The sequence below is a fragment of the Oncorhynchus kisutch genome, linkage group LG13 (genome assembly GCF_002021735.2).
Source record: "Oncorhynchus kisutch isolate 150728-3 linkage group LG13, Okis_V2, whole genome shotgun sequence".
NCBI classification, from domain to species: domain Eukaryota; kingdom Metazoa; phylum Chordata; class Actinopteri; order Salmoniformes; family Salmonidae; genus Oncorhynchus; species Oncorhynchus kisutch.
Window position 1 is genome coordinate 29,610,741 of NC_034186.2, and position 72,089 is coordinate 29,682,829.

The following is a 72,089-nucleotide window of genomic DNA, read 5'->3' on the forward strand; positions in this document are numbered from 1 at the left end:
AAGCACAAGTTGTGTTAGGACTACCACATGTGAGACTGACATGTAGACTAATAGCAAAGTCAGACACAGATTCATGGATATACTGTAGGTATCAAATAGAAATGGATGTGTGCAGAACATTCATTAATCTTGAGAGGTCAGAATGTTAACTACCTCTGCTGGAGACAAATGACAGATTCACTCTCCTTAGAGGCAAAATTATACATCTGTCACCAAGCTGTTGCTGAGGTACAATGTCGCTGTGAGTTATGGGATGTCTATAAACATAGCAAGTTACTGTCAGGCCATCTGAGCATCTTCATTCTCACTATTGAAACTATAGATTATTATAGCGCACGCAGTTCCTTGTTTTAAATAATTCCTCCAGAGAGACTTTTCAAATGCTTTGTACCCGTATAAAGACCATATAAAAGGCACAAATAATGTTCTATTTTTGGTTCAAGGTACTTCTGGTAGCCTATATTGTCAGGAGCTCCAACACAAGCATAATTTTTAGCCTGCCAATCAGTATCCACTTGCTCTTGAGAAGCCATGGCATTAATAAGGCATTCTGCCTCATCCCAAGGGTTCTCAGCTATAAGCACCATTTACTGGTGGGACCATGTAAACAACAACCCGATGCTCTGTTTTAATGTTTAGAAACATCAATAATCGTAGCTTGCAATACACTTTTCGAAACATATGGAACTTATCTTTCATATCAGAGAGAAATAATTGTTTAAAAAAATATACACTTACTGTAGCAGGTTTGCACAGCAAGTGAATATAGGCTGTGTGCCTCCAGCAGACAAACTGCACTTCCGCTAGACTTCCTCCCCAGTTTTGCTTACACACAGGTGTTCGAACACCCTAGATAGCTAATAGGCACAGGTGGTCTCCTGTCTTCAGTCTGTCTTCCGTAAACACACACTGTAACATGGAGATATGGCGGTGAGGGAACACTAAACCTAACTCTATAAAAGGTGTGGTGTAATTTAACCTATTGTTTTGAGAAAAATATTTCTCACTGATATGAAAGCTATGTTCCTTATGTTTCCAAAACCGTACCGCATGTGATGAACAGTAAGCGTCGGACGGCTCTTAACAGAAGTCCACCGGGAAGGCTACACCTTCATCAACAAACCTAAAGGTAGTTAGCGTCTATGAATGGCTAGACTTGCGTATGGTTCTCACAGGTGAAGTAAAACGATACAAGTTACTTTGCTCATGATGCAACCCTCAAATGACACGAATATACCAACAGTCTAAGTGCACTGGATTTGAAACAACGATACAGATGTAGCCATGCTATTCAATGTACTATCTGAGCAGAACTGGTGGTCCCAAGTCAAAATGCCATGTGCATTCCACCAACCACGTAAATGTGTTCAGAAAATAATAATAAAGATTAGGAAAAGTTTCGCAGCACACATGTCATGGTGCAGAAATATGTATGTTGTTGTTGCAGCTTTAATGCTAATATTCTGCAGTTCTACATTTTTTTCCCATGAGGCAGAGAGAAAACTTTGCATTCTTAAAGTAGTGCATTTATAAAAGTATTTTTTTTTTTATACAAGAAGTATTGAGTTGAAACGTATAATTGGTGGAGCACAGTGGACACAAATATCCTTATGGGCCCATGGGGCCCAGGATTTATAACATAGATTGTAGATACATTTTATTGTATTACACACTCTAAACCTATTCCACGGATCCCTTGGCCAATTATTTTAACCTGTAGTTGTTAGTAATATTAATTAAAGATTCATATTTTTGATGTGGACCGATCCCTGCAGTAACTCCACAGACCCCACTTTGAGAAACGGATCTAATCATCAAGCCCTTGACACGTCGAATCAGCTGGTTTTTTCCCGTGTCTACAACAAACATGTGTAGGCCTACTGTTGGTTGTACTCGAGGACCGGAGTTGGGGAAACTCTAGTCTAGATGCCACTTTCGCCATACCCAAAAATGGTAATCAAGTTGCAGCAGACAGTGTACATTTCACCTAAGTCTATGGCTTCATGTTGATATACTGGAATCAAATACGTGTTTTACGAACAGGCGTATTTTTTTGCTGCACAAATTTGCCGCGAATGATAACGCATGGAATCCAAACACCTGAAGAACGCTTTCAAATGGTCTAACAGAATGTTGTTTTACGAACCGAATGCAGATGATCGAATGCATACAATCCACATAACAAGCAAGCAAAATATAGGTGAGTAACAATTCCCATCTAGCCTACATACCAAAGAGCCATTAAATATATATGGTGTTGCCTAATATGTTTACAAAAACGCATCCATTAGCAGCGAATTGATGTCGCCACTGAGCAAGATCTGTGGATAGCGTCCGCATGACTTTCAGAATCTCTGACTTTGAATGCAGTCTAGGTTACATATGACATATTATTGCACAGTTGTAGGCCTACCTTACCCTGGTTAATTAATGGACAATTAGACAGGGGCCAAGGTTAGGCCTACCACTATGTAATCTGTCTCTAGGCCAACCTCATGTTTGAGAAACTTCATATTTTCTACTTTGAAAAGTTCTGATGTAGACTAGGAATTTGGTTTATAACCTATAACGCATAATTTGCAGGAATTTGATATCTAAACCATGTTTCTCTTTGAGATGATTTCTTTCCACACACAAACAGTCACAATGCTTTGGTATATAAGTATATTTGGCCTCATAAGTCTACATTATCTGTTCATATTGGTGATCATCTCCTGCAGGTGCATCATGGTTCAATCTGCAGGAGTTCCACAGCTTTCAGATAATCAGGCTCCGCCAGGGAGACCCAGCTCGGCTACAGAGACAGAAGTGAATCTGATGCACAATAACCAGGCACCACCACCACCCAAGGAAAGTGGCCCAAATAAGAGGAGGAAAGCGAGAGTGAGGGGAAACAGCACCAGGCCCAAGAAGAGAATGACGGACAGCAGGGGTGTTAGTGATAGACCACTAGTGGAGAAGCAGGGGGGGTGTGATGAGGGAAGCCCCTTACCTCCACCCCTCCGTATCTCTTTAAAAAGCCTGTTGGCGGCGGAGATGAAGCTAGTGTATGGTGACGAGCAGCACAACATTACCCAGCAGCCCTCCAAGTCCCCAGTCACCTCCTCGGCTTCACAATTTATGTGTCAAGCCTCTGAAATAGTAGGTCCTCCAAGTGGACCTAATCTCGGCTTTCTGCCTCAAATTGACAAATGGCTGGATGTAGCCTTACAGGATGCCGACTCATACTACCAACAGAAGAAATATGGGATCGCAGCCAGTCGTTTTACCACAGCTCTGGAGGTACTTGATATTTAAATTAAATCTGTCCATAGTCCTTCCTCATTTATTTATTTATTTGTTCACTTCCTAAACAAATAGATTACATCATTATTTATTGTCTCCATCCCTCTCCGGTCTTGTAAAATGATTGTCAAACCTTTTTAAATCAAAGTGTTGAAAACTTGAAATGAAAACTGCCAGAACTTATGGCAGCAGCCAGCTTTCCCCCAGGGTATATGACCTCTATTTTCACAGATATCATGTGTTACAAATATCATGGCCTTTAATGTAATACATCTTTTAGATACAGTTGTGTTCATCTGTTTGTCTTGTATGGCACAATGTTATATGCTTAAAACAAAGCAGCTTATTACAAAGCGAATGTACTTTGAAAATCCCACAAAGCAGCAAACTTCGAGCAGTATACTACAGAGCAGGATACATTCGTTAACCAGTGAACCCACTTGGTAAAAACTGGTTGAATCAACATTGTTTCCACCGTTATTTCAACCCCAAAAATGTGATGATGTTGAATCAATGTGGAAAACTGATTGGATTTTCAAGAAGTCATCAATGAAAGGGCATTTCGTCTTTTTTTCATCCAACTTTTAATGACGTGGTGACCTTTTTTGTTGATTTGACGTTGAATTCACATAAGTTGAAAACTCAGCCAAATGTAAATCAGAACTAGACGTTCATGCCCAGAGAAACTTTGATGATCAAGCACAAATAACTATTCATTTTCTGGTTCATTAAAAAATATAAACTTAGATATGCTGAATTTATTAGACCATGCCTATCTTTTTAAAAGTAAAATGTTACACTATATCAGAATATTTAGGCAAGTTATCTGGATAACTCCTTGAACCTGCTTTGAACACTAGACCAGAGGGGTATACTACAATGTAAAAATCTCAGTTTGTCTGCTGAAATAAATTATTTCATTAGTGCATCACCAGGTACATCTCAGTCTCTTGTATGCAAATGAATCATTCATGAATCCTTTACCGTACATTGTTGAGAGGTCCTATAATTAAGCACATGCTGCATAGTTTTGCCAGTGGCACTAAAATGTTGTCATAGTCATTTGATTAAGCTCCTCTGATGACTCATTTGTGTGTTACTGGTCACCCCAACTACACATCCGACATGTTTTCCATGATCCCTAGAAAAAAAAACAGGACTTGTTTGAAATGTAATAATAATAAATTTTTGCATAGACAAAAGTATTTCTTAGACTTGATGTCAAATGTGGCAACATTCTGCCTTCTGAGATTTTACTAATTTCTGTCTATTTTGAGAAGCTTTGTGTTCTAATGTTGAAATACTCAGGTTGTTATCGAGGGAGAGATTGTTATGTAGCTCAATTGTGAGATTTGTGTAGTGAAAGCCTCTCTCTCTCTCTCTCTCTCTCTCTCTCTCTCTCTCTCTCTCTCTCTCAGCTGTGTTCAAAAGGCGCTGCAGTTGAACAATCTTTGCATGCGGTGTATGAAGACATTTCTAAGGTTGCCAGTTTGATTGAGTCCAGACTTGTTGCCTGTTACCTGAGACTGAAGAGACCGAAGATAGCCCTCAACCACTCCCACAGGTAAGGATGAGGATGCTTGTCAGATTTTATATTCACAAAAACACCCAGGAAAGGACTCAGCAGTGAGAGTAAGTCAGAATTACCCACAACAAGCCTGAATACAACTCCCATAGACATCCATTTTGTGCAGAAGGATAACATAACCATTACCCCCATCTTGTGTAGCCAAAAGCAGTCTGAAAAGTATTTCTCTGTATACTGTTGATTCCATGCGTATAAAAGGGAGGATGTGTTAATGGAGCAGAGATAAAGCTAGTTATTTCTGAGCCGTTTACATGCTGCCCACCCGCCTGACCTCCACTTGCCTCTGTCCCTCCGACCTGCCTGTTAGTCAGACCATTACACCTGTCCACCGCCCCCTCCATTAGGACCCGGACCCCCATAACTCACCCTGTCGTGGCCCCACTGTCTTCTTACCCTTGGAAGCACACAGTGCCTGGGAACTATATGTGAAACTTTTCCCCTGTCTGGGCCTGTTATGTATGGAGAGCTACAGTGTCTTCAGAAAGTATTCAACACCTTTGTTATGGCATGCCTAAATAAGTTAGGAGTAAAAATGTGCTTTAAGAGTAAGATAATACGTTGCATGAACTCCCTCTGTGTGCAATAATATTGTTTAACATGAATTTTGAATGACTACCTCATCTCTGTACCCCACACATACTATTATCTGTAAGGTCCCTCAGTCAAGCAGTGAATTTCAAACACTGATTCAACCATAAAGAACAGCAAGGTTTTCCAATGCCTCGCAAAGAAGGACACCTATTGAGCATGGTAAAGTTATTAATTACACTTTTGGTGGTGTATCAATACACCCGCTCACTAGAAAGAGACTTGGCGTCCTTCCTAACTCAGTTGCCAGAGGGAGGAAACCGCTCAGGGATTTCATCATGAGGCCAATGGTGACTTTAAAACAGTTAGAGTTTATTGGCTGTGATAGCAGCCAGGATGGATCAACAACATTGTAGTTACTCTACAATACTAACTTAAATGACAACGTGAAAAGAAGGAATCCTGTACAGCATAAAAATATTCAAAAACATGCATCCTGTTGGCAACAAGGCACTAAAGTAATTCTGCAAAAATGTGGCAAAGCATTTTTGTCCTGAATACAAAGTGTTATGTTTGAGGCAAATCCAATACAACACATTACTGAGTACCACTCTCCATATTGTCAAGCATAGTGGTGGCTGTATAATGTTATGGGTATGCTTGTAATCATTAAGGACTGAAACAGTCCTTAATGATTAAATGAAACAGAATGGAGCTAAGCACAGGCAAAATCATAGAGGAAAACATGGTTCAGTCTGCTTTCCACCAGACACTGGGAAATGAATTCACCTTTCAGCAGGACAATAACCTAAAACACAAGGCCAAATCTACACTGGGGTTGCTTACCAAGAAGACAGTGAATGTTCCTGAGTTGCTGAGTTAGTTTTGACTTAAATTGCTTGTAATTCTATGGCAAGACATGAAAATGGTTGTCGAGCAATGATCAACAACCCATTTGACAGAGCTTGAAGCATTTTCAAAAGAATAATGTGCAAATATTGTACAATCCAGGTGTACAAAACTCTTAGACTTACCCAGAAAGACTCACAGCTGTAATTAATGTCAAAGGGAATTCTAACAAAGGGTGTGAATACTTGTTTAAATGAGATTTCTGTTTAAATTTTCAATACATTTGTGAAGATTTCTAAAAATATGTTTTCACTGTCGTTATGGGGTATTGTGTGTAGATGGGTGAGGGGGGAAAAGTGGAGGAAAAGTATATTTAATCCAAAGATGTTGATGTGCAGTATAGAATCAGAACATGAACTACTGACAAAGGATCTCAAGGCTTGTTTACTAACAGACAAGTCAACAGTGTTTGGTCGTTTTTGGGCTTTGTCTACTGTTGGCGATTTCAGCTCTGGCATGTGGTCATTTTGGATCAGGGTGACAGGTAGTTTAGAGCAGCGGTATTGAACTGAAAATATGTTTTGGGAGTATGTAAAACCAGTCAAACATTAGAAACATTAGAAAAGGATATTTGGCCAGAAAAGTTTGAAAATAGCTGTTTAATACTTCCACAGGAGCAGTATGTCATATATATATATATATATTTATCTATATAAAGGTAGTATGCCCTACCTTTGAACAAGTGAATATTATTATTCAACTAATGGCAGCTGCCTACATTTCTTTCTCAGCCGTGCTGTGTTGGTTGCACAACAAAATTCTGAATGCAAGTTTGCTTTATGGAGTTGGTAACACTTATGCTTTATGGAGTTGGTAACACTTATGCTTTATGGAGTTGGTAACACTTATGCTTTATGGAGTTGGTAACACTTATGCTTTATGGAGTTGGTAACACTTATGCTTTATGGAGTTGGTAACACTTATGCTTTATGGAGTTGGTAACACTTATGCTTTATGGAGTTGGTAACACTTATGCTTTATGGAGTTGGTAACACTTATGCTTTATGGAGTTGGTAACACTTATGCTTTATGGAGTTGGTAACACTTATGCTTTATGGAGTTGGTAACACTTATGCTTTATGGAGTTGGTAACACTTAGAAAATCAATGGGTTCAAAGCAAGCGCACATGTTCACAGCTCCTGAAACCACAAATGGATTACAGATAATTTTTCCCCTTTTGTATTTTTGTTGTTGTTGCATTTTCCGGCTGTAAATGTGGTGCATTCTGTATTTTCTGTTGCTTCATAGGAGCTGGCTTTGAGCAGGATGAGGGGAAAGGCGGGATTGGATCAAAGACAGCCATGACGATTCCCACATAAATGGATTTTGAATGTATTAGTTTAGGAGGCTGGAACCCGACAAAACAATACAGATAAAAATACCATGGTGCAGTCTTTGAACCCGCTGTGATGACAGCGTTTATGGATTACTTTCTGTGCCAGGGCTGCGTCTGTCTCGTCTTCAGGTTGTAGATGCCATCTCCCTTCCAATGCTGTTCTGTTCTGACATTGTCAAATCGCACATCTACAAAATGTTTGTCATCTACAAACAGTTATTTTGAGATCCCAACATCTTCCTCAGACTGGAAAAAAATTCAACTGAGAAAATTTGAGTGTCCCTTATGTAAATTAGATTTACTTTCCTCATTCATTTCTCAGTAGATTAATTGATGTACGTACAGATCTAAAGTATGATTGAGTCATTATGTTTTACCAGTTAGTGCATTTTCATTATTATTGTTCCTGATGTAGTGCTACACTGTAGCTAGCGGTGTGTGGTCTCAAGCTATATATGTGACTGAGGAAGTTTCCCTTTTCTTCCCTAAAAGCAATGAACCTCACCTTCATTGAACAATGGCCATTTACTTGGCATTTCTGTCTGTAAAGTTTAAAATAGAACACTTACGTACAAGAAACTATAGCTAAAAAGCTGTGCGTTCATCTAAATGCCAGCCATTTAGTTAAGGCAGCAGATTAATGGCTGTAATTATCTGGGAGGCTTTAAAGAGCCAAGCCCTACTCAGATAATCGTTTCCATGTAGATAAAATAGTATGGCCATAAACAGTTTTAGGGAAGGATACTGAGCATTTGTGGGGGTTTTCTGTGCAAGGAGTTAACAAAACTTTCACAAAGTGATCAGTGGCACTGACATTCATATTGCATTATCTCACTTTCTAGCATATTTTTCTCCTTAGCTGCAGGTACGTGTTTACAATACATTGAGAGTGGTGCTGAGATGTCAATTAGCCAGCCAGACAATGTCAGACCAGATTCAGACAAACAGGTCCCCAGACATCAAAGGAGAATAGTGTTCTACTTTTAAGGAGAGAAAATAACTAAGTTTCCATGATTTCCTGATTAGGGAGATGGTGATATGCTCTGGCCCTGTCAGAATAACAGAACAATATGGCTTCATAAAAGGCTGTGAACGTTCTCTGCTGTTTCTCAACACAGAGGGTCCCTCAGGGGTACATACTTAGTCCCCTCCTGTACTCCTGTTCACCCACAAATGTGTGGCCACGCACGACTCCAACACCACCATTAAGTTTGCCGACGACACAACGGTGGTAGGCTTGATCATCGCCAACGACGAGACAGCCTATAGGGAGGAGGTCAGAGACCTGGCAGTGTGGTGCCAGGACAACAAACTCTCCCTCAATGTGAGCAAGACAAATAAGCTGAACGTGGGCTACAGGAAAAGGAGGGCCGGTCATGCCCCCATTCACATCAACGGGGCTATAGTGGAGCAGGTCGAGAGCTTCAAGTTCCTTTGTGGTGGTGCCAAAAGACATGGCAGCTCTGCTTCTAGCGCCTAAGCAATTTCGCAGTATTTTTTATTGTTTTGTTATTTCTTCCATTATTAACCGGAAATAACTTTGGGATATCAGAGCGGCTGTAACTCACCAGCATTCTGACCAGAAATACAACTTTCCCAAATTAGAACCTTTGTTTGTTGCCCCCAAGGCAATTGAGCTTATTCCAGATGCTGCTCCAAGATGCCGCAGGTGGAGAAGAGGTATTCGGAGTGGACTTTTAGTCCAACTCAGGAGCTGTGCACACCATCCACCGCTTCTGAGTATATTACTCGCTAATGTTCAGTCCCTGGACAATAAAGTAGACAAGCACAGGGTGAGGATCTCCTTACAGACAGACATCATGGACTGTAACATACTCTGTTTCACGAAATCATGTCTCTCTCCAGATATACTGTCCCCGTCCAGACAACCAGCTGGGTTCTCAGTACATTGCGCAGACAGGAATAAAGAACTCGCCAGGAAGAAGAAAGACGCAGGTGTATGTCTCATGATTAACTACTCATGGTGTGATTGTGATAATGTACAAGAACTCAAGTCCTTTTGCTCACCCGACCTAGAATACCTCGCTATCAAATGCTGACTGTATTATCTCCAGAGAGAATACTCTTTGTGTAACGGCCGTTGGTGGAAGAAGGTGAGGACCAAGGTGCAGCGTGGTACGTGTTCATATTATTTATTCGAAACTGAACACTAAAATGCAAAACAACAAAGGGAACAACCGAAACAGTTCTGTCTGGTGCAGACACAAAACAGAAAGCAACTATCCACACAACCCATGTGGGCAAGAGCTACCTAAGTATGGTTCTCAATCAGAGACAACGATAGACAGCTGTCCCTGATTGAGAACCAAAACATAGAAAAAGGAACATGGAATGCCCACCCTAGTGTTACGGATGTGAAATAGCTAGCTAGTTAGCGGTGGTGCGCGCTAAATAGCGTTTCAATCAGTGACGTCACTTGCTCTGAGACCTTGAAGTAGTGGTTCCCCTTGCTCTGCAAGGGCCGCGGCTTTTGTGGAGCAATTCTGTGGAAAAGGAGGAGGTCAAAAGGGGGGTGAGTGTAACGGATGTGAAACGGCTAGCTAGTTAGCAGTGGTGCGCGCTAAATAGCGTTTCAATCAGTGACGTCACTTGCTCTGAGACCTTGAAGTAGTGGTTCCTCTTGCTCTGCAAGGGCCGTGGCTTTTGTGGAGTGATGGGTAGCGATGCTTCGTGGGTGACTATTGTTAATGTGTGCAGAGAGTCCCTGGTTCGCGCCTGGGTATGGGCGAGGGGACGGTCTAAAGTTTTACTGTTACACTAGTCACATGACACTTTGGTTTAGGGTTGATCTCAATTAGTCGATTGTTTGGTCAATAGGCTGTTGGTCGACCGAGATTTTCTTTAGTCAAGCAGTAGCAAATATATATACTGAAGTATTTGGACACCCCTTCAAATTAGTGGATTAATCTATTTCAGCCACACCCGTTGCTGACAGGTGTATAAAATCAACCACACAGCCATGCAATCTCCATAGAAAACACTGACAGTAGATTGGCCTGTATTGAAGAGCTCAGTGACTTTCAACGTGGCAATGTGATAGGACGCCACCTTTCCAACAAGTCAGTTAGTAAAATGTATGCCCTATTATCGCTGCCCTGATCAACTGTAAGTGCTGTTATTGTGGATTGGAACAGCCTCTGGAAGCAACGTCAGCACAATAACTGTTCTTTGGGAGCTTCATGAAATGGGTTCCAACGGCCGAGCAGCCGCACACAAGCCTAAGATCATTCTTTTACTTTTAGATTTGTGTGTTGTTGTGAATTGTTAGATATTACTGCACTGTTGGGGCTAGGAACACAAGCATCTGCTTAATTAGGTGTATGCGACCAATAAAATGTGACTTAATTTCATTGTCCAAACACACCAAGACAGTCATGAAGAGGGCACGACAACACCTATTCCCCCTCAGGAGGCTGAAAAGATTTGGCATGGGACCTCAGATTCTCAAAGTTCTACAGCTGCACCATTGAGAACATCACCAGAATGGCAACTGCTCGGCATCAGACCACAAGGCGCTACAAAGGGTAGTGCCTACGGCCCAGAACATCACTGGGGCCGAGCTTCCTGCCGTTCAGGACTTCGATACCAGGCAGTGTCAGATTCCAGCCACCCAAGACATAGACTGTTGACTGTTCTCTCTGCTACCGCATGGCATGTGGTTCCGTAGCGCCAAGTCTGGGACCAAAAGACTCCTTAACAGCTACCCCCAAGCCATAAAACAGTTGAAAAGTTAATCAGATGGCTACCCGGACTATTTATATTGACCCCATTATTTTATTCTTATTTATTCAAATGTTTTGCACTGACTCTATTGTACAGGCTCAATGTACACTCACTGGAGGCATATACACATGGACACACACACATGCATATTGATGCTATATGCACACATGCATGCATTCACATTCCTTCACACTCTTGACATATTCTACTCCTACTCTCTGTTTATTATCTATGGATATTTACCCCTACCTACAGTACATGTATATATTACATTGACTAACCCATACCCCTGCACATTGACTGGTTACTGGTACCCCTTGTATATAGCCTCGTTATTGTTATTTTATTCTTACCATTTTTCCTTTCGTTTATTTCTTACTTTTTAAAAACATACATCATGGCTTAATTAAGGCACGTAAGTAAGCATTTTGGGGTAAGGTCTACCTACACCTGTTGTATCCGGCTCATGTGACAAATTTGATTTGTTATATTTGATAATGCCAGCCAGGTCCAATGTCTCAGGTTTTGAATGAGAAGTTCATATGAGAAAGGTTGGCTGGCAGACCTGCTTCTGGATCCGTTTGTGAAGTTTTTGCCAAAAGGAAATGTTGTCAACACCCAAATGTGCCATCAGAGACTTTTGCTGTTCTTTTTACACAAGGTGTATTTGTTACATTCCAAAGCTCGAAGGTGTTAAATAAGGAATAAGCAGCTGTTTTCCACCCCAAATGCCACAGCTTGCTGTAGAAAATCTCTGACATGACGTATATTGCCCTCATCAAGCTCATTCGAAGAGTGTGAGCAGTGATGGAAAAAGTACCCAATTTTCATACTTGAGTAAAAGTAAAGTTACATTAATTTACTGAAGTAAAACTGAAAGTCACCCAGTAAAATACTACTTGAGTAAAAGTCTAAAAGTATTTGGTGTTAAATATACTTAAGTATCAAAAGTAAATGTGATTGCTAAAATATACTTAAGTATCAAAAGTAAAAGTATAAATGATTGGTAATTCCTAATATTAAGCAAACAAGACAGCACAATTGTCTTGTTTTTTTTAGTTTATGGACAGCCAGGGGCACACTTCAACACCCAGACATAATTTACAAACAAAGCATTTGTGTTTAGTGAGTCTGCCAGATCAGACGCAGTAGGGATGACCGGGGATTTTCTCTTGATAAATGTGTGACATTCATGAATGTCCTTCTAACCATTCAAAATGTAACGAGTACTTTTGGGTTTCAGGGAAAATGTATGGAGGAAAAAGTACATAATTTTCTTCAGGAATGTAGTGAAGTAAAAGTTGTCCAAAATATAAATAGCCAAGTATGCCCCCAAAAACGACTTAAGTAGTACTTTAAAGTATTTTTACTTAAATACTTAACACCACTGAGTGTGACGCACACAGATCTCTCGTTCTCTATCCCCTGTCTAGACACGAGGGTCCTCCCATGCATAAGGAGTTTAGAAGACCCTTATCTTACTGTACATTAGAGTGATGCAGAGGGGGAGTGGGGATGATGTTGACAGTATCTTAGCCAAAGATCCATGGCATGTTAGAACTGACCATAAGCACAGTTCAGATGCATCAGACAGGCAAAAAAATATTTTATAGGTTCATGTGGATTGTGCGCTTAATAGCTCTGCTTTCAAACCAGTTAATTATTCAGTGGATGGGGTTGGGGCAGGCAAAGGATATGAGGGGGAACAAAAGGCGAACAGCAGAGGGGATAATGACTTCGGGCCGATAAACCAAGGGGAGAGTTTGCGGGATTCCACCCGGAGGGGCAGATCCCGGGTGGACAGCCATACCTTCTGCCCTAGCCAATGCCGGGGTCCGGTGGCGATCTGCTTGTCATCCATACATGGAGGTGGTTTTGAGGAGGTCCGACCGGGCTCTCCTCCAGGTATGACGACAACGGCAGACAAACATCTGGGCAGAAGTTATGCCGATACCCCAGGGGACACTCAAAAGGTGACAGGCCCGTGGCAGAGCAGGGAAGGGTGTATTCGACCCACACAAGCTGCTGGCTCCAGGTGGTGGGGTTGGCCGAGACCAGGCAGTGCAGAGTAGTCTCTAGGTCCTTGTTGGCTCGCTCTGACTGGCCGTTGGACTGGGGGTGGAACCCGGAGGACATGCTGGCCAACGACCCAATGAAGGTGCAGAATGCCTTCCAGATGGGGGAAGACCTGTGACAAAGTCCAGGGAAATGTTCCCCAGCTGAGTGCCGTCGCCAGGCACGAAGTGGGATGTATGGTCTTGGGTTCCAAGGTAGTAGTCATGGGGCTATAGCGCCGTGACAATGCATCCGGCTTGAATCGTGTGAACAGCAGGGCCCATCTAGCTTTCCTGGAATTGAGGTGCTTGGCGGTGCGGCGATACTCCAGGTTCTTGTGGTCGGTCCACACGATGAACAGATGTTCTGCCCCCCAATAACCAGTACCTCCATTTCGCCAATGCCATCATCACCGTGAGAAGCTCACGATTCCCCACATTGTGGTTCTTCTCCATGGTGTTGAGGCAAGGTGTAGGGATATAGCTTGAGGTCCAGGGCAGAATGCTGGGACAGGACAGCCCCCACTCCGACATCCGAAGCATCGGCCTCCACCACGAACTGACGGGATGGGTTAGGATGAACCAAGATGGGAGCTGTGGTGAAGCGATGTTTGAGGTCCTGAACGCCCAGTCAGCAGCTGGAGACCAAGTGAACGGAACCTTGGGCGAGGTGAATGCAGACAGGGGGGAAGCCAGGGTGCTGTAACCCCGGATAAAGTGGCGATAAAGTTGGCGAACCCCGGGAAACGTTGCAGCTACACCCTGGAAGTAGGCTGGGGCCAATCCACCACTGTTTTCACTCCCTGCAGGGATGATGTAACCCAGAAAAGAGATTGTGGAGCGATGGAACTCACACTTCTCTGCTTTTTCAAACAGCTGGTTCTCCAGGAGGCATTTGAGAACATATCATTGAGGTAGACAAAGACGAACCGGTTCAACATGTAGCTGAGAACATCATTAATCAGAGCCTGGAAAACAGCAGGGGTGTTGGTAAGGCCAAATGGCATGACCAGATACTCGTTGTGACTGCTGGCCATGTTGAAGGCGGTCTTCCACTCGTCCCCAGGTGGTAGGCATTCCGTAGATCCAGCTTGGAAAAGACGGTGGCCCCCTGGAACGGCTCAAAGGCCGAGGAGATGAGGGGTAGCGGTTCTTCACCGTTATGTCATTGAAACCCCGATATTCGATGTGCAGTCTTTTCCTTCTCCACAAAGAAGAACCCTGTGCCTGCAGGAGAGGAAGAAGGACTGATTAATCCTGCAGCTAGGGAGTCCCCAATGTAGGTCTCCATCGCCTTGGTCTCTGGTCCCGACAGAGTACAGTCGTACCCGGGGCGGAATAGTGCTAGGGAGAAGGTCAATCCTGCAGTCATATGGTCGGTGCGGCAGAAGCGAAGTGGCGCGGGCCTTGTTGAACACCTCCCGGAGGTCCTGGTACTCCGCGGGAATGCCGGAGAGGTCCAGGGTAACTTCCGAGCCCCCAGCTAGACGTCCCGGGGCAGGTTGTGCTGACTTCAGGCAATGGGTGTGGCAGAATGGGCTCCAGCCCATGATGGCACCAGTAGACTAGTTAATGAGGGGATTGTGTCGCTGGAGCCAGGAGAATCCCAATAACACTGGAAGCTGAGGAGACTTAATGAGCAGGAACTGGAATGTCTCACTGTGGTTTCCTGACACACGTAGGTTGATGGGAGTGGTGTTGTCGGTGACTCGACCTATAGAGCTCCTGTCCAGCGCTCTAACATTCATGGGAATGGAGAGGGGCTGAGTGGGGATGCCCAGCTCGGGAAGCCAGGGTAGAGTCCAAAAAGCTCTCATCAGCCCTAGAATCGATGAGGAACCGGAGAGATTTCGACTGGTTGCCCCACAGCAGAATGGCATTAAACGGAGTGTGAGTAAGGGAAGCAGAAAACCCACCAGAGTACCCGCACCTACCGGTGAGCCTTTCCTTTTAACGGGTAATAGGACACAAAATGACCATGAGTCCCACAATACAGGCAACTCTTAGTGTTGAGCCTGTATAGCCGTTCCGCTGGAGACAACCCAGCTCTGCCTAGCTCGGGAAACGGTGACCTGGCCATCTTCGGCAACTCTCGGGGAACCTTGGGTAGCCTCGGGTTCTCTCGGCAACGGGGCCATCGGGGACTTCTGGGATGCCTCGGAGGCGAGGTAGAATCCTTGGATGGGCGAGCGAAATCGAATATCCTCTCCCTCCGTCATCAAGGCGATGAAGGAATCGATGAGGGAATTCCCGGGCTGCAGCTCGTCCTTGACCTCCTCTGAGACTCCGTGTAGGAACATGTCAAACAGAGCTTCCTGGTTCCAGGCACTGTCAGCTGCCAACATACGGAAATCCACAGCATAGTCTGCCACACTGCTGGAGTAGCTTCCGGGCAGCCTCTCTCCCAGAGAATGGGGCATCAAACACCTTGACCTCTCCCACAAACTCCTCCAGACTGACGCATATGACCGGCTGTTGCTCCCATACAGCTGTAGCGCAGGCGAGCGCCCTCCCGGACATCAGCGTGAGAAGGTACGCTATCTTAGAGTGGTTCGAGGGGAAGGAGGTCTCTCTGGTTGTGTTTCCCAAAAGATCAAAATCCTTCATGTTGTTAGAATGGATACTTCAGAGTACCATTCAGGAATGTTCTCATAGAATAGCAGTATTGGCGGTTGTCTGTATTCTCATCCTAGGTTTACATGATTTCTAGCTGCAGACTAGTAATTAATGTCTAAGATCTGCTCTTATTCTGTAGGGATCGATTAGTCTCAGATTTTAACCATTTCCAGCCGTGTAGCCAATGCTCCATGTTGTATAGTTTTACCCTTTGGTAAACCACTTCACACACCAGCGTCACCCAGCAGGTTTTGGTCTCAGAAATTAAACCATTTGCAACCTCAGCTCACGCTGGGGTTTGCTTAGTCTGATGTGAATTTCATCAGGAGTGGGTTTTATGCATTTCAGTAGAAAAGGGCAGTCCATGATGCCAACGTAATGTCTATGCTCATGTCGGCTTGGCCACTGACTAGTTCATCTTTATATGAAAATCCATACTCATTTAGAAGGTTAGTAGCACATTATATTTTTTCACAAATAGTTTTGTTTGTAATCACATATACATTTCACAATATTTAGATGTAAACCTGACAGCTGGGACATGTACACTTTAAGAGATACAGTTATGTGTGTTTCCTGTCCTTCATGAGATCACTACATGAAACACTCCTCATAAGGGACAGCGAAGTGTCCACAGACTATTCCCACATTCTCAAAAGTAGCAATATTGTTTAATTCTCACCTTTTTGGGGATTAGAAGTTTGGCCAGGTCTCTGTTCTGGGAGACTCCCTCAATACTGCATGGTAGTTTCTACCTGGTATTTGTGACCTGAGGTAATAATCCTGGGTTAGGAGAGGGGCATGATCTACACTCAGAAAGGGCCACATCATGACAGCGGAGTGACCGGTGAGGTGGCGCTGCTAACAGCCGAGTTACTGAGGGGCTGTGAGGTTACCTTCGTAGTAGGCTGCCTCCGAGCCAACCCACAGAATTGCTCCAGCAAGATGTCCAACGCCCTGTCATGGTGTTCGGGCCAAGGTGTGGACCCCCTCCATAAGACCACGAAGCAATTCCTTGTGCCTATTAATGGTTGCTCCTTGTGAGGAGATGGCGTTGCGCAGCTGGTCCGAGTCTGCTGGGTCAGTCATGGACAGGTTGTACTATCATGTTTCAGGTAAGACCCAGATGCAGACAACGTCGAAGTAACAACAGTTTATTAATCCAACAGGGGCAGACAAAAAGCAGGTCAAGGGCAGGCAGAGGTTGGTAATCCAGATAGGTGGGGCAAAGGTACAGGATGGCAGGCAGGGTCAGGGCAGGCAGAATGGAAAATTAGGAAACAGGAACATATCGAGAGACAGGAGCAGAGGGGAAAACGCTGGTAGGCAAAACAAATCAAACTGGTAACAGACAAACAGAGAACACAGTTATAAATACACAGGGGATAATGGGGAAGATGGGCAAAACCTGGAGGGGTGTGGAGACAATCATAAGGACAGATGAAACAGATCAGGGTGTGACACCACCTCCTTTTCTGTTTAACCTTTTAACTGTCTCCTCTTGAAAAATATATGTATATTTACAGTACCAGACAAAAGTTTGGACACCTACTCATTGCAGGGTGTTTCTTCATTTGTATTATTTTCAACATTGAAGAATAATAATGAAGACATCAAAACTATGAAATAACACAAATGGAATCATGTAGTAACCAAAAAAGTGTTAAACGAATCTAAATATATTTGAGATTTGAGATTCTTCAAAGTAGCCACCCTTTGCCTTGACGACAGCTTTGCACACTCTTGGCATTCTCTCAACCAGCTTCATGAGGTAGTCACCTGGCATGCATTTCAATTAACAGGTGTTTGGAATTTCTTTGAGCCAATCAGTTGTGTTGTGACAAGGTAGGGGTGGTATACAGAAGATTACCCTATTTGGTAAAAGAACAAGTCCATATTATGTCAAGAACAGTTCAAATAAGTAAAGAGATATGACAGTCCGTCATTACTTAGCCTTAGAAATTGCAGCCCAAATAAATGCTTCACAGAGTTCAAGTAACAGACACATCTCAACATCAACTGTTCAGAGTGAAGGCCTCATTCAGAGTGAATGAGACTTTTATGGTCGAATTGCAGCAAAGAAACCACTACTAAAGGACACCAATAATAAGAAGAGACTTGCTTGGGCCAAGAAACACGAGCAATGGACATTAGAGGGGTGGAAACCTGTCCTTTTGGTCTGATGAGTCAGAATTTTTTATTTTTGGTTCCAACCCCTGTCTTTCTAAGACACAGAGTAGGTGAGCGGATGTCTCTACATGTGTGGTTCACACTGTGAAGCATGGAGGAGGAGGTGTGATTGTGTGGGGGTGCTTTGCTGATTATGCTGTCAGTGAATTATTTAGAATTCAAGGCACACTCCAGCATGGCTACCATAGCATTCTGCAGCGATATGCCATCCCATCTGGTTTGTGCTTATTTCCAATATCATTTTTGTTTTATTTGTTTTAAAACAGGACAATGACCCAACACACCTCCATGCTGTGTAAGGGCTATTTGACCAAGAAGGAGAGTGATGGAGTGTTGCATCAGATGACTTGGCCTCTGCAATCACCAGACCTCAACCCAATTGAGATGGTTTGGGATGAGTTGGACCACAGAGTGAAGGAAAAGCAGCCAACAAGTGCTCAGCATATGTGGGAACTCATTCAATACTGTTGGAAAAGCATTCTAGGTGAAGCTGGTTGAGAGATTGCCAGGAGTGTGCAAAGCTGTCAACAAGGCAAAGGGTGGCTACTTTGAAGAATGTCAAATATACTACATGATTCCATGTGTTATTTAATAGTTTTGATGTTTTCACTATTATTCTACAATGTAGAAAATAGTAAAAAAATAAAGAAAGTAGGTGTGACAACTTTGGACTGGTACTATATATATTTCCCTGTAAAATCCTACAACTTCCAATAGTTTTTTTTCTCAGATTTAATGTTTATTTTAGAAAGGACAGCGCTCTACAAGGGATGGGGGCCCATGTTGACTCCAATGCTTCCCACAGTTGTGTCAAGTTGGCTGGATGTAATTTGGGTGGTGGACAATTCTTGATACACACAGGAAAGACCCAGCAGCATTGCAGTTCTTGAAAACACTCAAACTTGTGCACTTGGCACCGAGTATCATACCTCGTTCAAAGGCATTTAAATGTTTTTTGTCTTGCCCTCAGAATGGCACACATTCACAATCCATGGCTCAATTGTTTCAAGGCTTAAAAATCATTCTTTAACCTGTGTCCTCCCCTTCATCTACACTGATTTGAAGTGGATTTAAATAGTGACATCATTAAGGGATCATAGCTTTCACCTGGATTCACCTGGTCAGTCTATGTAGTGGAAATGTGTTCCTAATGTTTTGTACACTCAGTGTATAGTGCAATGTCCCCTAAAACAGTTTTCTTCCATTTTGAAATGATCCAGGTTTTTCCAACATGTTTCACACATGTTCAGACTACCTTTTGAGATAATTAATATTTGGCAAAGTACAATTTTTGTATTAATATTATAGGCATTATTTTAGAGGTGACATTTAGTCTGAATATGGATTAAATGACCTCAAGGGGCATGAAATGCAGTTTCACCAATTTATGTTGCATAATATAGTGTGTTGTCAACAATGCAATATTTTATTCACCAATATAAGTATTTGCATTAAAAAAAAATCTTCATACTTTATAGTACCTTATATTGACTTATGAACCGCTTGGTTGAGCACATTTTTTGCCTTTTTACATGTTAACTATTTATTTACAAATTCCTACTCTTCAAGGTCTCTACTAATTGTTATGGTGCAATATTTATCCCTCACCAACTGAGTTCCTTTCTTTTATCCCATATCTTTGATGACTATTTTTTTGTTTTCGTACAGCCCTCTGAGTGTGTAAAGTTAGTGCCATAACACTGAACTGCAGGAACCCAAAATGATACAAATTATGTAAATTGATGCAGGAGGGCTGGGAGAGTTGACCAATCAAGTTAAAGTGAATTTTTAAAATTCATGTCCACTTCTAAATCCACTGTCAAAACATACTCTACCAGCAAAATGTTTATAATTTAATTTGTTTATTTCATTTTACTTTACAGTAGTTATCTTGATGTGTCTTTTTAAGCCTAGCCTTAAGAGGACAAGGCTTGTAGAAAATGGCAAACACATCAGGAACAATAATTGCACAGAGTAATTTCACATTTCACATTAAACCTATCAGACCTTAATTCTTTTCCCTTCTTGCATCACAGTTCCTCGCTCCCATTGAACATTTCATTCTATGATTACCTCATAAATCTCCATAACTGATCTGCCATAAAAGTATATTTCTTTGTCTGAAACAGCCTCAGCCAAAATCACTCTAACTCAGCACAATGACAACAATATTTTCCCCTTTTAAGTGACCCAAAAGAACAACTCAGCAATATGTTGTTTTAATTTTGTTGTACAATGTAACCACCAGGCATCAAAGAAAGGCTGTTTTTGAGGCAAGTGCGTTTTAACAGATTCTCAGACAATGAAACTATGGACCATTCTGAACTGGTTGAATCTCTCTTCAATAACACTAGTCTCTTTTTATTTCTCTTTGTTCTTTCCCAGAGCCATCCAGCTAAACCCCATCTATTTCCGCCACCATCTGCGCCAGGCCATGGTGTATCGACTGCTGGGGAACCCATGTGCCGCGGCGAGGTAAGAGTTGGTGGTAAATGCTAGGGTGTGAGAAGGGGGTCCTCCACAGGAAATGAAGATAGATTAACTTTGGCTAAAGCCCCAAGTCATTTACAGAGGGAGGATGAACACATGTCCAGTCAGCAGGTTGTAACATCGACTCGCCGACTGTTGGATCCGTCTTTTCCAGGAAAAATATGTTCATGGAGACACATAAATACTAACTGCTCACTGTAGTATGAGTATTGGGTAGAGGACAATTAGACTCATAATTAAATTCTCTTCTAACGCTGCCATAACCCAGATACTAGAAGCCATCACTTCCTACAGCTCCGGTGTTGTTAATGTGTCCACCAGTAGTTCCCTACATATGACGGTGCTTATTCTATATTGAATGAGGAGGGAATAAATCTCAAAGGGCTCCAGAGCCACAGCCGACCGTCTGCTATTTATTTTGTTAATGTCCCTTCCTGTTTCATCATTATCGAACCACATCATTGGAATGGACTGGAGCAGAGAGCAGGTTAAGTTTGGTTAATCTCTCTCGCTCTTTCCCCCCTCCATCCCTCTTCTTTTGAATTGTCTGGGGGACCAATTAAATCCAAATTTAGCGACCTGCCTACTAATACAAAAATAAAAGGGCCTTATGTATTTAGCAGTTTTCCGTGTGCATTAGGGCTTTGATAAACAGTCAATGGGAAGGTCAGTTGCCTTTTCTTGGGTCTCTGTGTTGGGGTTCTGGCATTGGGCCTGAACTGAATGGCTACAGTACAGTTGCCAGGGATCCAGGGAGGAGAGGGAGAGGAGGACACAGGCAGTGGACAGTGCTCTGTCTCTCCTCCAGACACGTCTCAGACTCCTGTCCATTCCCCTCAGGTCAGCCAATGCTGACACTGCTCTGTCCTGGACACTCCAAAACAGAAAATCAGCATCTTTGCCTAGGCTCAAATCATCGTAGATTAGTGAACTGAGGGATGCACCTTGTCAAGGCATTGCATATGCTTTTTCTGTTATGACATTTTACATTTGAGTCATTTAGCAGACACTCTTATTCCAGAGCGACTAAGAGGAGCAATTAGGGTTACGTGCCTTGCTCAAGGGCACATTGACAGATGTTTCACCTAATCGGCTTGGGATTTGAATCACCAACCTTTCGCTTAATGGTCCAACGCTCTTAACCGCTTGGCTACCTATGAGAAAAGCAGTCATAATCTTGGCCTGCTGAAAATAACTGATTAAATGTGTCTTCTGGATGGCACATTGGTAAAGATTGCTTGTGTGTACCTCTGGGTACAGTAGGTGTATGAGCTACAATGGCATCTTTGTCATACAATAGACTAAAACCTTTTTTGTTTTGGAATTTCAAGAGATTTTGTGCTTAGCCTTGCTTATAAGGCACTCCCATTTTCTTGGAAATTATATAAAGCCATATCAAAGCTAATTACATGGATAAGTGAATGCATTCCTTAAGCCGTTTCAGGTGGGCAGATAATTAACGAACATCAATCTCATTTAATATTAATTTAATGGTTCTGTTCTTTTATATGCCAATGGTAGTGAGAATGTGATGGATTCTCCCCTTTGTTCCATGAAGAAATCCTGCTAGTAGAAGGCTCTCACCATGCCTCCACTGAATTGTGCTTTGCCATTTTCCTGACATTTGGTGCACTTTCCATCATTGGACAGTCATCTGCAGACAATTACATTACAGGTTGCCACCTTGAAGATTGAATAGGAATGTTTATTTGACCACTCGTATGCTATAACATGTCTCTCCTATAGAGGGTTTCTTCCCAGGAAAAAGGCTCTGTGAAGAATGGGATTTTAGACAAAGGAATTTGTCCATTTAAGCAATTAAGGGTCATGGTTTCCTCTCTCTAGTGTCAAACTGCGTTGGCACAGAAATTTAATGAATAAAGTGGCTCTGAATGATTGAATACCCATACAATGCTGCAGTGATCCTAATAGCCTCGTTTTTGGCAAATATGTTTTACATGTTGTAGGAACATTTATCACTTGACAAATGTGGCCGTTATGTGCATTAGTGATCCGCAGGTTGACTCATAACCTGCAGTCCCCACAGTTATATCCGTGGTGTGGGCGGGTTAAGGGTCATGGAATATTGTGTGGATGAATGGCGGGTAGGTGGCGGTCGGGTTGAAACAATACATTTTTTTAAATCTATAAATGTTTCTTTTTCATTATTTTTTGTCTAACTGGCATTAGTACGTAAGTCTAAGCTTCAGGGCCTAACTTTACACGCGCCAGATAGCATACACGCCAATTGGAGCAGCAAAATTTAAGGTCTATCCACTGAGGCAAAAAGGACAATGTCTGTGTTTTAATTCAAAAAGCAAAGCTGTGAAATGGAGAGTTGAAAATAAAGAGAAGAGAGGGCCAGAAAAGTAATGTTTGGGAAAGATTTGATGAAGTGGTAAAAGAGGATGATAGCAGTGCCTATGTTATGTGAATGATGATTGTGAGGCACTATAGAAATTTGACAGTCACAAGATGGGGACTTCAAAAAAGCCTATGGCACGAGAAGGGAACTGTAGCCTACTGTTCAGATGGGTACAATGGAAACTGAAATATGGACACTGACTGTAGGTCTATAACTTCTCACATAGTCTTAATATGAACTCCTGTAGAATTAAGCATTTCTTGCAGTAGAATGGTACACTAAATGTACATTCTGACTCAGGAGTGGAGAAATATGATTACTTCGTTTCAGCATCTTGAGAGGTGCTATCTTTATAAGCATCATAAAAGCTGATAGTATTTCAACCACATAAAACATGTGTCCAAGCCGAACTGAAATCTTATCAGAAACATGTTGGGTTGTTTTCACAGCTTTCTATTTTCTCACAACTGGTCAAACTGATGTTATTTAGACATTTTCCCCCCCAATCATTTTTTTCCCCCCCGAGGTCCCTAAACGTCTTTGCTCTGTGAAAGAAGCAGAGAAGGCAGAGGAACTTTACCGACGTCAACTAGATTGAAGCATTCTTTCTCTCATTTAGGACATATTCTAGTGAGCAAGGGTTTATTTAGTCTTCTAGGGAAACATACAAAGACAGGAGAGAAGGTGCAAGTATTTAATTATAGACTAACAAATAGCCTACCAAAATTCCATAATTATAAGCAGAAAAATATCTAAATTAGGCTAAATAGATCCTGCACCCCCTGTCAAATCGTTCCGTCCTCTCTGACTGTAGCCTACAGATCATTTTCTATATTTGCAGGTTAGGGTCGGGCATTTTCACTTTAGCACAGTAGGGCAGTTGTAGATGGATTATTAGTAATTGCGTGCGGGTGAACAAACAGCTGACCAGCGCACCGCTAATGTGCATTCCATTTATAAAGAACTACTTCATTGTAATCAGATGGCTAATATTAATACTATGCATGCCAGCAGTGGCGGATTTAGGTATGGGCTACATGGGCATTTGCCCAAATGGTGACATTTGCGTAATTTGGTTTTCTATCACTCATTTGCACGTCACTTCAGTGATATCATGTCACCATGTGGGACTGTGGGTCAATTAACCTTGTCAGAGTGGGCACCCTGAATGTAGTTTGTGAGCTAGGCAGGCTACTGCCTGGGAAGGTCTCCCATTCAGAAGTATGAGCTGGGGAGGGGGGTGGGGGTAGGTTGACCTCAGGTCTCCCCACTGGAAGCCCGAGGTTGTGGGAGTGGGGGAATCTATCAAATAGCTCACCTCTAACTTTGTACAGTACTAATGCAATTAGTAAAATCAGTCACACTATGAAATGGTTTGTGCGAAATCGTTAAGAATAATATAAAACCGGTCTGCACACCACCAAGGTGAATTGTTTTAGTCTTGACTCTTGGTTGACAGTTTTGGGGGATGGGTAATGTATTGATGCTCGAGTGCCAAATCAACACAAATGGATAAGAAAATGTCTAAGCCATCAGGTGCTCAGTTTAGGAAAGAAGAAAAGGAGAAAGGCGCAAAAGATAAAGGTATGCAGCTACGTCCTCTCTTTATGAGTATAATATTATGCATGTCATGAAATAGGCTAGTATAACACTATTATTTGTTAGCCTATGTTACTATGTTGCTTGCTATGCTATTATACATGGGGCGACAATATTCCGTTTTCTGTCCAACTAGCTTACATAGTATTGGATATAATTTCACACGGTTTCATCATGATAATGTGTGTAGCCTGCATCAAAACGATTACAACCTAAATAGCACATTATTGATTTGGTTAACTTTCATTGAGGTGACATCATAAATGTTTTCTGTGATTGTGTGACTATGTCCTGAGCTCAGTAAGCGGAATTTCCAATGCTGTAGGCTTACTTAGAAAATATCAGCATAATATAGACGTCTTCTATCTTTTGTGATATATTGAGTCTTTTGGGGTGTCTTATGCCTAGTATTAGCCAAGGAGGTTGTATGGTTCATGTGGTTCCTATTCTGAAAGTTTTATTAATTGTGCATAATGACATATATTTAAATGTGCAACAAATGTATTTAGGGTGTCAGACTCATATACTGTATTTCAATGTAAATTCAGGGGCACTTCTGAAATATTTTGGAGCACCCTCTGGCACTGGCCAGGATGAGGAGCCTTCTACCTCCTCAGCCACACAGGTGTTTTCACAAATGTTGTGTGAGCCTGAGGATGAAGACCCATTTGCTTCCACTTCTCCCCAGCAGGATTCTTCAGGTGTGTGTGTGCACGAGCATGTGTGTGTGTGTGAGAGTACACACGCATGTGTTTATGTACATCCCTGCATAACATAAACAAAATAAATACTTTCCCTTTTGCAAAGTTTTAAGTTTCCATATTGTAGGTAATGATGATTTTATTATTACTGGGTATGTATGTGGGATGTTCCACCACTATAAAACTATAAATGCTGTGAATAATGTGTGTAAACTAATGTCCATGTGCTCACCATTAGAAATGCATTCCCACCAAATCCTGCCGACACGACTAGTTTGCGAGAACCAAGTGAGGTACCACCGAACTCTGTTTTCCCAAGGAATGAGAGTGATGGAATAAGTTGCCACCACCAGTATTTCAGGAAGACCTTGGTGAGTGGTGAAACAATCCCTAGAAGTTGGTCGGTGTATTCCGAAAGAAACAACAGCCTCTTCTGCTGCGAACTCTTTTCTAAGAAGAAATGTAATTTAGCAAACTCACTGGAAACATGCAAGTTCGTTGCGGACTTCACACAACAGCAGTTCAGAACACCAAAACTGCATGAAAACATGGAAAGAACTGGCAATGAGGATCAAAAAGGGGAAACAATTGATAAACTTGAGATGACACTTATGGAGGATGAGAAGATAAGATGGAGAGAGGTGTTCACACATCTGACTGCTATTGTGCAGTCTCTGGCAATTAGAAATCTGGCACTAAGGGGACACACAGAAACACTACTCTCCATCAAATGGACATTTCCTCAAAGAGGTTGAACTGATGGCACAGTTGGATCCAGTCATAAAAGAGCACTTTAGCCGTGTCCAAAAATGGACCTTGAGTTACACCACCAGCTAACTTGGCCACCAAATACAGAATGAACTCATTGATTTGTTGAGCAGCAAGGTAATTTCAATAATGGTGCGTTATTCTCTATCATTCTAGATTCCACCTCAGTTGTCATCCACACTGAACAGTTGTCAGGAGGAAGAGCCCCTCATAAAGGAACATTTTATGGGGGTTTTGGAGGCAGAGGAGCCAACATTTGATCCCATGATTCTCAAAAGATTAGTGGAGCTAAAAAATGAATTTTGAGGACTGCAGAGGAGAGTCTTATGATAATGGGGCCAACATGAGAGGCAAAAACAAAGGTGTCCAATCCAGACTCCTGGAAATGAATCCAAGAGCTCTATTTATACCATGTGGGGCTCACACATTGAACCTGATTGTGGCTGATGCTGCTAAAAGTTCTGTTGATGCCACAGGTGACTTTGGCATCTTACACAAACTGTACACCTTGTTCTCAGCCTCCACACAGTGATGGGCCATCCTGAAAAAACATGTGGACATCACTTTGAAGATGTGGACTGAGACAAGGTGGGAGAGTACAGTTAAGAGTGTCGAGCCACTGAGGTATCAGGCAGCAGCGGTGAGAGAGGCACTGATTGAGGTGAGGGATCAAACCAAAGACCCTGTGATAAAGATTGAGGCCCAGTCCTTGTCAGAGGAGGTGGGATCATACCACTTCAGCATCTGTACAGTGGTGTGGTATGACATCTTGAGCCAGATCCAACATGTGAGCAAGCTGATGCAGTCTCCCAGTATGCATGTGGATGTTGCAGTCAGTCTTCTCAGAAAGACAGAGAGAGGTCTCAGCAACTACAGGGCAACAGGCTTTATGACTACACAAATGTCAGCCAATGATATTTGCGAGGGAATGAATGTAGCAAAAAAGTCTGAGGTCCAGAAAGCAGAAGTTTTCATACAAATCATTTGATGAGCTTTTGATTGATGCCTGATGAAGCTGGAGGTGACATTTTTCAGTGTCGTTGTTGATGTTGCAACCTCAGCCCTCCAGGAAAGATTTTCCACATTGGAAAATGTAGGAGATAAGTTTGAGTGCTATCAACCTTCCAAAGTCTCTCAAATAAGGAGCTGACAGAACAACGTGAGGCCCTTAGTATGACACTGCACTATAAAGAACACTCAGACTTGGATGGCAGAGAGCTTGCAAAGGAACTGAAGAACTTGCCTGACTTGCCATCAAAGACCATGACCCTGCAGATAGCAATACTGGGTGATTTGAAAAACCATAGTTAATCAATCAATAATATAATAATTATTTTAGTAAAAATGTTTATTAAAAATGTACAATCTGTAGAAGCTATGAGAATAGAAAGGTTCAATTATTTTGTGAAGCATCAGAGCACAGTGGAAAAATATATGGCAAATAGAAATCCAAAATTGGTGATGTTGAGAGATAGATCTGATCATTTATCACTCCAGTGTTAATCTGCAAAATTGTAATTATTCGCCTACCTCCTCATGCCTTTTGCACACACTGTATATAGACTCCCCTTTTTTTCTACTGTGTTATTGACTTGTTAATTGTTTACTCCATGTGTAACTCTGTGTTGTCTGTTCACACTGCTATGCTTTATCTTGGCCAGGTCGCAGTTGCAAATGAGAACTTGTTCTCAACTAGCCTACCTGGTTAAATAAAGGTGAAATAAAAATAAATAAATAAAAAGATGGGAAGGGTTGAATGGAGCTGAAGGGTTATCTAATAACAAGATAACCAATGTAAAACATACAGGGTCTGTAGAATGTATATAGGTTCAGAGCTTTTGTGAAATATCACAGTTACAAATAGAAATCAAACTTGATGGACATCAGAAACAGAGGAAGGACTAAAAACAAACAAAATATAACTATTGTAAAATAGATTGTGTCTGTAAAATGTGTATTAGATATATAAACTGAAGGTAGATGCCTAAGTGTTTATTGGTTTACTCCAATTTGGGGAAGGGTGGTAGTGTTTGCAGGGAATAATAAAGGCATATTCCCCCAAAAAATTATATGTATGTCTATATAGGTATGTGTATGTATATATGTGTTTATATATGCATGCGGCGTGTATGTATATGGATATATGTATTTACCCCCAAAATATATTGGGGATTGAAAATGATGCAGACAATTACATTGATGGAAGCAACATTCTTTCCGCAATATTAAGCTGATCCACCCCTTAAAGGGGAAAAAAATCCCTTATTTTGGATAGAGGGCAGTATTTTCACGCCCGGATGAAAAGCGTGCCCAAAGTAAACTTCCTGTCCCTCAGGCACAGAAGTTAGGATATGCATTAATTGGTAGATTTAGATAGGAAACACTCTAAAGTTTCTAAAACTGTTAAAATAATGTCTGTGAGTATAACAGAACTGATATGGCAGGCTTAAACCCCAAGGACAAACCATCCCAAAAAATAATAATTTCACCTTACCACTGTTTTTAATGGCTAGTACTATAATTATAAGCCCAAGTCCTCCCAAATTGCAGTTCCAAGGGCTTCCACTAGATGTCAACAGTCTTTAGAAAGGGTTTTTGGAAAAATGACCCAGAAATTGTAGTTTTTCTAGGTGTCTCCCATTTTGGCTGTAGTGTTTCCAAGCGCGTGGAGGAAAGCGCATTCTTTCTTATTTATCTCCGGTAATGAACACACTATTCTCCATCTTAAATTGTATAATTTATTTGCGTATTAGGATACCTAAGGTTTGATTATAAACGTTGTTTGACTTGTTTGGAAAAGTTTATTAGTAACGTTTGGGATTCATTTTGAATGCATTTTGATGGAGGGAAACTGAGCGGATTATTGACTGAAGCGCGCCAGCTAAACTGAGTTTTTATGGATATAAAGAAGGACATTATCGAAAAAAAGGACCATTTGTAATGTATTACTGGGACCTTTTGGAGTGCCAACAGAAGATCTTCAAAGGTAAGGCATTTATTATATCGCTAGACTTTCGTGTCGCAATTCCCTGGTTAAATGATTTGTTATGCATTCGTGTGCTGGGCGCTGTCCTCAGATAATCGCATGGTTTGCTTTTGCTGTAAAGTCTTTTTGAAATCCGACACGGCGGCTGGATTAACAACAAGTTAAGCTTTATTTTGATGTATTGTGATTTCATGAAAGTTAAAAATGTATAGTAATTTCATTTGAATTTGACGCTCTGCCATTCCACCGGATGTTGTCGAGGTGTCCCGCTAGCGGCACGCCTTTCCTAAACATTAAAGGAAAAGAAGAAAAAAAGACCATGACCCTGCTTGAGCTGCTGATATTTATACACAAAAGGGAGCTCTCAGAAATGTATCCACATTTATGGACTGCTCTCAGAATTGGTCTTACTCTTCCAGTGACCGTAGCTGAAGCAGAGAGGAGCTTTTCAAAGCTGAAACTCATCAAATCCTACCTGAGGTCCACCATGCCGCAGGAACGCCTTAGTGGCCTTGCTGTCATCAGTATTAACCATGCAATTGCTGGGCAGATTTCAAATGGCAAGAAAGGTCAGGGTTTAGATGGCAGTTGTGCAATTTAGTTTGTGTGTTTCTTGTTTGAAGTGCAATAGTGTAATAATCAGGTTCTCTTCTTTATAAGTGTGTTATTCTATTTGTGTATTTGTGTGATATAGGATTTGTGCAATTTAGTTTTTTGTGTGTTTTTTGTTAGCAATAGGGTAATCGTGTAATAATTAGATTTTCTGTATTTGTATTTATATACTACAATTTGTTTCTATTTGTCTTTGTTACTTTTTGATATTCATGTGTCTTATTTTGTATATATTTTTATAGTTTTAAAAGTTGTCTGAATAAAAATGACAGTTAGTGCAGAATGGTGCTTGTTGTTGGCTGTGGTGTAGCTGAAGGTGGGGTTCTCCCAGGGAGCCATACAAGCTAGAACCGCCACTGCATGCCAGTCTCTCTTGGCTTAGAGTTGAGGAAAGACTGACTGCTTCACTTCTTTTTTTATATATAAGAAACATGTTGGAAATTGCAAGTTGTTTGCACTTACACAAAGCACTGACCCCACGAGACACCAGTTTTTTTTTGTCCCCAGGTCCAGAACAAATTCAAGGAAACATACAGTATTAAACAGAGCCATGAGTGAATGGAACTCCCTTCCATCTCATATAGTGCAAGTGAAGAGCAAACCTGTTTTTTTTTTAAACATATAAAGCAACACCTCACGGCACCACACCTCTGCCCCGTGGGAGCTACTTGTTGTATGTACTGACATGTATGTGTAACTGAAAGATGCTCACAGACTACATTATAATATTTGTAAATGTATGTAAAGTCTTCTGTCTGTAATGTATTTTTTGTTATCTGTCAGAGCCCAGTAAGAGTAGCTGTCTCCATTGGCGTTGGCTAATTGGGATCCTAATGAATCAAATCAAATGTATATCAATAGACATATGTATGCCATGATTATGGGAACTAGAGGAGGTAGGCTACTGAGTGCCTGGTGAATGGAGAGAAAAATATCCTGTACACACCACTAACTCATTTTCTTATACAATTCACTTTTGTCTTCCATTATGCATACATCTGATTAGCCAAGCCCAGACCTCGGATTTGTGTGAGAAAAGAGGTGTTGAATGCCAAACCTTTTGCACTCGGGAGCCAAGAGTATGTAGAATGCTGACACCAGTAGAAAACAACGCCATTCTCTACAGCTGCATGTGCTGCTAATGGAGCAGCTGTGGCGTGTGGGGTTGGGCTGTTATTTTCGGCAGCTTTGAAAGACCATTCTTACAATGGTGTGTCACCTGAGTATCAGAACATATCTATGTTGTGGTACAGTACAGCTACCTGGGCTGAGCTGCTGTGTGAAGGGAGTTGGTGGTGATGATGAATTGACCATCCCCTAGTAGTCCACTGAGCTGTGGGGCTGCTGTGGCCTTCCTCTTACCTTCCCCATCACTTCGTTTTTGTTTTTTTCTTCCTTAGCCTTTAATGGTGTCACATTGTGAAGTCTCTACACAAGCTGTCTCTATTGGCCATTTTTTCAGGCCAGCCGTCACAAACGGCCCCATGCTGTCAGACTGGTCATTATCTTGATATGAGGGGTCAGGCCGGTCCCAAATGGTTTTTTTCTGTTTTGACATGGTTGTTTTTAGGTTGTCATGCTGTCCTTTGACAAATCTCTTATTGTTCGTCCACACCCCCCCATGTGGCCAGAGTGAGAGCACTAACAGGAACTTTTCAAATTAACCCAAATCCCAGTCTGCCTGTTGAATTTAACTCTGTCAAATTGACTGCCAGCATCGACATAAAGGAGATATCAAGAGGACGAGGGGCTGTAGGCAGCAGGCTAGTCTCATAGGGCGGTCACAGTGCAACCGGAAAGGTTTCCAATTCCAAGTGTTTTGAAGATGTTTTTAAAAGGCTTGTGATAGCCACATCTACTTTCCGTGACATCACTCAATAGACAGGGCCTCTCATGTAAGGGAGCTATTGATCTAATCATCCCTGTTACCTTGGACCCTCAGAAAACGGGATTAAGGGGTCAATTGACATTATTGGCAAACCTGTTTTTATAGCTCTCTCTGTTACAAGAGTGGCATGACAGGATTTTAAATGGGTGTTTGCTCTCACTCTGTAACAAAGAGAATATATTTTAAACTGAGATGACTGAGAACTATGGCACTCTGCTTCCAAACAATAGCTGTTTCTATATGCAGCTTCATGCTATATGCAAACTGTATGCCAGCAATTAGCATTCCATTGAATGCTTCATGAGGGGGAAATCCAAGATGCAGGCTTCTCGCAATCTTGGCTTTATTGTAGAGATCGCATAGAGGTAGCACTCTGATGTACATTGAAAGCTACCAATGCATTTGACCATTTAATTGTTGTGGGAATGCTAAGACTCTAGGGCTTACTAGATGGACTTCACGCCCATTAACCAGGCATGAGTCCTAACCTCCGCTGTAGTCAATAGAGGCTGGTCCAACAATGGAAAATCAGTTGCTTCACTCTTTGGGGAGTGCAATTGGGTTTTCCTTTCTCAAACACACACCAGTGCTCTCATGAGGTTCATTGATTGTGGCTGTGATGATGACTTCAACCATGCCTGGCCTCTCTCTCTCTCTAGCAATCCAGGCCCACTGGCCCATCCATCCCTTAGAGCTGAGCCATCATCATCACTGTCAGATGAACCAATCATGACCAATTACTGGGATTATCTTTTAGTGATCACAGCACATCTGGCAGCCATCAGCCACTGTATAGATTGTTGGATGCAGGGGAGACAGCAACCTGGCAGGCGAAGGCATGATCCTAGCTGCTAGAGACCTGGCCAGTGCCAACAGGGTTGAACTGCAACTAGGGGAAAGGGGCATACCTAGTCAAAAACTGAATGCAATCAACCGAAATGTGTCTTCCGCATTTAACCCATACCCTCTGAATTAGAGAGGTGCGGGGGGGCTGCCTTAATCGGCGCCCAGGGAGCAATTGTTGTCGGAGGTGGACTGCCTTGCTCAAGGGCAGAACGGTAGATTTTTCCACCTTGCCGGTTCAGGGATTTGAATCGGCAACCTTTCGGTTACCACCCCTAGAATATTATTATTATCATCATCACCACTCAGCCTCTTTCTTCCAGCCCTTGTCCCAACAAGTACCAACGCTTAAGATAATTGATTGGTAGCTTCCTCTCTGGTGGGGAACCAAACATCAGCCAAAAAGAGAATAAATCTTTGATGTAAAATCAGAGAGTTGCTTCATCAATTTGACAAATGTGATGTGTTCTTCTGGCGGCTTGTGTCACTTTCTACCAAAGCACTGAAAATTATTTTACAGTTATGTTACCACAGTGTCTTAAGAATAAAAACTAAAATCCAATGTGCCTCCACGAGTATAGAGGTAGTGTATTAGAGACAGACAGGACTGTGACTGCATGGTGGGATGATTTTAAGGGTCTTTCACAGATGATTGGTGAACATGTTTGTGGAGGATTTATGCATTATCAGTTGTGACATCTGTAAGGCGACACAGTGTGCCATATACAGAGCCCCCAGCCATGGACGGGCATTGGCTATAAATGGGGCATGCTAAAGTAACCCAAAGGTACTCTTTGCAAAACAAACAATACCTGACCTTGTGATCGTTTACGCTATGCAGTTACTCATATGTGCAAGATCCACTTACAGGCATAGTGCTCCCAAGACTAAACGTGGTAGAATGCTTTTTCAGTCCCTTATGTTTTTTTTTGTGTCATGTGCAATTCATTCCTCTTTGTTTTTGTTGGCAACCTGGTTATTCTGAGAACATGGGACAAATACACAATAACGACAAAGGTTTTTGAATGGCAGGATGCCAGGCAATACTTTTCCCTTGACATATATTTATCCTTACATCGCAGGGACTGGGTCTTATGTCTGCTATTTTGGTTGACTTTTTGATATTGCTGCAGATGGTTCTTTTGATAATGTTATCAGTGCTATGCTGTTCCATTTTAGAAGAATGAAAACCTCTCTGTTTTGTATGTGCTCTGCTTGACTCTGCTGTGCTTTGCTCTCCTGTGCCATGCTGTGCTATGCTAGACTATTGTGTATGCAGTTTTCACCTAGCTATTGAATGTGTGTGCTGTCTCTCTTGTGCCTCTCTCCCCACAGTGTAACATCCTGATTGAAATTTGTCTGATAGTTTCTGTGTGTCTCTGTCCTTGTCATTAGGAGTGCCATGATTGCTGACTGGGTGTACTGGCTGTCCGGGGGCTCAGATGAACACATAAGCAAGCTCATCAAACTGTATTGGCAGGTGAGAACAGATGGCCCCAGAGCAGAGACGAGGGGCCCACCGCCCAATCAAAAGCTCAATGAATGATTATTACTTAAAAGACTGCCGACTGAGGTAGCTCTTTGCATATCAATCAGGCAGAACGCTGCATAGCAGTAAACGGTTTATAATGAACCAGAGCACAGCGGGGTGGCACCGAGTGAACCTAACCTCAACACTGGCAAGCAAAGGTCATTCAATTAATCAGCCTCGACTACTGTATGGTTACACAAACATTGTCCTCTCTCTAATCTAACCTTAATGACCTAAACCACTACTATCACACAATTTACAGAATTGACAGAATACATGTAATGTGTTTGCTATGTTTTCCCGTCTTTACTTGTCTTGCATATATCTAGCATCGTAACCATGTAGTACTGAATATAAACCCCAAGCTTTGTACATGAGTTTCCATAAGATGTTGGAGGTTGGCGAAGGAACACATGCAAACATAGAGGGAATTACACTCGCTGAAGTTGCTTTTCTGCACTTCAAGTTTAGCAGAGGAAAGGTGAAGAGTTTTTTTTCTTTTTTTCGGAGGGCAAAATGAATGCTTTTGACCTTGAAAGTGGGTTTGTACGGATCTGCATTCACTTGAAATCGAGCCTTGATTTGCATTTGCTTGAAGTGAGATGAGTGCGGGATAGATTTTAGTATTCAGTACATCAAGCACCTTCCGTTTTATTCATTTCCGTCCCATGTGAATTTCAATACGTCTGTGTGTGTTTATCCTGACGGCCCTTAAACTAGCTCCCAACATCACACACAGCCTTCTACCCACTGTGGGTTTCAAGTCCCTCAGTGAGGGCCACAGATTTAGAACCACACTACTTCTACTTTGAATGTTTCCTTTGTCAAATAAGCAGGGGAGAAACTTCGGACTGGTATTGACGTCAAGGAGGCATTTTGTTTTTCTATCGCATGGCCTTTTTATGGATCATCTTTACAGCTAACTCATTCCATATTTTATTGCAATACTTTCTCACTAAACATGCACATGGAAATGAATGAAAATATAAAATATCTTAGAGCCCATTTGTTTCATTGTGATACATTTTCTTGCCTGCTGACAAATGGCTCAGAAATTCTCCATCGAAACAGACAACCCCCAAATAATTGACTCAATGGGCGAAAACACAACATTATCTCCCTAAGTACTGTAGGGAGATAATGTTGTGTTTCTCTGGGTGGTCAGACTAATGAAGCCTCAGCTCTTTCTCCTTAACTTATCAATAGAGGTGATTTAATAAGGTAGCTAGCTAGTGATCTGAAGCTCAAAACGAACTCATTGACATAGTAATGTAATCTGTTTATTCTAATGTCATCTGAAATAATAAGTAGATGGAAAGCTGAATTGTCTGGTCGGGTAATATTTCCCTTTTAGCTTCAGACAAATGTAAAAGGTTATGGTAAAACCAAAGCCATGTTAATCCCCAATCCATAATCTGTTCCCTCTCATTCAGAGTGGATTTAAACGGAGAATAGATTAGTCCAGGAAAACCGTTAGTTTCCCAGTTGCAATGTTTTATTCATCCCAACAACCCAACGGAAAGCATAGCAATGTTTAAAATTCTTGGACATTTTCTTGTTTACAATACATTTTTTTTCCCAGTCCATCAAAGCACAGAAAACAGTAAGAACAAATGTAACCTTGAATGGCCAAATCAGCAGATCTACTGTAGCAGCTCTTGTAGCAGCCTGAACAATTCAATCAGCTCTGCATTTAGTAACTTTCATCATTTTAGGAGTGTCTACCTCTGAGTAAGGCCAGTAGCGTACCATCCTGTATCCCACTGCTGTCTTGCTTCTGAAGTTAATCAGGGTTGGTCCTGGATGGGAGACCAGATGCTGCTGGAAGTGGTGTTGGAGGGCCAGTAGGAGGTACTCTTTCCTCTGGTCTAAAAAAATCCCCCAATGTGATTGGGGACATTGCCCTGTGTAGGGTGCAGTCTTTTGGATGGGACGTTAAAGATCCCATGGCACTTATCGTAAGAGTAGGGGTGTTAACCCTGGTGTCCTGGCTAAATTCCCAATCTAGTCCTCATACCATCACGGTCACCTAATCATCCCCAGCTTACAATTGGCTCATTCATCTCCTCTCCCCCGTAACTATTCCTCAGGTTGTTGCTATAAATGAGAATGTGTTGTCAGTCAATTTACCTGGTAAAATAAGGGTAAAAAAAAAAATAATTTAAAAGGAAGTTAGATAATGGTCCTCTCTTACTCTCTTCCCTGCCTCTCACGACTCCACAATCCCAGGCTCTGTTGGACGAGGCGATCATCATGGAGGATGGTTTCTCTGTCATGTACACCCCGTGCTCTGCTGGGGACTCCGTGGGGGATTGCATCGCCAAGGCCGAGGAGACCTTCAGGAAACAGAACCCTGCCTTCACAGACTACCTGTTCACAGGTATGGAATATAGACCAGGGGGAATGGGAGCGAGGAATAGACTCATCTCTATGAGATTCATCCTTTAGAAATGATAGAGCTCCCTCCAGTAGAAGGAGTGAGTGAGATGAACATGGTTCTCCCCCACATCTTCCTCTCAGCAGGAGGCTGTACTGTAGCCTGTTCTCCTCACTGTCAGCCTGCAGCTCAGACTAGCAGGGGTCAAACACACACACTGCCAGTGCCTCAATTAGCCTGCCCTGCCTCATCTTTCCACCATGCCCTCCTATCGAAAAGCAAATGCATATCTACAGATCCCTGTCTAGATCAAATAAGCTCCCCTCTACTGTGGTGTAGCCACATTAGCTGGTTACCCCCCCCCCCCCCATGTAAGTGTGTTCCAATTTGAGAAGTGCTGTTCCATTAACTCTTAAAGATGCAGTACGTTATCTTAAGCACTTACAAATTCGTAACATATTGTACGAATTGGAATTTGTTAACGTATTATACGTATTGCAAAAAAAACGTTTATATATATTTTTTCAAATGCAGGACTTAATACAAAACCTCTGGAGACTCACTTTAATTACCCTCTACACTGAGACATGGGCTCTGAATGGTGCATGTGTCCGCAGACAGGTTCGATTTCTCAAACTGCCATGGGGTGAGGCATGAGCTGTAGTGTCCAGGAAGGTCATCAGCAGGAATGGTCAGAAGAGGGGAGGAGAGAAGAGGGGAAGGAGGAGGAGGGAAGGGAAGGGTAGTACCCCGAGACAGTGGACGAAAAGGGCTGAGGATCTCTGAAGGCCTTGACTAAAGTTGTGCTCAGTTCTTTGCTTCCACCCAGCCAGGATAACAAGCCAGACCAGTAACCCCCGGTGACACAGGTTAGTGGTCAGAGAGGAGAGGGGAGTGCTCTCTGGACCAGCCTCATCAATAACACCACCACACAGGGGAGGGAGAGATAAATACACACACACACACACCGAGAGAGGAACGAGGAACATTCACTTGAGTTGCTCCAAAAGTCTAGGCTACAGTATTACTATTATAAGACTCAGTGAGTCTTGCTGAAGGGTATTGCAATTTTTGTATTGTACATTCCCCATGGAAACTCTATATTCATAGACACAGCAGGGAACTCATCATCCATCCATCACCACTCTGAGGGTGAGTGTCTGTCTGGGGTGAATCCTTTTAAGGCTAATAGCATTAATGTAAATAAGACCCAAGGGTCAGCAATGCCTTGAAAACAACCCAAATGAGTGACCTGGTTTGGGAGCAAAGCAGCCATTGTGGGGGACACTGGTAATACAGTAGGCTATCCAATTCCAATGGCACCCAACTCCCTATGTAGGGTCCCTATTTCCTATGAACTGTCATCAAAAGTATTACACTAAATAGGGAATAGAATGCCATTTGGGATGCAGCCTAGTTGTAATCCAATCATTGGAATTCCATGGAGAACACATCATCCCCTGCTGTGGTTTCTGTCAACTTTGCCTCGGGGGATGACAAAGGCAATTTCCCCATTTTTACGTATTTATGGTACACTATGCATACAGGCAGTAACATATGAAAGGGCTGACATTTGTGTGTGGTTTTGAATTTAATATTTACGGGTGAATTGGCCTGTAGAACATTACAAGACATAAAGACACTACTTGTATGTCAGAGCATTGTGAGAATAGCAATCAACAGACTCAAGAAGAATCAGCATACCCAAGTCAGTCTCTCACACATACTGTGCATTATATTGGTCATATACTAAAAAGACTGATTGGATTCTATTGATTTGAGAGGAATGAGCTGTTCTCTAAATGTGGTGCAACATACCACTTCTCACTTCTGAGATGTACTGTATGTCTTTGATGTACACTGTCATTGATGAAATTAACCTAATAAATAAATAGATTAAGATTTACCTTGAATGTGTTCATGTTAATTACCCAGCCCTCCTGTTCCTCTCTGCCTGTCACCCAGACCCCAGTGGAGGTCACCTGCTGCCCAAGACCACAGACTGGAGCAATCCCCCGTCCACCCAGCAGAAATACGTCCTCACCCTGGGCTTCAGGAGAGGACAGGACGGCAGCTTCCTCAGCAAACTCACCAGCAGGACCTGCCCCTCTTTTACAGGTACAGATACTGTACATCTCACTGATGCTTAACACTGCTGGCACACACATTACACAGAAGTCTGTTGCTAGCAGCTGTAGTCACTGATTTTATTGTCCTGGTTTTAAAATGGAGTTTGTACATCTGTTGAAGCATGCTTGTTTTATTATGGACGTGTAACTCTGAGAACTGAGAGAGTCGATAGAGTTGTTTTCTGAAGTGGTTGCAGATGTAGAATATTGAAGTATGCAGACAGACAGTTCCAAGTCACTGAACCCCCTTGACATCACACAGAGTGGTTTGACTGTCACCTAACCCTTGACCTGGTGATCACGTCACACTGTCAGCTCTGTGTTCTCACATCACCTTCATACTCACGACACCAAAGAGATCCCACACACTTTCTCTAAAACAGACACACAATTCTCAGAATGAACAAACAGCAATGCTGCCGAGAGACATTTAATATTTATTAGCGACTATTCAGGCAGGGTTGTTGCATACCACAGTACTGCAGGCTTAGAACACTAGGTTGGATGATGGTATGAAAATTGACCACAGGCTTTCAGTTCATTACATTAGTCAGCTGGTCAATTTTGGAATTAGTGGATTTGTCATTTGACCCCAGTCATCTTGCAATCATTACGTCAAGGGGGGCAGGGGAGGTGAAATATTGACACTGTTGGAATGGAACAGAAATCTAGCTTCTGTATTATGCATTTACAGTGGGGCAAAAAAAGTATTTAGTCAGCCACCAATTGTGCAAGTTATCCCACTTAAAAAGATGAGAGAGGCCTGTAATTTTCATCATAGCAAATAAATTCATAAAAAATCCTACAATGTGATTTTCTGGATTTTTTTCCCTCATTTTGTCTGTCATAGTTGAAGTGTACCTATGATGAAAATTGCAGGCCTCTCTCATATTTTTAAGTGGGAGAACTTGCACAATTGGTGGCTGACTAAATATTATTTTTCCCCACTGTACATGACACTTCATATGGTCCACAGCAGTGGTTCCCAACTTGTTTTGGTTACTGTACCACCAACAGAATTTTGCCCTTGCCGGAGTGCCCCTGAAGTACCCCCCCATGTACATTTTACCAGTAGGCCTATGGTCTCATGAGGCTTCTTAGGTACCCCTTGTGGATTGGGAACCACTGGTCTAGAAAGAGCATACAGGAGAAATGTTGTAGAATTGACTGCTCTGCACTAACAAAGATTATATTGTGTGTCTGTCTGTCTGGTCTGGTCTTGTCTTGTTCAGTTCCTCGGTAGAGGAGCGGACAGACAGAGCTGAGGAGGTCAGCTGTGCTCTGTTAAAAGGGTTGGGGGTAGGCAGGGGGGAAATCGATGCCTTTGTGTAATGTATCAAAGACATGGGCACTGCATGGGTCTGTTAAGCCATCAGTCATTTGCCGCTTGCGCAGGGGGGGTGGCTGCTGAGCTCACCATAAGGGGATGTCACCACTGCAGTGTGTGTGTGTGCTGCTGCTGCTCTGTGTAAGTCACAAACACAGAACCAGACACACCATCAATCCTGCATTGATTAGCAAACTGTAGTGTTGATTAGCTGTAATTTATTTGTGCTAAAGTAAGTTTGAGTTTAAAGCTGAGTCTGTGGATGTTGATTGTATGTTTATTTATTTGTTTGTTCAGGACCCAGAGCCTCATTCAGCTCCAGTAGCCCAGAGGACATGGAGCGGGTGTGTGACACGTTCAGCAGGAGGATCCTACCAGCCTTAGATTTTATTAAGTGCACCAAACTAGCTGTGGGTATACGTTTACATGCTTTGAGTGGAGGAAAACAAAGCAACCATAATTGAAAGAAATCAAGGTCATATTTGGTCCTTAAGCGCTACTAAAATGAGTGGTGATGTACTGGTAAACACTCCTGATAGCAACAAAAGGTGCTGAGCGTCACTGTTTATTTAACTATACAAGTCAGTTAAGAACAAATTCTTATTTTCAATGACAGCCTAAGAACAGTGGGTTAACTGCCTTGTTCAGGGGAAGAACAACAGATTTTTACCTTGTCAGCTCGGGGATTCGATCTTGCAACCTATCGGTTACTAGTCCAAATCAAATTAAATCAAATTTATTTGTCACATACACATGGTTAGCAGATGTTAATGCGAGTGTAGCGAAATGCTTGTGCTTCTAGTTCCGACAATGCAGTAATAACCAACGAGTAATCTAACTAACGATTTCCAAAACTACTACCTTATACACACAAGTGTAAAGGGATAAAGAATATGTACATAAAGATATATGAATGAGTGATGGTACAGAGCGGCATAGGCTAGATGCAGTAGATGGTATCGAGTACAGTATATACATATGAGATGAGTATGTAAACAAAGTGGCATAGTTTAAAGTGGCTAGTGATACATGTATTACATAAAGATGCAGTAGATGATATAGAGTACAGTATAAACGTATGAGATGAATCATGTAGGGTATGTAAACATTATATTAAGTAGCATTGTTTAAAGTGGCTAGTGATATATTTTACATCAATTCCCATTATTAAAGTGGCTGGAGTTGAGTCAGTGTGTTGGCAGCAGCCACTCCATGTTGGCCTCAGTATGATGGCCTTGAGATAGAAGCTGTTTTTCAGTCTCTCGGTCCCAGCTTTGATGCACCTGTACTGACCTCGCCTTCTGGATGATAGCGGGGTGAACAGGCAGTGGCTCGGGTGGTTGTTGTCCTTGATGATCTTTATGGCCTTCCTGTGACATCGGGTGGTGTAGGTGTCCTGGAGGGCAGGTAGTTTGCCCCCGGTGATGCGTTGTGCAGACCTCACTACCCTCTGGAGAGCCTTACGGTTGTGGGCGGAGCAGTTGCCGTACCAGGCGGTGATACAGCCCGACAGGATGCTCTCGATTGTGCATCTGTAAAAGTTTGTGAGTGCTTTTGGTGACAAGCCAAATTTCTTCAGCCTCCTGAGGTTGAAGAGGCGCTGCTGCGCCTTCTTCACGATACTGTCTGTGTGGGTGGACCAATTCAGTTTGTCTGTGATGTGTACGCCGAGGAACTTAAAACTTACTACCCTCTCCACTACTGTCCCATCGATGTGGATAGGGGGGTGTTCCCTCTGCTGTTTCCTGAAGTCCACAATCATCTCCTTAGTTTTGTTGACGTTGAGTGTGAGGTTATTTTCCTGACACCACACTCCGAGGGCCCTCACCTCCTCCCTGTAGGCCGTCTCGTCGTAGTTGGTAATCAAGCCTACCACTGTTGTGTCGTCCGCAAACTAGTCCAATGCTCTAACCACTAGGCTAGCTGACTGTGCTGGAACACTGTGAACCACGTTTGTTATCTGTCAATTACCCTCTCCTCTTGTTAAGAACAGGCAGGATGGTGTGAAGGTCATCACGCCTTGGTCGTGGGTCGGTTGATATGGACTCATTTCCCTGTGACTTAGTAAGAGACGGCAGCAGCATTAACAGACGGCTAGGCAGCAGCGTTAAGAGACGGCTAGGCAGCAGCGCTAAGAGACGGCTAGGCAGCAGCGCTAAGAGACGGCTAGGCAGCAGCGCTAAGAGACGGCTAGGCAGCAGCGCTAAGAGACGGCTAGGCAGCCGCGCTAAGAGACGGCTAGGCAGCAGCGCTAAGAGACGGCTAGGCAGCCGCGCTAAGAGACGGCTAGGCAGCAGCGCTAAGAGACGGCTAGGCAGCACCGCTAAGAGACGGCTAGGCAGCAGCGCTAAGAGACGGCTAGGCAGCAGCGCTAAGCGACGGCTAGGCAGCAGCGCTAAGAGACGGCTAGGCAGCAGCGTTAAGAGACGGCTAGGCAGCAGCGTTAAGAGACGGCTAGGCAGCAGCGTTACCAGACGGCTAGGCAGCAGCGTTACCAGACGGCTAGGCAGCAGCGTTACCAGACGGCTAGGCAGCACTGGTAAGAGCCTATTTAAGCAACGTTTGTTCAGATGCATCACAGTAACTGTATCTTAATTTCAAACACTTTCTCTCGTATTTTGTACCATGATAACAGTTCACACACAGTTTGTCATTTTAATGTGGCAGTACCCACTTATTTCCTAAAATCCCTGGAATTGGTGGAGTAAGAAAATGTTCTGTAATCAAGCAACAATGGTAATTTATTTTAGCTCGTTATCAGGACAGAATGTGGATCATAATTACTACATTTTCAAAGATAACATTTCCATAATGAAGATGATTTCTAGGAGGACTGTGGTGTCCTTGATGTCTTTTGTTATTACTTTAATAATCCTTATAAAGAGGAAGACCGTAGAAACATGTCAAAGGAAAGTACAGGTTATGTGGAGAGCAGAACTAAATGTACACAGGGCTTATCTCTTTGAGATCTGAGAGGAACTATTGATTGTTTTTTCAAAATTATAATGTGGGGTCCTCTTATCTGCAAGAAATTAATTCACTCATAGCAGCTCTCTCTTGCTTACCTGAAGAGAACCACACACACACATACATACACACCCCTTTCTACTCACGTGTGTACTATAGCCATTAGTTGTACAGCTATTCAGTAATGAATTACGGTGTGTGTTTTGAAAGGGAATGAGCAGTAATGAATAAAGTAGCATGGAGCTTCAGAGTGGCTTGTAACAAAGACTTTGTGGGGAAGTTGTTTGCACTGTCGTTGTTGTTGTTGTTGTTAAAATGTGCTTGTCCCTAGTAATTGGAGTGCTCATTTCTTCCAGTGCAGGCCAGGCCAGTTCCCTGATTGGTGTGCTGTGTCTCGATCCTGTCTCGGGTTTACTAAGCAGCATGTGGCCTGAGGGAGTCTCACAATCGAATTACACATACACACACACACGCATGCACACATTTTCACTCACACACACACAGACAGGGAGACACACACAGAATCACACATACAGAGTGAGAGAAACACACACATGCTGCTCTCTCCCGTGGCCCCTGGCAGCATGGCTGCAGGTCAAGCGGACTCCTCGCCACCACATAGACAGCCCTGTCACCGACGAACTCGCTCTCTCCTCCCGCTGCTCTCAATAATTCAACTGGTTGATCAATGACCCCTTTTTTCTCTTGAAATGGACAATGCAAACTAAAGAGGAGATTTCATTTGGAGCCGCACAGCAGAGCTCTGGCTATCGATTTCAGAAGCATCATAATTGTAATTACATCTGCATCTGTAACACCGGCTCTATGAGATGCAGAAACACAATGGTAATTAAATTAGTCACTCTGCAGCTGAGAAGGCTCAAGGAAATCCTATTATGTTGCGATGCATCTAGACAAATGCAGCTTGAACGCCCTCCAACAATTAGTGTACAATTATTTGGTGTGCTGCATGCATTTGGTAGAGCCGTGAAGCGTGCAATGCTACATTGTTTAATTTTAAAATCGGGGTGGGTTTTTCACATCTGCTGCTTTAGATGTAGTATTTTAAAATATTTGTTAATGAAATACATCTGCATATGTTCTGGGTCTTCATATAAGGAACAGTATGCTAACATATAGAGATGTAGATTAAAATATTTTACAGTAGGCACCAACAATTTGATAATTTGCATAGTTTAACTAGCAATATCATACAGGCAGTAAAAGCATTGGCATAGAGGTGTGGGTTAACTAATTTTAATACTGTACATAATTACAATACAAATCTAACTCTATTACTACACTGGTTGCCTTGTATTGCTCTGCTCTGTAGCATCCCAAACATTGCATGTGAAGGGTAGGAGGGAGTAATACAAGAAAATAATTATATGAAATATTCAGGGGGAGCAAAGCAAAACAAAACAGCATAGCTTGTAAAGGAATGTGTTGTTTTTTCCCTCGTTGGGATGTTGAAAGTAAACCGAGAAGGGAGGCAGGCCAGGACAAAACAAAACCTTGAGGTCTGCGAAAGGAGGGGTAGAGGTGGGGTGTTGTCCCACAAAAAGAAAATCACAATTTTTCAACATGATTTTCAGCCTTTTGTTGCCTTGGAATAAAAGGGCCTGGGCACTTTGTCAGGTTCCAGCGGGTGGAGAAAGAGCACAACGGGAGATATGCCAAAAGATATCTTCAGTGATGGATCGCTTCAGGAAGCGCCAGCTACTTAGATTAGATACCACTGGAGGAAGGACCTTTGACACTTGTCCTTATGGAACTGTGTTAACAGATGTCAATACTCCAAAACTCAGCAAAATGCTAACCCTGCTGACGATCTATGCTCATTTGTTGTTCAATGTTTTGTAGTAGACCGTGTAGTGGCCAGCAATCCCCGTTTAATCCACCCCACTGTTGTCGCTTGAAAATTAAAATGTATAATGAACCGGTACAGACAACTGCGCAGTGTGACAGTGACATATTGAAGTCGGAAGTTTACATACACTTAGGTTGGAGTCATTAAAACTCGTTTTTCAACCACTCCACACATTATTTGTTAACAAACTATAGTTTTGGCAAGTCGGTTAGGACATCTACTTTGTGCATGACAGAAGTACATTTTCCAACAATTGTTTACAGACAGATTATTTCACTTATAATTCACTGTATCACAATTCCAGTGGGTTGACTTTGCCTTTAAACAGCTTGGAAAATTCCAGAAAATGATGTCATGGCTTTAGAAGCTTCTGGTAGGCTAATTGACATCATTTGAGTCAATCAGAGGTGTACCTGTGGATGTATTTCAAGGCCTACCTTCAAACTCAGTGGCTCTTTGCTTGACATCATGGGAAAATCAAAATAAATCAGCCAAGACCTCCGAAAAAAAATGTAGACCTCCACAAGTCTGGTTCATCCTTGGGAGGAATTTCCAAATGCCTGATGGTACCAGGTTCATCTGAACAAACAATAGTACGCAAGTATAAACACCATGGGACCATGTAGCCATCATACCGCTCAGGAAGGAGACACGTTCTGTCTCCTAGAGATGAACGTACTTTGGTGCGAAAAGTGCAAATCAATCCCTGAACAACAGCAAAGGACCTTGTGGAGATGCTGGAGGAAACAGGTACACAAGTATCTATAGGCACAGTAAAACGAGTCCTATGTCGACCTAACTTGAAAGGCCGCTCAGCAAGGAAGAATCCACTGCTCAAAACCGCCATAAAGCCAGACTACGGTTTGCAACTGCACATGGGGACAAAGATCGTACTTTTTGGAGAAATGTCCTCTGGTCTGATGAAACAAAAATAGAACTGTTTGGCCATAATGACCATCGTTATGTTTGGAGGAAAAATGGGGAGGCTTGCAAGCCGAAGAACACCATCCCAACCGTGAAGCAGGGGGTGGCAGCATCATGTTGTGGGGTTGCTTTGCTGCAGGGGGGACTGGTGTACTTCACAAAATAGATGGCATCATGAGGGAGGAACATTATGTGGATATATTGAAGCAACATCTCAAGACATCAGTCAGGAAGTTAAAGCTTGGTCGCAAAATGGACAATGACCCCAAGCATACTTCCAAAGTTGTGGCAAAATGGCTTAAGGACAACAAAGTCAAGTTATTGGAGTTGCCGTCACAGAGCCCTGACCTCAATCCCATAGAAAATTTGTGGGCAGAACTGAAAAAGCGCGTGTGAGCAAGGAGGCCTACAAGCCTGATTGTTACACCAGCTCTCTCAGGAGGAATGGGCCAAAATTCACCCAACTTGTTGTGGGAAGCTTGTGGAAGACTACCTGACACGTTTGACCCAAGTTAAACAATTTAAAGGCAATGCTACCAAATACTAATTGAGTGTATGTAAACTTCTGACCCACTGGGAATGTGATGAAAGAAATAAAAGCTGAAATAAATAATTCTCTCTACTATTGACATTTCACATTCTTAAAATAAAGTGGTGATCCTAACTGACCTAAGACATGGCATTTTTACTAGGATTAAATGTCAGGAATTGTGAAAAACAGAGTTTAAATGTATTTGGCTAAGGTGTATGTAAACGTCCGACTTCAGCCGTTTGAAAAATGTGTGATTAGTGATCAACAGGGCCGAGTGAAAAGAGAGAAGGGGGTGTGGTTTACAAGTTTTATTTTTCCCATGTTTCCTTGTTTCTCACATGCTGTGTTTGTTCCAAGACAACAGGCAGGTTTTTCCCCAGGGTCTGGGCTTGTGGAGAGGCTGCAGTATGCTGGCTACCTGGGACAGATCCAACGCAGCAGGGAGCAGTCCGTCATCCTCCACCAGGCGCTGGCTGAGCTCGCTGTCGCCCCCTACCTGCAGGACCTCAGCCACGCAGAGACCACACTGGTAAGCAACCGACAGTCTCTGGCCAAACTTTGAAATGCCTACCTAGCACTGACTCATTCTCTGTGCACTGACACACAACAGGACGCAGCGACCTCAACATCACTCTGGTAATATCAGAGGCGGTACAGGCGTGGATAAGAGGTCTCTCCTAGGCCTGAGGTGTTGTTATCTAGGAGCACTTTAACAGCACACGGGCCCAAAAAAATATATAGGATAGGAAAGAGAGAGAGAGACCTTTGCTTTCCCAGAGAGAGTAGATAACAGGAGGGAATAGGGAAACAGAAATGGAAGAGGTGGTGTATGCAAGTCTCATTCAGGTATACCGTGTGCTGTGCTGCTGAAGCTCTATAATTGCCTCTTTACTAAAATAGAGCCGCACAGTGGCTGTGATATTGCAACCAAATCTACCATGAATAGAGACCAGGAGAGAGGGGCCATGTTTGTTTAGGCAACAACAGCCATGACAGCTTCTATTACCACAGATATTACAGTACAGCAAAGGGGTCGGCTGTCGCATACACTGGAGTCATGACAATATGACGATGTGCCTCCTTTCAACAGGCAAGGAGAAAAACACATGTCCAAAATAATTATATTTCTGTCAGTTAAGCCAGTTTAAATACCCAGCTCTTTTAGTGGATATTTTGGCACAGTCACTCAGTACTGAGAGCTGCTCTGCCTTTAGTTAAAATATATGCTGTTTAGCAGACTCTTTTATCCAAAGCGACTTACAGTGCGTGGATACATTTTACATGCGGGTGATCCTGGGAATCGAACCCACTATTCTGGCGTTGCAAGCGCCATGCTCTACCAACTGAACTATAGAGTTCTCTGAGTTTTCAGTGGATGTCCGGCCGGAGACCAAAAAAATTACTTTTACCGGCGAGCGCTCTCAGGAAATGTAATAATTCAGAACACACGCTGTATGTTGGTGAATTGCCCCCCAGAAAAGTGTCCTGTGTCTGGAGAAATAGAAGGGGGAAAGGTATTTGTGTTGTGAAAGCAGGTGTACCAGCCAGCCGTGTGTGTGTGTGTGTGTGTGTGTTTACTATCCTAATGGGGAGATTTCAGCTCTTCACCGGTCCCCACAAGGAAAAAGGTTTTTGCTTACAGTAAGGGTTCGGTTAAGAGTTAGTACTGCAAATAAATGGGCTCCAAAGTGCAGCCCCATGTATATTACCTCCTCCCACGCACCTTGATGGATGCAAGCAGGTCACCCGTGATACAAGTCAGTATTCGACATCCATCCATGTCTGAGGACGTCAGGAGATTACATGGAAAACGGCCACTAGGGGCAACAGTGAGCGCTGTTACCTTCAAGTTGGTTTTGGTTTTGCTATGGCATTGTGCGCTGGTATGGTGAATGGGCATAAGCATCTGCCTCTGGTTCCAAAGGAACATATTTGAATTCAGTAATACAATGTTTTTTGTTTTTTTAAGCCTTTCCCAAACCTTAACCCATTCGGAGTTAATCCCTAACATTAAGAATTTGGCGTTAATGGCTAAACTTTACCTTAAACACTTAGAAATTATACATGTGAGAAACATGGATGAATGTTCAATTCTGATGTGAGACTGAGAGGTTGTTGGATGGACGAGTGCTGTTTGTCAATTTGTCCACATTGTCTCCCCTAGCCCACCGCTGCTGTGGAAGGCCACAGCATCCAGGCTTCTCCCCATGTAGAAAAAAGACAAGATGGCAGCCCTCATTGTATGAGGAATGAGTTGTAAAAATAATCATCCGACAAATGATTTTTTAATTAGCTTTTAAGTCTGTGTTTAGAGAAGTTATTGCTGGTGTGTGAATTGCGCTCTGATAATCTTTATCTCGGGCCCACAGCTGCAGGCTCTAATGGCAGACACCATGGACACCCTTGAAGGAAGGCGGACTGATAGAGAACGTGTGTGGAATGAAATGCAAAAGGTAAATAGAGAGAAAGGGAAAATGACAATGAGAATGAGGAGGGGACGAGGGGATGGAAATACCAACGTCTACACTGTACCCTCCAAACACACGCTTAGCATTCTCCCAACGAAATTTAAATGAAGATTTGACATATCAAATCAGGAAAAAATATCTATTTTGCGTTGGGATATCCTTGTCTCCTCTATTAAGATGGACAATGCCTGCTGAACTTTCAAATGGCTCCCAGGAGGGAAAGGCCCATCTCACTACGGTACGTAGTACTGCAAACAGACTTGGCTTGAGAACAAAACCCAGTGTAAAGCTACTGAGATACTGTAATGCAGATCAGCGTATAAACATCAAGTTCTGTAGGGCTGGAGCCTCGTTGGACAGCTGAAAATCAAAGATAAATCACATTACAATATCCCTGATTGCATTTCCATGCTCTGTCCTGTGTGGAGTTGTTGCCTTGTGGGTATGGGAGGGGGGTTGACGCAGGGCAGTGCAGTGCATCACTGGGTCAGTCTATCTCACACCCAGTGGGGCATGACCACAGCCGTTAGTGATGGGCTGTATTAATCATGCACACACATTGACATACACACATACTCTATCACACACACACACACACATGCATATCGACACATACTCACACCTTAAAAGCCCACTGCCATAGGCTGAGCCCAGCGCTGGTGGATGGGTCTTTTCACTCCCTATCTGACCCATACATCATTCCTATGCAGAGTCTGTCAAACTGAGCAGAAAAGGGCAGGGCTGGCAAGCTGTTTCTGTTTCAATGTTTAAACATGTAATCGCTGTAATGGATACAGTAATAGTTGTAATTTACTTGAATTATTCAATGGGACATTATAGTACTTCCCTATTTTGATATTTAACTGATTTTCACTGAAAGGTCAAGCTTTACTTTACAATAACTAAAATCACATTTTCTAACTCAAGACTATATTATTGGTTAGTCACCCTGAATTTATTGTGGATGTTGAATTCACATTGTAATTTACCGTCATTGTAGCGGGTGTATTTTTCGCTGAGTTATCTGCACTGTGTCTAAAATCAGTTGTTAAACTAAGAGGTGTAAGACCATAAGGCTGTGGAAGAAATTGGAAGCACTGCAAGCAATGTAGGCTACCTTATCCTCCACTCAGCCATGCCATCTCTCAAGTATTTTATGTAAGGGCCATTTGTACTGTTACTGTATGCGCAAATTAGCCTGTGCTAGCATACATGCACCCATCCACTCTATAATGTGCATAAGGTCATAAAATCTCCCATCCTCAGACCTGTAAAATCTATAATCAATGCCCGCCAGTATTTGCTTCATATATCCTGAGAGTGACAACCAACCTTTTCTCAACACAATAATTTATTGAGTGCGGCTACTCGACACCTAGAGAAATATTAGAGGTGGCAAGTTCATTTTCCTTTCGGCTCTCTTCAACTGGCATAAATCAGCAGGGAATTAACTAACAAATAGAAATGACGACTTGATTCTGACACAGGTCTGCATACACATTGTTTTCCTGCTTATACATTGTTTTCCTGTTTGTTTTGGCCAGTCATTTTAAGGACATTGGCCCTTGCTGTAAATAAATGACTTAAAAATAACTGCACTTTCCCCAGTTCCGGCAGACAGACGGCATCAATGTTTTCCGCTCCATAAAATATCTATAAGAAATGCGGAATTTACCGCAGCGCTGTAGTGTTTTACTCAAACTTCAGAATATTTCCAACCCCTCCCGAGAAAGATGGAAAAGCTTAAGAGCAGTGCATCGGTGAGTGCTTGTACATGAGTCTGTTCTCAAACAACACAAAGCTAAACTACAAAGTAGTCCTGAACTGTGACTCACCACAACGTTTCATTTTTATTGATTTAGAAACTCATTTGACTTGGAACAGTGAAAAGGTCACTAAATGTTTTAAGGGATGTATTGACTGGGCTAGTTTGAATACATTGAGTGTCAGTCAATAGGGTAACACTCCGTCACTGTGGTGATGAGGGCTGACAGGTTTGATAGACACTTTGACAGGTGTCATATCACAGCTCAGCTCCTTGGGCATGGCATGGCAGCCTCCATAGACACACACACAAAGATACTCTAACACACACAATTTTTGTTGTTGTATTGTTTGTATTTTTTGTTCTATTGTGTTTGTATATCGTACATTTGTGTATCAGTGTTTTGTTACTCCCTGGACCCCAGGAAGAGTAGCTGCTGCTTCTGCAAAAGATAATTGGGATCCAAATAAACAAATAGGTAGATAGCACAGCCACCTCAGTCAGCCCTGGGCCCTCTGAAGTTGCTGCTGTTTTCATATAGAAAGTGGTGCAGATGCGGCCTGCACACCAATGGAGAGGCTAATTGTTGTTCAAATGGAGTCCCGGGTTCTAAGATGCATGGGAGGGAAGTGTGGAAAGCGTATGTAGGGTGAGAAAGTGCAGGATGGGGTTGAACCAGTCAATGTCTCAGCCCCACTTCTCCTGCTCTGAGTTTAGGTGAATCCCTAGGGTATGGCTGTGGAGTTGGGTCTCAGATCCCACTAATAGAAACAGACACCCCAGCACCACCACCTCCACCATCAGACTGGCTCCTCTGTCACTCACAACACACACATCCCTCTCTCACCCTGTCTCGTTCAGTCTCTCTATATTGTATCTCCCCTCTATCTCACTGTTTCTCTTTCAGTTTCTTTCATTCTTTTATTTCCCCCACTCTCTCTCCTTCGCTCTCACCTCAGCCTCACTTTGAGTGCGCCCTCTCCTTCTCTCCCCGGTACTCCAAATAGGCTTTTGTAAATTCATCTCTTCATCATACATTCACTTTCATATTTCACTCCCTTTCTCCTCCTCCCTTTCTCCTGTATGAGCGCGGGCTGGGAACAGTAAATTCCCACGCCAAGCCTTCACCTCACAAATGAATGAGGGAGGTACAGGCCAAACCCTACATCTCTACCAGGTAATTACTTCCCTGGTGGGGCAGAGAGGAGAGGAGGGGTTGAGCTGCTGGGCTTGGCTCGCAACACACAATCTATATAACCTCACGCTCCTCTGGAAAATCTGTCTCCACGTGAAAAGTGTTAGTTATTGCTTATAGCACATTGTAACTTGTTCTGTTCTCTTGTGTTTTGAATTGTTTTCTGCTCAGGTGGGGATGTTGGAGGATCTGTTGTTCCAACTGGAGGAGACCTATCTGAAGAACAAGGCTCAGAGGGCCAGTAGGAAGCAGAGGGCCGGGGTCCAGGGGGCAGAGGGGAAATCCAGAGGAAGACCCAAAGCAGGGGTCAAAATAGAAGCCAAAGGAGGGGGTACAGTGGTGACGGACAAGGCCAAAGTCCGTCCCACTGAAACCCAGCAGGAGACAGCAGTAGCACAAATGACCTTACCAGACCCATGATCTGCATGCCAGGACAGTGGAGGCCCGAAGTCGTCCTCTTCCTCAAAATGAATGGACACCCTCCTCTCACAAAGCCTCATCTTCAGTCCCAGCATCTTTCACACCATTACTCTAGGCTGGCAGAAATAAATGGACTCTGCAGCCTTGCTTTCACTCTGATTTAGGGTCTGTTTTTAACACTCCTCCTTGTTTACTCGTTAAGATAGCGTCTCTAGCCCCACTTCTAGATGAAAGACCTAGCTGATTCAAACGTGTGGGAGTGTTCAATGTATACACAATGAGATGTTTTCATGTTTAAACTCGCTAATTTATGATTGTTCATGCAAGTTGTAATATGACAGATGGTTTGTAAACACAAACAAATCCATATGGTGCAGTAGCATGATCATAATGATGTATGCATTCCCATTATGGGATTCACAGCAAATCTGGCTCCAGATTCTCTCCAGATTCTCTCATGTTTTGAAAACTGTCTAACATTTTTTATTTATTTATTTTATTTTTTTATTTTACCTTTATTTAACCAGGTAGGCAAGTTGAGAACAAGTTCTCATTTACAATTGCGACCTGGCCAAGATAAAGCAAAGCAGTTCGACAGATAAAACGACACAGAGTTACACATGGAGTAAAAACAAACATACAGTCAATAATGCAGTATAAACAAGTCTATATACAATGTGAGCAACTGAGGTGAGAAGGGAGGTAAAGGCAAAAAAGGCCATGATGGCAAAGTAAATACAATATAGCAAGTAAAATACTGGAATGGTAGTTTTGCAATGGAAGAATGTGCAAAGTAGAAATAAAAAATAATGGGGTGCAAAGGAGCTAAATAAATAAATTTATTAAAATTAAATACAGTTGGGAAAGAGGTAGTTGTTTGGGCTAAATTATAGGTGGGCTATGTACAGGTGCAGTAATCTGTGAGCTGCTCTGACAGTTGGTGCTTAAAGCTAGTGAGGGAGATAAGTGTTTCCAGTTTCAGAGATTTTTGTAGTTCGTTCCAGTCATTGGCAGCAGAGAACTGGAAGGAGAGGCGGCCAAAGAAAGAATTGGTTTTGGGGGTGACTAGAGAGATATACCTGCTGGAGCGTGTGCTACAGGTGGGAGATGCTATGGTGACCAGCGAGCTGAGATAAGGGGGGACTTTACCTAGCAGGGTCTTGTAGATGACATGGAGCCAGTGGGTTTGGCGACGAGTATGAAGCGAGGGCCAGCCAACGAGAGCGTACAGGTCGCAATGGTGGGTAGTATATGGGGCTTTGGTGATAAAACGGATTGCACTGTGATAGACTGCATCCAATTTGTTGAGTAGGGTATTGGAGGCTATTTTGTAAATGACATCGCCAAAGTCGAGGATTGGTAGGATGGTCAGTTTTACAAGGGTATGTTTGGCAGCATGAGTGAAGGATGCTTTGTTGCGAAATAGGAAGCCAATTCTAGATTTAACTTTGGATTGGAGATGTTTGATATGGGTCTGTAAGGAGAGTTTACAGTCTAACCAGACACCTAAGTATTTGTAGTTGTCCACGTATTCTAAGTCAGAGTAGTGATGTTGGACAGGCGGGTAGGTGCAGGTAGCGATCGGTTGAAGAGCATGCATTTAGTTTTACTTGTATTTAAGAGCAATTGGAGGCCACGGAAGGAGAGTTGTATGGCATTGAAGCTTGCCTGGAGGGTTGTTAACACAGTGTCCAAAGAAGGGCCAGAAGTATACAGAATGGTGTCGTCTGCGTAGAGGTGGATCAGGGACTCACCAGCAGCAAGAGCGACCTCATTGATGTATACAGAGAAGAGAGTCGGTCCAAGAATTGAACCCTGTGGCACCCCCATAGAGACTGCCAGAGGTCCGGACAGCAGACCCTCCGATTTGACACACTGAACTCTATCAGAGAAGTAGTTGGTGAACCAGGCGAGGCAATCATTTGAGAAACCAAGGCTGTCGAGTGAAACATGAAACAACCTTCGTTAAATCACATTATAAATCACATTATCTTTATCAATATGTTTGGTTAACTAACAAGAAATACGAAAACCCTTTTCCACAAAACCTTTTTCCACTCAATCCTTTTTCCACTCAAGGTGATTCAAATAAAACAAACATGCTTCCTCCTGAAGTAGCTAGCTGGAAACAGCAGCATACACACTTTGTCTACAGTATGATGACCATGTTACTACAGTCTGGAGTATCACAGTCATTTCAATGCCAAATGTGCAGTTTGGGGATTGATCGGGCAGGGCAAAACCTTGTGAGTGAACACAATCAGTGGGGCCCTCGTCACTCACGTGCCCACGGCTGATCCATCAACTGGCCGGTCAGTACCGGCTTCCCAAAGTAGTTCCTCTGAGACAGCCAATCAGAGGCGCTCTGTGCTATCGACAGCTGCTTTCTCTCTCCTGTTATCTACTCTCTCTGGGAAAACAAAGGCTGGTCTCTCTCTTTTTCCTTACTACTGCTGAATAATCCACATTTCCCTATTTTAGGATTCATTCAGGGTTCCTACTCTACAGTACAGTGTTTATCTCTATCTCTCTCATCCCACCCTCCATCTGTCTCTTGCTTCCTCCGTTTCCATTCAGATGGGTGCTTAATACCTTGGGGATTCTGTTGACACCCGAGTCGGCATAAGCAATGTTGTGATCAGCAATATGGGCATGCATTATTTTATTCGCTGAATAAATTAATGACATTTATTGAGTGGTCGGGGAGAGAAAACGTTGGCATAGGTACTCTATTGGCATCTTTAAAAGATTAGTTATGCCCGGTGCAGTTTCCATTTGGTAAACAATTATTATAATCCAAGCCTACATGCATATTTAATGAACACATTGAAGGCCATAGCCTTGTTTTTCACTTTTGTGTAAAGCTCTTTATATGAAAATGGTTAGAATGGTGATATAGGAATGCTAATGTGGTTAGTTATTTTTTGTGTTTTAATTAGTGCACTGTTTTGCAGTGTTGCCTCACTGCCTGTTGTTGCCTCACTGCCTGTTGTTGCCTCACTGCCTGTTGCCGCCTCACTGCCTGTTGTTGCCTCACTGCCTGTTGCCCCACTGCCTGTTGTTGCCTCACTGCCTGTTGCCTCACTGCCTGTTGTTGCCTCACTGCCTGTTGCCCCACTGCCTGTTGTTGCCTCACTGCCTGTTGCCCCACTGCCTGTTGTTGCCCCACTGCCTGTTGTTGCCTCACTGACTGTTGCCTCACTGCCTGTTGTTGCCTCACTGACTGTTGCCTCACTGCCTGTTGTTGCCTCACTGCCTGTTGTTGCCCCACTGCCTGTTGTTGCCTCACTGCCTGTTGCCTCACTGCCTGTTGCCTCACTGCCTGTTGTTGCCTCACTGCCTGTTGCCCAACTGCCTGTTGTTGCCCCACTGCCTGTTGCCCCACTGCCTGTTTTTGCCTCACTGCCTGTTGTTGCCCCACTGCCTGTTGTTGCCCCACTGCCTGTTGTTGCCCCACTGCCTGTTGTTGCCCCACTGCCTGTTGTTGCCCCACTGCCTGTTGTTGCCCCACTGCCTGTTGTTGCCTCACTGTTGCTAACACAGTTTTGTGGCACACTTGACATGGGTTCACACTGATGCCTGGTTCAGAATTGGTCAGTTGATGTCTATTAGCTGCTGGAGTTGATGTAGAGTGGAAGAGGTCATGGAGTCTACTGAGTAGAATGGAACTGTCATGGCGATGGTGTGGTCACGTTTTTCACAGTTTTTACTAATTGGTGTGCGAGCATCAAGTACCAAATGTAATTATTTATTGTTGAATGAAGAACCACGTCTTGACAGACCAGGGCCCGGTTTCCCGATAGCGATGGAACACTTACAAGTGTTTTACGATGCATCTTTCATATATTTAAAACATATATTGTTAGCCCATCCAACACACCCCCTCTTCAGATGACAAAATAGCTTTTTCAGTTTTTACAGCTTTTTTGTTACGTGTGTGTATGTATATATGTATACATACACACACACACACACACACGCACACACACACACACACACACACACACACACACACACACACACACACACACACACACACACACACACTACTGTTCAAAGGTTTGGGGTCACTTAGAAATGTCCTTGTTTTTGAAAGAAAAGCCAAAAAAAAGTCCATTAAAATAACATCAAATTGATAGAAATACAGTGTAGACATTGTTAATGTTGTAAATGACTATTGTACCTGGAAATGGCTGATTTTAATGGAATATCTACATAGACCCATTACCAGCAACCATCACTCCTGTGTTCCAATGGCACGTTGTGTTAGCTAATCCAAGTTTATCATTTTAAATGGCTAATTGATCATGAGAAAACCCTTTTGCAATTATGTTAGCACAGCTGTAAACGGTTGTTTTGATTAAAGAAGCAATAACACTGGCCTTCTTTAGACTAGTTGAGTATCTGGAGCATCATCATTTGTGGGTTTGATTACATGCTCAAAATGGCCAGAAACAAATCACTTTCTTCTGAAAGTCGTCAGCCTATTCTTGTTCTGAGAAATGAAGGCTATTCCATGTGAGAAATTGCCATGAAACTGAAGATCTTGTACACAGCTGTATACTAGACCCTTCACAGAACAGCGCAAACTGGTTCTAACCAGAATAGAGAGAGGAGTGGGAGGCCCCGGTGCACAACTGAGCAAGAGGACAAGTACATTAGACTGTCTAGTTTGAGAAACAGACGCCTCACAAGTCCTCAACTGGCAGCTTCATTAAATAGTACCCGCAAAACACCAGTCTCAAAGTCAACAGTTCCTCTGTCCAGTGCCTGTGTTGTTCTGCCCATAATCTTTTATTTTTATTGGCCAGTCTGAGTTGTGGCTTTTTCTTTGAAACTCTGCCTAGAAGGTCAGCATCCTTGAGTCGCCTCTTCACTGTTGACGTTGAGACTTGTATTTTGCGGGTACTGTTTAATGAAGCTGCCAGTTGAGGACTTGTGAGGTGCCTGTTTCTCAAACTAGACACTCTAATGTACTGTACTTCTCCTCTTGCACCAGCAAAGCACCATCACACCTCCTCCTCCATGCTTCACGGTGGGAAACATGCGGAGATCATCCATTCACCGACTCAGCGTCTCACAAAGACACAGTGGTTAGAACCAAAAATCTCATTTGGAATCAGACTAAAGCAGTGGCGGTTCTAGCTTGTATGGCTCCCTGACTGAAACTCCCCTTCAGCCCCCCCCCCGAAAAAAAAGCACCATTCTGCACTAACTGTAATTTTTCTTCCGACATTTGGAACAACACCAATAATCACAACATTTAAAAATATATACAAAAATAAGACTCTTAAATATAAAAAATAAGTAACAAAGAGAAATAGAAACATTTGTGTTGACTCAGCACTCAACCCCAACACAGAATCTCAAATATATTTGGATTTGTTTAACATTTCTTTGGTTACTACATGATTCCATATGTGCTATTTCATAGTTTTGATGTCTTCACTATTATTCCACAGTATAGACAATAGTAAAAATAAAAAACCTTGAATGAGTAGGTGTGTCCAAACTTTTGACTCGATTTTATTTTATGCATGTTTTTATACTTGCATCAAATGCAAAGACATTGGCAACTTTATATTTGTAGTCAACTTTGTTTTGAAGTTATCAGGTCACAGAGAGGTGAATAAACCATGTGATTCTATGTTTAGTGGAGATGTTCTGTCTATAAAGTTACGTGGGAGGGCAAAATATTATCTAACGACTTCACTTAGCTGTTCTATGAGTGGTCTTGGCTGTTCTACGAGGCAGGCGTTAGATTATGAGAGTTTTCAAGTGCAACGTAAATAACGATGGTTTTGGGAAACAGCTCAGACTTAATGATGCTCCTATGAAGGTTCTAACAATGAGCGTAGTCTTAAGATGCTTTTGTGAAACTGGGCCTAGGACATTGTTGCACTTTGAATACATTCTAATGGGTTTCATAAGATATAGGCTTCTTGCGTTTGGGGAAAGAAATGATGGAACTCATTTTAACAGACCACGGGAACTTGTCTGGAAGCACAACAGTCAATTCAAACATCAAATGGCAACCTCACTTTTTAAATGTAATTTTATTCTGGAGGTGGAAATTGTATACTGTAACGAGTGCGCTGAGAATCGGGAAGCAGGTACAGGGAGTGAGTGGTTTAATAAATAAACAAAAAAGAGTCAATAACACCTGAGGAAAGAACCAAGGGAAGTGACAGATATAGGGAAGATAATCAAGGAGGCAATGGAGTCCAGGTGAGTGTCATTAGGCGCTGGTGCGCTTAACTATGGTGACAGGTGTGCGGGATAATCAGTAGCTTGATGACCTAGAGGCCGGAAAAGGGAGTATACATGACATACTGCATTTTGATGCTTGAATATTTACATGAACAGAAAGAAACAGGAGGTGGGAGCAGGTTATGGATTAACCTCTGCAAAATGCAAATAAAGTCATATTGGGAAGGGATTGAAAGGGTTGTAGGTTGTGCTGGCAAAGCCATCTGTTTGACAAACAAATATACAGTTGTCAGAGAGATGCAAGCAGCGAGATTGGCTGACAAACTCAGGAGGAAGGCAAGCTGCTTTAGGAAGAAGGGGGGATAAACAGTCTGCTTTGCACCCAGATGAGCGCCGTGGTAAACATCTCTGCCATGTTTTCTTCCATCCGCACATCTTTGGAGAGTCCTTGTGATCACATTGTGGCAAACAACATGGTTGCCGTGTAGTGAAGATGCTCAAAGTCGCTCGATTTGTGTAACCAAACAAGACACAAACCAGTGCCCCAAATCTGCCATGATCCCAGCCACAGATCACAAAGCTTCAGCTCTAACCCAATGCTGAATTATTTTGAGGAAGAGTCATCTGTTTGGAAAGAGTGTTTTGCACAGCAAGGAGGCTGCAAGGAGCAAATGTCCAGCCTCCTACAGGTGAGCATGTTTTGAGGGAAACAGAGACTACGAGATAAAATTACTTATCTGAGAAGGACAGAAGGTCAAACTGTGCAACAGAAGGCACACAATCGAATCCACTTTGAGCCACCTGGGCAAATCTGTAGGGATTACCACTGGCATTGAAATGACTGGCATTGAGCCTTTTGTCAATTTGATGATAACAGAGCCCCTGATTGGTGGTAGTTTGTGGACCCATATGGCATCCACAGGTGGACAACTTTACCTGCCAATGCCAAATCATTGTCCAGGGAGAATACCAGTGACATTGAACCAACTGCAAAACCAAGTTTTCTTTGTTTTGAAGCCATTTTAGTTAGCCACCCATGACTCCATGGTTGGCTAACTAAAATGGCTTCAAAACAAAAAAAACTTGCCCACGACACAATATAGTGGTAGGCCTGATTACCAACAATGACGAGACAGCCTACAGGGAGGAGGTTAGAGCCCTGGCGGAGTAGGGGCAGGAAAATGAACTTTCCCTCAACGCCAACAAAACCTGGACGACAGGAGCCAGAAGAGGGAGCACACCCCCATCCATATCAACAGGGCCACAGAGGCAAGGGTCAAAGGCTTCAAGTTCCTTGGTGTGCACATCACTGAGGACCCGAAATGTTCCCACCTCACTGACACCGTGGTGAAGAAGGAGCAACAGCGTCTCTTCAACCTCAGGTGGCTGAAGAAATTCATCATGGCCCCTCACAAACTTCTACAGATGCACCATTGAGAGAATTCTGTCAGGCTGCATCACCACCCGATACGGCAACTGCACAGTCCTCAACCGCATGACTCTTTGGAGGGCACTCTGCTTGCCCTCCAGGACATTTACAGCACTCTGTGTCAAAGGAAGGCCTAGAAGATCATTAAGCACCTGGGCGTGCTCCCTTTTCTGGCTCCTGTCGTCCACCATCAGCTCCTTGGTTTTGTTAAGCACCAGGCCATCAGACTGTTCAACAGCCATCACTAGCCAGCAATCTTCCCAGTACTCAGCCCTGCACCTTGAGACTAATGCCCCATGTCCAGTCATGGCCAAAAGTTTTGAGAAAGACACAAATATAAATTTTTTATGTTTGCTTTAGATATTTTTGTCAGATGTTACTATGGAATACTGAAGTATAATTACAAGCATTACATAAGTGTCAAAGGCTTTTATTGACAATTACATGAACTTGATGCAAAGAGTCAATATTTGCAATGTTGACCCTTCTTTTTCAAGACCTCTGCAATCCGCCCTGGCATACTGTCAATTAACTTCTGGGCCACATCCTGACTGATGGCAGCCCATTCTTGTATTATCAATGCTTGTTTGTCCACCCGCCTCTTGAGGATTGACCACAAGTTCTCAATGGGATTAAGGTCTGTGGAGTTTCCTGGCCATGGACCCAAAATATTGATGTTTTCTTCCCCGAGCCACTTAGTTATCACTTTTGCCGTATGGCAAGTTGCTCCATCATGCTGTAAAAGGCATTGTCACCAAACTGTTCCTGGATGGTTGGGATGTGTTGGTACCATTCTTTATTCATGGCTGTGTTCTTAGGCAAAATTGTGAGTGAGCCCACTCCCTTGGCTGAGAAGGAACCCCACACATGAATGGTCACAGGATGCTTTACTGTTGGCATGACACAGGACTGATGGTAGCGCTCACCTTGTCTTCTCCAGACAAGCTTTTTTCCGGATTCCCCAAACAATCGGAAAGGGGATTCATCAGATAAAATGACTTTACCCCAGTCCTCAGCAGTCCAATCCCTGTACCTTTTGCAGAATATCAGTCTGTCCCTGATGTTTTTCCTGGAGAGAAGTGGCTTCTTTGCTGCCCTTCTTGACACCAGGCCATCCTCCAAAAGTCTTTGCCTCACTGTGCGTGCAAATGCACTCACACCTGCCTGCTGCCATTCCTAAGCAAGCTCTGTACTGGTGGTGCCCCGATCCCACAGCTGAATCAACTTTAGGAGACGGTCCTGGCATTTGCTGGACTTTCTTGGGGGCCCTGAAGCCTTCTTCACAACAATTGAACCGCTCTCCTTGAAGTTCTTGATGATTCGATAAATGGTTGATTTAGGTGCAATCTTACTGGCAGCAATATCCTTGCCTGTGAAGCCCTTTTTGTGCAAAGCAATGATGACGGCACGTGTTTCCTTGCAGGTAACCATCGTTGACAGAGGAAGAACAATGATTCCAAGCACCACCCTCCTTTTGAAGCTTCCAGTCTGTTATTCGAACTCAATCAGCATGACAGAGTGATCTCCAGCCTTGTCCTCGTCAACACTCACACCTGTGTTAACAAGAGAATCACTGACATGATGTCAGCTGGTCCTTTTGTGGCAGAGCTGAAATGCAGTGGAGGGACTTTGCAATTAATTGCAATTCATCTGATCACTCTTCATAACATTCTGGAGTATATACAAATTGCCATCATACAAACTGAGGCAGCAGACTTTGTGAAAATGTATATTTGTGTCATTCTCAACTTTTGGCCACGACTGTAGAGTATATGGAGTCATGGAACGCTGGGCACCTCGTACTCTGTTTATATACTGTTGTTTACTCACTGTGTGTGTATGTATGTATGTATATACTGTATTCACAACATAGCTCATCCTAATATACCCACTACTGTCCATACCATTTAAAAAAAAAGTTTTATAAAAATGTTGTAATGGCTAGACATTCTACTGCACTGTTGGAGCTAGTAACATACGCATTTTGCTGCACCTGCTATAGCACCTGCAAATCTGTGTACGCAACCAATAAACTTTGATTTGATTTCAGTTTTTCTGATGGAAATAAAGAATTTGATGTGCCAAACATTTTTGTAACTTAGCAGACACTTATCCAGAGCAACTTAGTAGTAAGTGCCTTGCTCAAGGGTACAGGCATATTTTTCACCTAGTCAGCTCATGGATTTGGGCAAGCAACCTTTTGGTTACTGGCCCAACACTCTGAAATGCTACACTACCTGCCTCCCATCCTTTCTTTATTCGGTTTTAGAACACAAAGAAAGTGCCTTTGACTGTTAATTCAAAGGGAGAAGCTAACTGTGGTGGAAAAAATGCTGGGAAATATGACGGGGCTGGGTTTGTAGTTGACTACAACTGCATTCACGTAACATTCAGAGACCAAGCAAAGGGGTTGTACAGTCCTGACCTTTGGTGAGCTTTAGGATAGCTGTGCAAACGTTCCTCTGTGATAGGCTGTGGTATTGTCGCATATAAAATAAGTACAATTACAGATTATTTCCCTCCTCTTCCCTTTGCAGTACGATCCATTGAACCTGCTCACTACAAGACTATTTTACCGCTAGAAATGCTGGATAGCTAGAGAGAGACACTGAAAATATACTTAATAATTATTTCTGAACACAAAGGAGGGAGAGTCTGATTCCTGTAAGACTTTAAACAGGTTTGAAAGGTGCGTTGACTGGAACATCTTTGAAGACATCTTCAGGAGGAGAAATAAAACAGCTGGGCTCATTCCTGGTAATCCTAAAGAAGAAGGTACAAGAGGAGTGATTTTAAGTCAGCCACTGACAACTATAAAAAAGCTTTAGATATTCCTCCACTCTTTAAATAGCTAAAAAGAGTCGATGTTAGTAAAGGTAGGGAGTTTATATTTAAACCTTATTCAAAGAGATCATCTGTAGACATCGTCATTACACAAGGAATCAATTAGTGCTTTGAACTGACACGACAAAGATTGTGTAAAAAACTGTCTCGCCCCGGGGTTAGATGTGATGTCTTTATGAGGAGAGTGGTTGAGGATGCTATTTTAATTGTCATAAGTGCAGTGGTTTTAAAAATACATTTAATTGGTGCTGTTTAAAAGTCAGATGTTGGTATGTTAGCAGCTCCTGGAGGAAGAAGCAGTGCATTCTCAGACAGCTGAAGAAGCTGCTCTGTATTTCCTCTGCATTCTAGTCTCTGACTTGGGCTGTTATCACCTTCAGAGAGTTAATATGCTGCAAAGTCATTTGTGAACAATCAGTGTATTTTTTACACAAAAGCACACCAAAGCGCTTCAATTGACCCTGGAAGTTTTGGAAGAGGCAATTACTGAAAAAAGATTGGATGAGAGCCAGTACAGATGAGAGGAAGAGGACAAGAGAGTGCATACTGAGACTGACAACCTCGAGAGAGTTTATGAAATGTAATTTAGCTAAACGGTCACACAGCACAAGTTATGCTTTCCTTCTGTTTGTAAAGGAATCAGATTCTGAGGCATATTTGTCATTCTTGTGGGTGCTTTTGTCCATTCTTATTATCACCACGTTTAGATGATACCTGCAGTAGGATCTTCAATGGGAAGCACAAGGCCCTCTAGGATTACATCATCAATAAATCATTAGCATCTTTATGTTCTGTGGACACTTCAGCATTCTCATGAAGGACTACGCTAACATATGGAATTGTTTTGAAATTGTAATAGCATAGATCATTTAGCTATTTGATTTAGAATTTTAGGACCCCTTTAGGTATAAAAATAAACATTTGATAAAATATTGAATTTGGCATTTACTACTATAGCCCATAGAAACACATTGAATAACACATTGATAAATGGCAAAAAATACAGTCAAAAAATGTATAATAAGAATACAGTTTTGAAGTGTCTGTCCAATATAAGAAAGCTCAGGACATACATGCATACATGCATACACACTACCATTCAAAGGTTTGGGGTCACTTAGAAATGTCATTGTTTTCCATGAAAATATACATGAAATAAGTTGCAAAATTAATAGGAAATATAGTCAAGACGTTGACAAGGTTATAATGATTTTTAATTGAAATAATTGTGTCTTTCAAACTTTGATTTCGTCAAAGAATCCTCCATTTGCAGCAATTACATTGCAGACCTTTGGCATTCTAGTTGTCAATTTGTTGAGGTCAATTTCTCCATTTAAAATAACATCAAATTGATCAGAAAAACAGTGTAGATATTGTTAATGTTGTAAATGACTATTGTAGATGGAAACGGCAGATTTTTTTTTATGGAGTATATATATACATACACACACACACATATTTACACATATTTAACCCCTTGTTTTTTGGGGCACAAAACTACCTCCATATTTCCATTCATTTGTATAGGTTACCTTCAGACGAGTCTCGTGTTCGAGTCTACCCTTTCCATAGAGTGGTCATAATAGTTTGTAGGCTAAACCGTTCAGATTTTCGCGAGAAAACCTATTTTCGCGATGTCTCGTGGTCTGACAAACACCGCTGTAGTTCGACCACCTTCCACAACAGATGCGGAAGGCAGACGTTGGCGAATATGGTGGGTGCAAAAAACAACAACTGTTGCTTAAACTGACAGATGTTGATGGGGATTTTTAAAATGTTGTTACCTGAATTGATACACGGGTGCGTTGATAGACTCTTAAGGATTCAGAGTACATCTTGGGCAATGCTCATGCTTCAAAGGGGCAGAAGGCCATGTGTTGTTATGGTTCTGGAGGGCCAGATAGCTAGCAACAATGACAAGAAACTGTCACGATCGTTGTAAGAAGCGGACCAAAGTGCATCATTTTAATGGATGACGAAAACAAAGTAAACTGAACAAAACAATAAATGAAGAACAACCGTGAAGCTATATACGAAATGTGCTGACACAAACACTACACATAGACAATCACCCACAACCCACAATGACAAAACAGGCTACCTAAATATGGTTCCCAATCAGAGACAACGACTAACACCTGCCTCTGATTGAAAACCATATCAGGCCAAACACAGAAACAGACAAACTAGACATACAACATAGAATGCCCACTCAGATCACACCCTGACCCCCCCCCCCCCCAAGGTGGCCACAAAACCTGAACCTATAGGGGAGGGTCTGGGTGGGCATCTGTCAGCGGTGGCTGTCAGCAGTGGCAGATCACACCATAGTCTTAGACCGCTTCTGTGGCCTCCTAGGAACGGCGACCCTCGCCACCGACCTTGGACTGGCAACCCTACTAAAGAGCCCCACTGGACTGAGGGGCAGCTCGGGAATGGCGGAAGGCTCTGGCAGCTCCTGGCTGGACAGGCGGGAGACTCTGGCAGCTCCTGGCTGGACAGGCGGGAGACTCTGGCAGCTCCTGGCTGGACAGGCGGGAGACTCTGGCAGCTCCTGGCTGGACAGGCGGGAGACTCTGGCAGCTCCTGGCTGGACAGGCGGGAGACTCTGGCAGCTCCTGGCTGGACAGGCGGGAGACTCTTGCAGCTCCTGGCTGGACAGGCGGGAGACTCTGGCAGCTCCTGGCTGGACAGGCGGGAGACTCTGGCAGCTCCTGGCTGGACAGGCGGGAGACTCTGGCAGCTCCTGGCTGGACAGGCGGGAGACTCTGGCAGCTCCTGGCTGAACAGGCGGGAGACTCTGGCAGCTCCTGGCTGGACAGGCGGGAGACTCTGGCAGCTCCTTGCTGGACAGGCGGGAGACTCTTGCAGCTCCTGGCTGGACAGGCGGGAGACTCTGGCAGCGCTGGACAGGCGGGAGACTCTGGCAGCGCTGGACAGGCGGGAGACTCTGGCAGCGCTGGACAGGCGGGAGACTCTGGCAGCGCTGGACAGGAGGAAGCACCTGTAGGCAGAAGACGGAGAGACAGCCTGGTGTGGGGGGCTGCCACCGGAGGGCTGGTGTGTGGAGGTGGTACTGGATAGACCGGACCGTGCAGGTGCACTGGAGCTCTTTAGCACCGAGCCTGCCCAACCTTACCTGGTTGCATGCTCCCGGTAGCCAGGCCAGTGCAGCGAGGTGGAATAGCCCGCACTGGGCTGTACTGGCGAACCGGTGACACCATGCGTAAGGCTGGTGCCATGTACGCCGGCCCAAGGAGACGCACTGGAGACCAGATGCGTAGAGCCGGCTTCATGGCACGGCTCGATACACACCCTAGCCAGGCACCGGGGACACCGTGCGCTCCACAGCATAACACGGTGCCTGCCCGGTCCCTCTCGCTCTCCGGTAAGCACGGGGAGTTGGCGCAGGTCTCCTACCTGGCTTCTCCACACTCCCCGTGTGCCCCCTCCCAATACATTTTTGTGCCGTACTGCCTCCTCATACCAGCGCCTCTCTGCCTTCACTGCCTCCAGCTCTGCTTTGGGGTGGCGATATTCCCCTGGCTGTGCCCAGGGTCCTTTTTCCGTCCAACTCGTCCTCCCATGTCCATGAGTCTTGTGATGCTGGCCGCTGCCGCTGCTGCTGCTGCCCGTTACCACGCCGGTTGGTCCGGTTGTGGTGGGTGATTCTGTCAAGATCGTCGTAAGAAGCGGACCAAAGTGCAGCGTGGTGTGAATGCTTCATTTTAATGGATGATGAAAACACAAAGTAAACTGAACAACACAATAAATGAACAACAACCGTGACGCTATATACGAAATGTGCTGACACAAACACTACACATAGACAATCACCCACAACCCACAATAACAAAACAGGCTACCTAAATATGGTTCCCAATCAGAGACAACGACTAACACCTGCCTCTGTTGAGAACCATATCAGGCCAAACACAGAAACAGACAAACTAGACATACAACATAGAATGCCCACTCAGATCACACCCTGACCAAACAAAACCTATAAACATACAAAGCAAACTATGGTCAGGGCGTGACGAAAACTGCCATGTGGTGAATCGTAAATAGCTTGTTTTAGCTCGTTTAATCTTGTTCTTGTTTGTTTTGTCTTGTGTTGAGGTGTTTTGACTAATGTCACGTCTATGCTAATATGGCTAAAATGTGCTTACCAACAACTGTAACAATGTCTTTGAGAGACAAGTGCTCATTGTGCAACTTTATTTGTTTTCAATAAACATAAGGGAAACTATATATTGTTATCAACAACCTAAGCGAACCTTGTCTGTTTTGCCGCATAGTTGCACAAGCGTCGGTTTTGATGCTAAACAACCAACCTTATGGAAAGGGGAGACTCTCAAACACGATGGTGTCCCCCATTTTTCTCTACAACCCCCACAAGTGTCAAGGGACTCGTGGTAACCCAGTACAGGTTAAAACAATTACTGGAAGTATGGAAGTAGTTTTGTGCCAACAAAAAAGGGGTTAAATACGTGTAAAAAATATATATATATTTCCTGAGATTTCTTATATCGCTTTCTTATATCGATCAAATCAAATGTTATCACTTGCGCTGAATACAACAGGCGTAGACCTTTCAGTGAAATGCTTACTTACAAGCCCTTAACCAACAATACAATTTAAGAAAAATAAGTGTTAGTAAATACTTTCTTAAAATAAACTGATGTAAAAAATAAATACAATTTTAAATTTAAATTAAAAATAAGAAAATAGCAAAAAACAAATAAGAGCAACAATAAAATGATAGTAGCGAGGCTATATACAGGGAGTACCGCTACAGAGTCAATGTGTGGGGGGCACAGGTTAGTTGAGGTAATATGTACATGTAGGTAGAGGTAAAGTGACTATGCATAGATAATAAACAGAGTAGCAGCAGTGTAAAAATGGGGGAGGGGCGGGGAGAACAATGCAAATAGTCCAGGTAGCCATTTGATTAGCTGTTCAGGACATCCTGGATGGCAGGAAGCTTGAACCCATTGATGTACTGGTCCGTACGCACTACCGTCAGTAGTGCCTTGCGGTCAGAGGCCGAGCAGCTGCCATACCAGGCGGTGATACAACCAGCCATGACTATCGATGGTGCAGCTGTATAACTTTTTGAGGATCTGAGGACCCTTGCCAAATCTTTTCAGTCTTCTGAGGGGGAATAGGTGTTGTCGTGCCTTCTTCACAACTGTCTTGGTGTGTTTGGAACATGATAGTTTGTTGGTGTTGTGGACACCAAGGAACTTGAAGCTCAACCTCCTCCACTACAGCCCAGTCGATGAGAATTGGGAGCGTGCTTGGTCCTCCTTTTCCTGTAGTCAACAATCATCTCCTTTGTCTTGATTACATTGTTACCACACTGCCAGGTCTCTGACCTCCTCCTTATAGGCCCTCATCGTTGTCGGTGATCAGGCCTACCACTGTTATTTCGTCAGCAAACGTAATGATGGTGTTGGAGTCATGCCACACAGTAGTGCGTGAAAAGGGAGTACAGGAGGTGTCTAAGTACACACCCCTTAGGGGCCCCAGTGTTAAGGATCAGCATGACAGACGTGTTGTTGCCTACTCTTACCACCTGGGGGCGGCCCGTCAGGAACACCAGGATCCAGTTGCAGAGGGAGGTGTTTAGTCCCAGAGTCCTTAGCTTAGTGATGAGCTTCGTGGGCACTATGGTGTTGAACGCTGAGCTGTAGTCAATGAACAGCATTCTCACATAGATGTTCATTTTGTCCAGGTGGGAAAGGGCAGTGTGGAGTGCGATTGAGATTGCGTCATCTGTGGATCTGTTGGGTTGCAGAATGCTGTGGTAGCCACACTGGTTAAGTGTGCCTCTAAATAAATCACTGACAGTGTCACCAGCAAAGCACCCCCACACCATCACAACTCGTCCTCCATGCTTCACTGTGGGAACCACACATACGGAGATCATCTGTTTACCTACTCTGCACCTCAAAAAGACCGGGTGGTTGGAAACAAAAATCTAAAATCAGACCAAACGACAGATTTCCACCGGTCTAATGTCCATTGCTCGCATTTCTTGGTCCAAGCACGTCTCTTCTTATTATTGGTGTCCTTTAGTAGTGGTTTCTTTGCAGCAATTTGACCAAGAAGTCCTAATTCACGCAGTCTCCTCTAAACAGTTGATGTTGAGATGTGTCTGTTACTTGAACTATGTGAAGCATTTATTTGGGCTGCAATTTCTGAGCCTGGTAACTCTAATGAACTTATCCTCTGCAGCTGAGGTAACTCTGGATCTTCCTTTCCTGTGGCGGTCCTCATGAAAGCTAGATTCATCATAGCGCTTGATGGTTTTTGTGACTGCACTTGAAGAAACTTTCAAAGTTCTTGACCTTTTCCGGATTCATGTCTTAAAGTAATGATGGACTGTCATTTCTCTTTGCTTATTTGAGCTGTTCTTGCCATAATATGGACTTGGTCTTTTACCAAATATGTCTATCTTTTGTATTCCGCCCCTACCTGTCACAACACAACTGACTGGCTCAAACACATTAAGAATAAACTTTTAACAAGGCACACCTGTTAATTGAAATGCATTCCAGGTGACTACCTCATGAAGCTGGTTGAGAGAATGCCAACAGTGTGCAAAGCTGTCAACAAGGCAAAGGGTAGCTACTTTGAAGAATCTCAAATATAAATATCCCATTTTCACTGTTATTCTACAATGTAGGGAATAGTACAAATAAAGAAAAACTCTTGAATGAGTAGGTGTATCCAAAATTTTGACTGCTACATGTGATGGTGAATGCATGCAAAAAAGATATACACCAAATGAGATGTAGAATTTCACTCAGAATGAAATATCACAAAAGGTAAGAATCGTTTAATTAATAAATAATCAAACAGATATCAATTGCCAAAGCCAACTCAATCATTTTTTTCTGCCAAGGTAGGATCTACCGGTCATGCGTAGATGGATACAGTTCTGACATTTTTTACATTTTAGCTAACCCTAACCCTTTTCCTAACCTTAACCTACTCCTCCTAACCTGCTACATTAAATATCCTAACCTGCTGCATAAGTTCTCTTAACCTGCTTTGAAAACTTTTTTTTTTAAATCAAAAGCTGTATCCCTTCTAGACAAAACCAGATTTACCCTCAATTCTCCTTCTCTTCTGAACCTCTCCTTTCCACTTTGAAGGGGTATTTTTTTGGGGGGGGGGCTGGTCCATGAAATGATTTGGTCAAATATAACAGAGTAAAAAGCAAGTTACTTCCTTCAGCAATTACTTGATTAAGAGTACAAGTACAGCCCACTGAACGTAACTAGAAAAGTACTTGTCCCTTCAAAAATCCAAAGAGCAGGATTGGGCCAGGTTCAAACCCATGCCAACTCTGGCATACTGTGTGGTGGGGTCAGCACCTGTAACCACTGGACCACACAGGCAATGAAGCAACATGGCATTTATTCTGACTATTGGTTTCCTTGAAAATATAATAATACAATTGATTAAAAAATATATATTTCCCTAACAAAAAATGCATCTACTCCCTATAAATGTCAATTTATTATAATCCACAAAGCCTGCATGTAGCCTACAAGGTGAAAAATCTGTCGATGTGCCCTTGAGCAAGGCACTTAACCCTAATTAACTCCAGGGGCACCGTACTAATATGGCTGATCCTGTAAAACAACTCATGTCACTGCACATATCTGGTGTGTGACAATTTTTTTTTAAAGTTTACATGTTAATGACACTCAGTGGGCCTGCATTCTAAGATAGCGTACAAACACTGCATCCAGCTGCTGTTAGTAATTCTAAATATTCAATATTCATTCAAATTCTCCAGCTGCAGGATTATTTTCCTCCTGCAATGAAAGGGGCCAAATTAAGATCCGACATCTGTAGTGTGAGTAAATGTTTGCTGCCGACACCAGGCTTATGTTAACAGACATATGCTCAGAGAAATGAATAATGAGTGACCTGGAGGTTTAAAAAAAAAAGCTGTGTGGGAAGATAAACCATTCCAGGAAGGGAAGATGATTCCACACATACTGGAATGGTTTGTTGGTTCTATGAAACTATAGATGTTCCATATAAAATCAAGAATTGACATTCTCTTAATTCAAATGCTGTATAGTCTGAATGTGAGTGATATGTAGATGTGAAGGGGAAGAAATGCCCTATGCGAGCTAGAAACCTTAAGACAATCTATCAGAGATGAGCTGAGAGCCTCACAAGGTCACAGACATAGAATGTTAAGGTACAGCTGGAAATGGAGCGGAAACACTGCCCTAACTCATCATTACTATGGTAAAACATGTAAATAACCTCCGCTCTTTCTCCATTTGATATTGGCTCTTTAAGTAATCACTCCCCTTAGTGGAAAGTCAATACTGTTTCTCACCTGTTAAAGCCATAAGTGCCATAAACCCTTGTGCCATGCATCCATTTTTCATAATTTGAGACATTGATCCAAGTTGTGCTATCACCTCTCGCTCTCAGGGGTTGTCTCATTGCACAGGCAGACAGACCAATGGCGTTTTAAGTTACCTAGAATACCAGGTCGTCATTTGTGATCATAAGGAATCCAGCCAAAGGACTGGATAGTGACATCCTACTGAAGTTTTCAACTATGGTAATTTATCAAGGGCTTGTTGGAGACAGACAATATCCCACAGTACATGAACATGAACAACTATATAGTTTCACCCATGAAACAAGGTATTATGAGTGTCTGACTGCATCGGATTCAGATATAAATAGAAAAAATCCATCAAACATCAAACACATTCAGAAAGTATTCAGACCCCTTGACTTTTTGCAAATTTTTCTATGATATGGCCTCATTCTAAAATTTATTCAATCATTTTTTCCCCTCATCAATCTACACACAATACCCCATAATGACAAAGCAAAGACAGGTTTTTAGAAATGTTTACAAAAAACAAACAAACAGAAATATAACATTTACATAAGTATTCAGACCCTATACTCAGTACTTTGTTGAAGCACCTTTGGCAGAGATTACAACCTCGAGTCTTCTTGGGTATGACGCTACACGCTTGGCATACCGTTCGGGCCTCTCCAGAGATGTTCAATCGGGTTCAAGTCCCGGCTCTGGCTGGGCCACTAAAGGACATTCAGAGACATGCCCCAAAGCCACTCCTTTGTTGTGTTGGCTGTGTGGCAAGGGCCGTTGTTCTGTTGGAAGGTGAACCTTCGCCCCAGTCTAAGGTCCTGAGCGCACTCTGGAGCAGGTTTACATCAAGGATCTCTCTGTACTTTGCTCCATTCATCTTTCCCTCGATCCTGACTAGCCTCCCAGTCCCTGCCTCTGAAAAACATCCCTGCAGCATGATGCTGCCACCACCATGCTTCACCATAGGGATAGTGCCAGGTTTCCTCCAGACTTGACGCTTGGCATTCAGGCCAAAGAGTTCAACCTTGGATTTATCAGACCAGATAATCTTGGCTCATGCTCTGAGAGTCCTTTAGGTGCCCTTTGGCAAATTCCAAGGGCTGTTATGGGCCTTTTACTGAAGAGTGGCTTCCGCCTGGCCACTCTACCATAAAGGCCTGATGTTCTTGGGGAACTTTTTTATTAGTTTCATTTAACCTTTGTTTAACT

General features: G+C 43.0%; 1 protein-coding gene across 1 annotated transcript; it reads left to right on the forward strand.

Annotated features, from left to right (window-relative positions):
• Window positions 1-1,479: 1,479 nt before the first annotated feature.
• Window positions 1,480-52,512, forward strand: LOC109902984 (spermatogenesis-associated protein 16). The gene is made up of 12 exons (XM_031838066.1): window positions 1,480-2,200; window positions 2,721-3,282; window positions 4,704-4,849; window positions 20,637-20,726; window positions 33,899-33,983; window positions 36,264-36,414; window positions 38,377-38,529; window positions 40,165-40,329; window positions 41,933-42,447; window positions 46,372-46,689; window positions 48,530-48,613; window positions 51,760-52,512. Exons 2-12 carry the CDS (start codon window positions 2,728-2,730, stop codon window positions 52,006-52,008), a joined length of 2,511 nt encoding a protein of 836 aa, XP_031693926.1. The 5' UTR covers window positions 1,480-2,200; window positions 2,721-2,727; the 3' UTR covers window positions 52,009-52,512.
• Window positions 52,513-72,089: the final 19,577 nt, after the last annotated feature.

Bases quoted from the DNA above. Each gene is read 5' to 3' on its own strand.
- LOC109902984 (XM_031838066.1), top strand. From the start codon at position 2,728: ATGGTTCAATCTGCAGGAGTTCCACAGCTTTCAGATAATCAGGCTCCG. The intron at 33,984-36,263 runs GTGAGAACAGAT...CCACAATCCCAG, and splicing joins TCATCAAACTGTATTGGCAG to GCTCTGTTGGACGAGGCGAT. The intron at 48,614-51,759 runs GTAAATAGAGAG...TTTTCTGCTCAG, and splicing joins TGTGGAATGAAATGCAAAAG to GTGGGGATGTTGGAGGATCT.